The sequence below is a fragment of the Pseudochaenichthys georgianus genome, chromosome 13, assembly GCF_902827115.2.
Source record: "Pseudochaenichthys georgianus chromosome 13, fPseGeo1.2, whole genome shotgun sequence".
Taxonomy (NCBI): domain Eukaryota; kingdom Metazoa; phylum Chordata; class Actinopteri; order Perciformes; family Channichthyidae; genus Pseudochaenichthys; species Pseudochaenichthys georgianus.
In genome coordinates this window covers 40330731-40401388 of record NC_047515.1, presented here as the reverse complement: position 1 = coordinate 40401388, position 70658 = coordinate 40330731, and the positions used below count along the sequence as shown (strand labels likewise).

Sequence of the window (70658 nt, the reverse complement as noted above, 5' to 3'; positions counted from 1 at the left end):
GCCAATAAAAAAACCCTCGCGGACCACCTAGCTCCACAAATATCCAAAAACACATAGTTTTTTACAAATCGCCTGAAAATGGTACAAACAAGTGGCAACATGTGTGATGAAGGTGTTTATCTGGGCTATATCATGCAATCAAAAGAAACTTAAGCTCGCTCCATTGCGGAGATATTCCCGCGAGAGTGCGGAAAACTTACATTTATTTATTTATTTCAAATGTGAAATGTTACCAATATACTCACGGACCACTAGGGGGCGCTCACGGGCCACCAGTGGTCCGCGGACCACACTTTGAGAAGCACTGCACTAGAGGACATGTTAAGCTTGACAACATCCAACACATAATATGACTAAAATTACGAAATATAAGTGTCCATACTTACTCTGCAACTAGCCAATGTCGCTACCTCCATTGAGGAAAGACAACATGGTGGCAGTTACCCCTTAATGACAGGGTGGACAGCAATGTCAGGGACACATGACAAATGTTCAGTATTATTATGAAATTAGAATATACATGATCAAAATGACTCGTTTGATCAAATAACTCGTTGTGGACAATAAAACCATATCATTTTTTTTTTTAAATGTAGTATCATTTAACCACTTATTACACACGCTGTAGTTAGCACAGCAGTGTGTGGGACATGCCAAAGTCACGGACATCCAATGAAAAAATACGGTATAAAATAAAGGAAACACATTTCAAGAGACTTATCATTGTACTGATATGTGTGTAAATGTTTGTCCATTTATAATGAGACCTCAGAGTTTCATTAGGCTGCTACATTTTCATGATGACTGAGTGATTCTGATGGGGACACCAACGTTACTTTATAGTGATGTTGACTAGCCCAATAACGCACATTTATTTACTCTTTTTGATGTTACCTCTCAATATTTGTTTCCTCAGAGCCTTCTTTTAATTTTATTCTAAATCCTAGTATTTAATTTAAATATATATGTGTGTTCATAAAGCTCCCATGTTATCATAAAACATAATCAACCACTACTTAATTCTTACCAGGCAGGGACGTGCACTCAACTTTGAGCGTAAGTCGCACATCCACATGGATATATAGCAGGCAGTGAGAACAATAAAGCACGTTTTGAGCATTAAACCAGTTTACATGTCAAATTCCTGAACATGAGCATGATGGGGCCTCTTTAATTTACCCCATACCTCTACTCTCACCTGTGCTTTCAGGCGGTTGGCTTGAGTCTCATGAATGAAGCAGTTGGGGGCTCAGAGAAGGTGCGTCTACCTCCACCTCCACCACATGTCTGAGTGTTTGGTGGTGTTGTTGTTTTGTATGCTGCTGCAACGCAAAAATGTCCCAATTTGAGATCAATAAAGTGCCTCTTATCTTATCTTACCTGCGTGTGCATGGTACAGCAGTTTTTACATCTCCCTGTGCTACCCCTCCTCCTCTCCCTCAGTGTGTGTCTGCTGTGAGGGAGGCCTTCGGGGCTGCGGAGGCTCTGATGATCAGGAACGTCAGTCAGGTGGCCAAAGACTTCAGATGCTGTCAGACCCCCAAAGACCACCAGGATCAGGTGACGGATCTGGATTTTATTAACTCGATTATTAACTCCATTTTTTATTTTGTTGTCAAATTTGACTATTTTAACCATTCTCACCAATCTATTTAACCCAAGCTATGTTATATATATGCTTTATTTTGTATTTCTTCCACTAGGGCTTAAAGAGCTAAGAGGTCAAATCTATCTACGGTTGTATTATTATTTTTAGGTGTATTTTCTTTATTATTATTGGTAATTTTTAATTATTATTATTCATTTATTATTATTATTATTTATTTGTAATTTATTTTTAAAGTGTATTATCTTTATTATTATTGCTAATTTTGTGTTATTATTATGAATTGATGTTTCTTTATTATTGATGTATTTTTGAACGTTTAATGTATTCAGGTGGAGCTGATGCAGAGTCTGGCTGATATCGTCATGGGAACGGTGCAGTACAATGAGGAATCAGTGCTGATGTCTATCAGTGATCTGTGTGGAGTGATGACCAATCAGAGCGCAGCATACGAGGAGGAGAGGGAGCCTTACCAACGCCTGGTTAAACTCTCACAGGTATTACAAACTTACTTTAAGACGTATGTATGTGTTGGTATGTAAGTTAGACTATGTGTCATCTGATTTTGATGAACATTTATTTTTAGTTCTATTTGATGTTATATTTTTTAGCTTAATTTATATTTCTTTATTTTTGTATACATTATTTTAATTGGAGGTTTTACTTTGACTTCTTAAGTTAGTATACATTTTATTTTATCACACATTATTACTTTACTTATCTATGTTTGCATACATATTTTGGGTATTTTTAAAATGATTATTAACTTCTAATAGTAATTTAATTAATATTATTGATTGTAGTTGTCCCTTTTTACAGTATAACACTATATACATATACACTATATACACTAGGTGTCAGTGTTGAACCATTTTCATGAACATAAGATGGACCTTCATTGATCCCAGTGGGGAAATGCAGGTATGCAGCAACAGAACGAGAAATTGTAAATAATAAGAGTAAAGCTTATCAAAAGCAGATATTAAACGGTGAGGGGTGAATCATGGATATAATAGATAAATAGATCAATCTGAGTGTTTGTCCTTACTCATTTAAAATATTGTATTTCTTATATTTTTTATTGCAGATCTACCGCTCCAGCAGCGAGGAGCCGTGTCTGGACGTCTCTCACGAGAAAACAGCGAAGGACCTGATGGACACCACCGTCCAATCGGAGAGGAGAGCAGAGAGACAGTGGACCTACCAGACCTGCACCGAGTTCGGCTTCTGTACTGCACGCACACACACACACACGCACGCACACACACACATTCCTCCTGTGTGTGTGTGTGTGTGTGTGTGTGTGTGTGTGTGTGTGTGTGTGTGTGTGTGTGTGTGTGTGTGTGTGTGTGTGTGTGTGTGTGTGTGTGTGTGTGTGTGTGTGTGTGTGTGTGTGTGTGTGTGTGTGTGTGTGTGTGTGTGTGTGTGTGTGTGTGTGTGTGTATGTGTGTGTGTGTAGATCAGACCTGTGAGGATGCTTCTTGTCCGTTCTCTGGGATGGTGACCCTGAGGTCACAGACTGAGATCTGTCTCGAGCTGTTTGGAATTTCCCAGAATTCCCTGCCTGGACGCGTCGCCTTCACCAACCGTTACTACGGAGGAGACGAGCCACACACACACCGGGTGCTCTACGTCAACGGTGAGAGGCTGAGAATCACATGACTCGACAAAGGAGAACATAACAATGTCATTTCATGGTTCACCTGCCCTAAATATATTATGCACTTTTTCCATGTATACGTACAGACATTTTGTCAGGTAACATCCCTCAAGAAAACATATTTTTTAGTGGAAGAAACCCTGCATAAATAAAGGATAAATAAAGTGGTAAAAAGTCATGCTTATACATCTCCATCACCTTTCCCACAGGTGGGGTCGACCCGTGGAAGGAGCTGTCGGTGGGGAACAGGACCGATGGAGGAGAGGAAGCAGAGAGCGTTTTCATTCGAGACAGCGCTCACTGTGCGGACATGTCGAGAGGAAGAGTGACCGACCGCCGCTCGCTGAAGAACGCCAGACAGGTGTGTATCCCTCGGTGGTGTGTGAGTGTGTAACCTGCATCACACACACACACGTGATGAAGATGAAGTCCTTAAAAAACTCTGCCTCCTTATCCTCTCAGGAGATTGAGAAACACGTGCAGAGCTGGCTGAAGACGGCCCAACAGGAGAAGAAAAGGACAGAGTGGAGATATTTGATCACAAACAGATGAAGCAGTGAATACAGTTAGCTGCTCTTCATCATCATCATCATCATCATCATCATCATCAAAAACTATCTAAGATTTTGTAAACTTTATTAAACTAGATGATAGTTGTTTTACTTTGTCAATCAATACGGATTTTTCGCTTTATGTAATGTGTAACTGTCCGGCAGTGGCTCAGTCTGTAGGGACTGGGAGCCGTAGGGTCGCCGGTTCAAGTCCCCAAACCGACCTAAATATGGAGTGTGGACTGGTACTTGGAGAGGTTCAGTGGCACTGTCCCTGGTGCCCTTGAGCAAGGCACCTGACACCCCATTTCTCCCCGGTATTAGAATGGGTTAAATGCATAGGTCCATCTTCACTGTGTGCGTGAACATGTGACAAATAGAGAGGGTTTCATCCTCTGATTCTTAGTGTTAAGATGTTTTACAACATGTTCTAAAGTTTCCAAATCATTCAGTAGTTATTAAAACATAATAAATATAGTATATCAAATGTTTTAATGTGTGCAACAATAACAAGTTAATACATATTTTACTTAAACTTTATTGTTATTGCACAGATTACAGGTACTGAGACAACGAAATGCAGTTTATCTTCTAACCAGGTGCAACAAGCAGTAAAGTGAAAAGTAATGTACACAATCTACAGAATAAAATATAGAATGAATTGAATGATGAATAAACAGTGAGGGGTATGAATACACTAGATATCAGCTGTGAGCAGTATGAACAGTGTGTTAATCGTTAATGTCAGATATGTACTAAGTAAATAGCCTACATTAATTTCATGATGGATTAAACCACATTTATTTCGTTAAAAATAAACAAAATGATTAAATGTAGGGTGAATTGCCCTAATGTGGAAAATGTTTGCATTTCAGACTTCGGGAATATATTGCGACATGAAGCCGATACAATAAATCAAAATCCAGTAACATTCTGAAATCCCCAGGATGTGTCCTAATCAAACCAAAAGAGAACATGCAGATATTAAACTCATAAAAGAAATGGTAGACATATTAGTACTCTTAGTGCCAAGTTGTCTCAGACAATCTGTTTTCCTAATGTGGGACAGTTCTGTGCAAAATGTGGGACACTGAAAAGTCTATATTAAAAAGCCTCAGTCACCTTCATTCATGTAATAAAAAAATCTCAGGCCAGTAACACTCAAAGCTACAGTAAATGTGCAATACCATGCTATGTTACTATTTATAATGTTATTGTTATTACAACAGAAGATGTTTTTATTTAAATTGAAGTTAAATGCATCAATCTGGTGCACTGAGGGCAAAATTAGGAGATTTGTGGATACGGCTCTCAACACTGATATGAAACAGAACTGTTCTTACAATGTTTTGGAAGGTATTAAATTACTATGCATATTTTATTGTGTAAACACACAGCTGATCACCTGAGAGCTGCCGTTTCATTCAGAGCGTTTAAAAAAAACGACGGTCTGATTTCAACAACTCAATGTGTGATTATTATAGCAGTAATATTAGACACTAATAATACAGTAAACTATGAACACTGTACATATTATTGTTTGCCCGTGGGATTAGGATGATCGGTAGAGAGCCGCTGCATTTTCCTCCGGTCGGATGTGATATAAAAACAAAGCGATTATTGTTGTTGTTGTAAACTCACGTGGATTAAATTTAGTGCATTCATTTCAACTCGCGAACATAGATACATTAAATGATCGCGAGGATGACGATCGAACATTGTTTGTTTGACCCTGGATGCATTTCCTGATCTAAAAACATAGCGATGGTTTTGTACTTACGCCAACGTGAATTAAACATTATTTTGTTAAATAAAAACATGGTGATGTTTAGTAAATGATTACATGTCTCTTACTTAAGCACAGAATATGATCCTATCCGTGACATATGGATCTTAACAAATATCCGCTATATCAGATACCTGTAAATCAGCTGTTTATTTCACATGAGTTCCAGTGTGGCAGCTTTCCACGGCTCCCCCTGGTGGATCCATGATCCATTGCTGCTGGTTTCATTATAATTAAATGTATTTATCAAGGGGGCGTTTCAAGTCCTGCGGGGGGGTTTTACTTTTCAGCAGGGGCCCACCCCGTGCCGATCACGGACCCGCACGGGTAGGCGTCTGAAACGAAGCGCTACATCTGTATACGCTCAGTATATCATGGCAAATCATAATCTCGACTAGGGCACCAAAATGTCTAGGACCGGCCCTGCAGTTTGGATTCCTAAAGCTTTTAGTCTACTATCCCATCATTTAAGGGTGGTTTTCACTATAAGTAATGGGTTCTTTTTGTACGGAAACTATCATTTACATTTTTTTACTATGTTCAATCTGAATTTACTTTAAAATTTAAAAAAAAATCTATATTGATTCTGACTTTTCTACATCCAACTCACAAGTTTATCATTGCTTTGAGAAAAAAAGATTATTAATGTACCCCTTTTAGAAGTGAAGTTATAGTCATTTATTCTGGGCATGTCATTTTCGAGCCAGAGACCTGAAAAACAGGCTGGGGGCTTAACAGGTTAATAACCTTGCAATGTGTGTTATTTAGGGCCCCCTCGATTAAAAATTGTCAATGAATCTGCAGAATATCTTTTTGAATGTTCCTGAGCTTTTGGTAAACATAGAGAAAATATTTATTTGTGGCCCTTAAAGAGACCAGAAGGTGTTCCAAAGACACGAAGAACACAAGGCAACGTTTTCTATATGCCTCTTGTATGGTATAAGAGCTTCGTCAGAAAGGAAAAGCTCTGAGCTTTAAAAGGGTCCACGTTCTGTTTGGTCGAGATGATCACCGTGGGAACAGTTTTTTATTTAAGTTAGTCTGTAACACTGCACAGCATTTCCAAGTGTCATCATCTCAAACATCCCTAAAACTTAAAGTTGACCTTCCCACGATAAAATGTGTGTGAGTTAATGACGAGAAACCGACCAAATTAGTTGACACATCATCAAATTGAGTAATAAAGAGCCTTAACATTTACACTCTAAGGTCAAAGATGTCAAGATGTGGTAACATCGTTATCAGAAATGACCTGAAGTGATGTAACTGTGTGTGTGTGTGTGTGTGTGTGTGTGTGTGTGTGTGTGTGTGTGTGTGTGTGTGTGTGTGTGTGTGTGTGTGTGTGTGTGTGTGTGTGTGTGTGTGTGTGTGTGTGTGTGTGTGTGTGTGTGTGTGTGTGTGTGTTTGCACCTAAGTAAGATGATGCATTGTTTTCAGATGACAGCAGTGTCCACAGAAGCTGATGTAATGAGGGTCTTTAGGGGCCCCCCCGAAATCATGAATCAGCTAAATATTTTCCGTCTTACACATAAACGTAAAAGCTTGTTACAAAAAACAGTAGTGTGTTTAACAAACTTACGTAAACTCGCTTTATTAAATGTTAGGTCTTTGGCAGGAAAAACATTTTTAATCAATGATTTTATCACTGAGCACAATCTCGATTTTATGTTTTTAACAGAAACTTGGATTGAACAAAATGACAGTGCAGCTGTTCTTATCGAATCAACCCCTCCCAACTTTAGTTTTATGAGTCAGGAAAGAATGCATAAGAAAGGGGGTGGAGTTGCTATTCTGTTCAATGATTCCCTTCAATGCAGGAAGACATCGTATGGAAACTTTGATTCTTTTGAATATGTGGCCATTCAGCTGAAATGCTCCTCTCGAGCTCTGTTCCTAAATATCTATAGACCATCCAAATACTGTGCAAGCTTTTTTGATGCCTTTACTGAACTGCTGTCTATAGTGTGTATTGACTTTGACCGTCTAGTCATTGTTGGTGATTTTAACATCCATGTTGACAACCCCCAGGACAGAGGGGCAAAATAACTGTTTTGTGTTCTTGATAGCTATGGACTGACTCAGCATGTGACGGAGCCCACGCACAATAAGGGGCACACTCTGGACTTAATTATCTCAAAGGGTCTGAATATCTCTGAGGTTGTGGTGACTGATGTTGCACTCTCTGACCATTCCTGTGTTTTCTTTGAGAGCTCTATTTCTGTTCACACAAGTGTTCAAAAAGAGATAACCACAAAGCGATATTTAACTGAAAATACTAGGGAAATGTTTACTCAGAATTTTTCTTCCACACTTGCCTCTGCTAACATCTCAGTAAATGAACTAGTAGATCATTTTAATTCAAAAATAAAAAATGTTATGGATGCCATTGCTCCAACTAAGGTAAAGGAAGTGACTGGCAAGAAAATATCTCCATGGAGAAAGGCCATGACCATGAGAAAACTGGGTGGGACTTTCGGAAACAGTTCTAAATTGGTTTGTATCCTACCTAAAGGACATAAACAACTTTGTTTGTATAGGTAAATACACATCTGAGTTGACAAATAGGACATGTGGGGTACCTCAAGGCTCCATCTTGGGGCCTCTTCTCTTTAACATCTACATGCTACCACTGGCTCAGATAATGAAGAACAACAAAATAAGTTACCATAGCTATGCAGATTTACGTAACAATTTCACCAGGAGACTATGCTCCAATTCAAACACTGAATAAGTGCATTGAACAAATCAATGACTGGATGTGTCAGAACTTTCTCCAATTAAACAAAGATAAAACTGAGGTAATGGTTTTTGGAGCCAAGGCAGAACGTATAAAAGTTAGCGCTGAGCTTCAGTGTGCAATGTTCAAACCAACAGATAAAGCCATAAATCTAGGTGTAGTCATGGACTCTGACCTGAGCTTCAACAGTCACATTAAAACAGTTACTAAATCAGCCTACTATCACCTAAAGAACATATCTAGGATTAAAAGACTAATGTCACAGCAGTATTTGGAGAAACTTGTCCATGCTTTTATCTTCAGTAGACTCGACTACTGCAATGGTGTCTTCACAGATCTCACTAAAAAATCTATTAGGAAGCTGAAGCTGATTCAGAACGCCGCTGCTCGAGTCCTCACTGACACTAAGAAAGTGGATCACATCACTCCTGTTCTGAAGTCTTTACACTGGCTTCCTGTGTGTCAAAGAATAGATTTCAAAATACTGCTGCTGGTTTATAAAGCACTGAATGGTTTAGGCCCAAAATACATTTCTGACCTCCTGCTAAATTATGAACCATCCAGATCTCTCAGGTCTTCAGGGACTGGTCAGCTTTCTGTCCCCAGAGTCAGAACTAAACATGGAGAAGCAGCGTTCAGTTATTATGCTCCAAATATCTGGAACAAACTCCCAGAAACCTGCAGGTCCTCTACAACTCTGACTACTTTTAAATCCAGCAAGAAGACTTTTCTTTTTGTCGCTGCTTTTAATTGAACTATTCATATCTTAAACTGCACTTTAACTTTTATCAATGTATTTTTTCTTTTAATGTTTATTTTATTATCTTTTATTTTGAATGACTTATTTGAAATGCAATTTTCTTAATGTCTTTCATTTTTTGTAAAGCACCTTGAATTGCCTTGTGTTGAAAAGTGCTATATGAATAAACTTGCCTTGCCTTGCCTTGTGTGTGTGTGTGTGTGTGTGTGTGTGTGTGCGCGTGCGTGTGTGTGTGTGCGTGTGTGTGTGTGTGTGTTTGCCTCTCAGTAATATGATGCAATGTGTTCAGATCACAGCCGTGTCCACAGAAGCTCCCCCCCCCCTCTCCGGACTACAGCCAGTGTACATAGAGCTAATTATGACCCAGTGGTCACAGTGAGTCTCGGGGGGGGCTCTGTTGTCACAAACACAACACACACTCACCTGAGCTGCCGAGTAGCTGAGGTGATTATCTCAGTAATTGGTCCGAGGTGGTCAACAGCTCGGTTTCGCCTTAGTCCTCTGAGGAGAGAAACTTTGGCCTGTTAGTAAACACATTAACAACAACTTTATAAGATCATTTAATATAATACATGGTTATATAATATACAGAGTAATACAAAATAATACGATTAACACGTTATAATAATTAACATAAATAATAATAAAGTGAGACTCAATTATGTTTTCTGTAATCCACTCAAACATCCAAAATCCATATTAAGGATTACGTGTTACTGTCTTTGTCACACACACACACACACACACACACACACACACACACACACACACACACACACACACACACACACACACACACACACACACACACACACACACACACACACACACACACACACACACACACACACACACACACACACACACACACAGTCTTACATCACTTTAGGTAAACAAACTCCTCAAAAGTTAGCATTACATAACTCTTCATGAACATGTTTACAAATGGCATGTCAGAAAACGTGTAATGTAAAAGATAACTGTGTTAATGTCCGTTATGAAGTCGTGGGGGGGGGGGGGGGTTCATGGTGATATCTGCTAGTTTATTTGTTACCCTATTCTCCTGTAGGGTGTACACCATGTATGAGTTTTACAATCCACCTCTCCTGCTCAGAAGTCTCCACTTCAGAGTCCCTTACTGTGCATCCTTCCTCTGCACAGTGTGAGGCTTCTTACACACACAGACTGCCTATCATTTAAAAACTTAAAATATAACGTACCGTCACGTCCTCACGATGCTGATGGCAAACACTCTACCGATGCAATAGGGAACATTCTGAGTGCCTCATCAAATGGCCTACATAAAGATCTAATTTGCATCAGAATCAGAAGTCCTTTATTCGTCCCGTGGAAATGTTCATGAACAGCAGATCGTGCAGTAAGGTCAAGAAAATAATAAAAGAATGGCTAAGTATGCACACGTTAATTAATATCAATAACACAATAAGTCAAAAACAATATAACAGACATGTACGCCATGTTAATAAAAGTAGCAGTAGGAGGGTATATTGCACAAAGTATTGTATATTTTTAATTGGAGGATAAAAACCTCTTTATTGGTCACAAATACTGTACATTTAAAAAGCACACACAGTGGTCTCAGCTTTGAACCCATCCTAGTATAGCTATTGAGGGCCCTCTGCCAGCAGTAGCAGTCCACACTCCATTTTTAGGTCTGTTCGGGGACTTGAACCGACAACCCTACGGCAGTTATTGCACATCAGAAGTCTGGTAGCTCTGTGTACAAATGTGCAAAATAATCTGAGGGTTGTCTGAAGATAAAAAAGTGAAAATCTCGTTTAATATCCAAGATGTACAGAAATATTTAGCCGTATAAGTTTTGACCTGTATGAAGACAGAACATGTGGAGACATTTGGGTCTCCAGAACATTTGCTCAGAAAAACTAACGTGACAAGTAACAAATAAAATAATAAAAATCTTGATCTCTTGTTTTGCAGCCAGCAATAGACCTCTGCAATATTCAACCATCATGAGAAAAAGAACAGTCATTGTCTTTCTGGTTTTGTCTTGGCTTCTGCCGACTTGTGTGAGTGCAGTGGGAATTTTTCTTTTTTCTAATAGCAAACTCTGCAGTTTTACTGTTAGGGAGATCTTTTGTAACAATTCGATTTACAATCTTCAGTGTGTGAGCTCAAGCGCTCTCGCTGTATACGGAGCGTTCGTGTTGATACATATGTCACTTCTGCCTCTTATCTTCATACTTTTTACATACACCAGGATACTTATAATATCATATACAAATGGTAGAGAATACAGGAGAAAAGCTGCACAGACCTGTTTACCCCACCTGTTGGTTTTAATCAGCTTTTCCTGTTTTTTTGCTTTCGATGGCATCATAGTTCGTCTTGGATTTAATATTCCTGTAACTACACGTTTGATATTGACTTTGCAAGTCATTTCTTATAACCCCCTTTTCAACCCACTCATATACGGACTAAAAATGAAAAAGATATTTCACCATCTCAAGATGTTGAAGTGTCGGATTGAATTCAAATAATGCTTGTTTTCATTACTGGTTTACTGTGAAGAGTAATGAGTTCAGATTTCATCTTCGAGGTTCTTTATTTTATTTATTTCTTTCAGTCTTTCGAACAGATTAAAAAATAATAAATATGAAAAACAGAATACCGTATTATTATAATACAGTATTTATCCACATTCATGGTAATATTTGTATATTCAACAAAAAAAAAAAAGTCATACAGTATGTGTCCGAAAGGGAGTAGGAGGAAGCAAATGCTTATTAATTCCCACCCCTTACTTGATCAATGATTGTCCTTTAAATCATTATGCATGTTATTCCTACATACATTTACATTTATACAAACATATACAATAATTTCTCATCTTCAATCACCTTTCTTCATTCTCATAGTTTTCCCAAAAAGTGTTTCTGTACATCCTTTTAAACTGAATTATGCTTTGTTTTAACTCCGGCTCCAAAGCATTCCATAAAGTCACCCCACAGATTGTTAAACTCATACTTCTCAGAGTTGTTCTGACCTTGAGTTGTTTAAAATGTAGATTTCCTCTCAAATTATACCCCCCCTCTCTGTCTACGAACAATGTTTTTAATTTCCTAGGAAGTAGATTATGTCTGGCTCTGTTCATGATTTGTGCCGTTTTAAATGTAACCAGATCAGTGAACTTCAATATGTGTGACTTCAAAAATAATACATTAGTGTGTTCAAGATATCCAACATTATAGCCCTTTTTTGTAATGTGCATAACGGCTGTAGGTTGGTTTTGTACGTGTTTCCCCAAATCTCCACACAGTAAATCAGATATGGCAATATTAGTGTGTTATATAGAGTATGCAATGAGTTACAGTCCAGAATGTATCTGGCTTTTCCCAATATAGCCAGTTTTGCTTTTACATGAGTGATATGAGGTTTCCAGCTGATGTTGTGGTCTAAAACCACACCAAGGAACTTAATTTCATATACTCTTTCTATGTGTATGTTATCTAGTATTAATTGTATCTGTGGATTTGTTTTTTGTTTTCCAAATAACATAATCTTTGTTTTGCTTATATTTAATGATAATTTGTTTGTGTCAAACCAATCTTTTACTTTATGCTGTTATCACTTCCATTAGCTGTTTCAAATTGTCACCGTAACAACAAATATTAGTGTCATCTGCAAATAAAATAAATTTCAATATATTTGATACTCTGCAAATGTCGTTGATGTATATTATGAACAGCTTTGGACCCAACACGGACCCCTGAGGTACTCCACAAGTTATGTTCATGTATTCTGATTTATGTTCACCAATTTCAACAAATTGTTGTCTGTAGCTTAAATAATCTCTCACCCAGTCTAATCCCTCTGATATCATACCGTTCCAGTTTTATCAGTAACATATTGTGATCTATGTCAAATGCTTTTTGTAAGTCTATAAATATTCCCACTGCTTGTTTTTTATTGTCCATGCAGTTTGCTATTTCCTCACTTAATTCCATTAGTGCCATAGATGTTGATCTGTCTTTCCTGAATCCATATTGACTGTCGTCCAAAAGCTGATGTGTTTCCATGAAACGGTCAAGTCTTTTTGTAAAAAGCTTTTCAAGGATCTTGGAAAACTGAGAGAGCAATGAAACAGGTCTGTAACTTGTGTAATGGTGTTTATCCCCAGTTTTATATAATGGTATCACTTTTGCTAATTTCCTTTTATTTGGGAATTTACCAGATTGAAAAGACAAGTTAAAGAGATGAGTCAATGGTTCTGCAATTTCTTCAATAATGTTTTTTACTATAATCATATCAATATTATTCCAATCGGTCGAGGATTTGCTTTTACATTTTCGCACAGTCTCGATGATTTCTTTTTCTTCGACTGGTGCGAGGAAGAAAGAGCTATTGTGTTCATTCCAAAAGTCCGTATCTTCCCCTTTAGTTGTTTCTACGGTTTTAATTTGTTCTGCCAGATCTGGCCCCACATTTACAAAGAAATCATTAAAACCATTAACCACATCTTCTGTATTATTAATAACATTATTTTTGTCCACAAAAAACTCAGGGTAACCCGAACTTTTCTAATGACACTATTTAATACTTTCCATAAACCTTTCATATTTTATTCTTATTATTCTCTAATATTTTATTATAGTATTCTTTTTTACATATCCTCAGAATATGGGTTAATTTATTCTTATATATTTTATATTTATTTTCTGCTTCTGAAGTTCTATATTTTATGAATTGTCTATATAGTGTATTTTTCTTTTTGCAGGCATTGTTGAGGCCATTAGGGATCCATGCACTGTGACTTTGATTGTGTCTCTCGCTGCATTGTTTCACAGGACAGTTTTTGTCATAAAGTGCTTTAAAGATGTTTAGAAATTCATCATAGGCCTTGTCAATATCGTCTCTCTCATATACTACCCTCCAATTCTGCTTTAGTAAATCATTCTTAAATGCAATTATGTTATCTTCAGTTCTCAATCTAATCGGTTAATATAACATTAAGATTGTTTTCATCATGAACTCGACTGTGATAAAAAAACATCACTGACTATCAATCATACTCTTAATTGATATATTCTTCTGCTTACTGTATATACTATGTTTTAGTTAAATCACTTTTTTAAGGCTGATTTGGTCTGTAGCTATAAATAGTAATGGGATTTCATTAGTTGCCCTTCTACAGTTATGGCTAAAAGGATAAAGATTCATAAATATATATATATATATGTATAGCCTATATTATTATATCATGTATATGCCTTTGGAGTGTTTGTTTTGTTTTGTGGTTTCAAAGCTGTGATTGCACTACATGACCACCTGGAGCTGCTTTACTCTAAATAAAATATTATTTTTTGAAGAACATGATTAAGTGTAGATGGCATTTATGCGTTGTGAAAAAAAAAAAATAGTTCACGTGGTGTGGGTATAGTTATGATATTATGCCTGGGAACATATCTGTCATGTTCCAGCTTTAAGGGTGCCTTTCCTGCAGGGCTCTACTCATTTATTTTCTCTATTTTGATGATGTTCATAATGGAAAAATAAAGTGATAATAAACATTTTAAATCTTGAAAACTTGAATTCTTTGATTTGATCACACAAAAGAATGCAAAAAAATAGATGATGAAATATGAGAGATCAAGAATCTGCAACGTATACAGTTGGTTTCCCCTGCATCAAGGAACAAAACAAACACTTAAGAAACTATAATTTAGCAAAATAAAAAACACATTTTTGAGAGGGCAGACATAATGAGCCGTTTCACCAGGAGATCAGGATTAACAAAGAGCAGGGGCCTCGTTTATAAAGCCTTGCGTAGGATTCACGTGGGAAGGTTGCTCACGTAGGACAAAGCAATTAAATACGCACAGACTTCTTCCGATTTATAAAACACTGCGTATCAGCGTAGGACGTGCCTATGTACAGAACAGCTAAAAAAGACATCTCACGCCGTGTCAGCTTTGGGTTATTTTGGGGAGGTCGAGATAAATTATATTGTTTGGTGGATGCAGTTTGAACCAGAGTAGCAGCATGGAGGTCGGATCGTCACCAACATAAATAAATAAGTGGTCCGAAAAAGTCTAATGACAAAATAAATACATACAGTATAGCCTTCCTCAGGCAGTGTGTTTGTACCGGGGACAGGAGACCCCCCTTGAAGAGAAACTCTAAGAAATGATCGGGGAATCCCTCCGGAGTGGAGTCATGACGACTGGATCTGAATTATTTTTTTGTTTTCCAGCTGTTTTCCGCAGGGGCACCGCCAGGGATTTTGGGCCCCATGAACATATATCACATTGGGCCCACCACCAGGCCCAGGCCACTTTCTTCATAAATTACCTCGATGGCCGTACCAAATGGTCTAGCGGTCGGTATACGGCCCGGGGGCCGGAGGTTCCCCACCCCTGCTTTAATATAATAACATTAGTATTAATATCATAACCAAAATGTCTGTGATTAACATTTTGTTTACAGACTGATCACTCAATGCTTCAAACTGTCCATCATCCTAAATAGACTAAAAGCAGTTTTTTGGTTTATATAGAAGATGTGCGAAAATATTGTGTTTGAAATATATAATTTAAATTAGATGTTAGCTTTTTGATATATATATATATTGTATTCCAGTCTCCCTTCAGATATGTTAAGTGGCATTCAACACAATGCTGCTCACCTCCTTCAGTTTGGAGAAAAGCTGGTTCAGGTTCAGCCTTATGGGGGGGCAGGGCTGCTGAGCCTACATAGTATGTAAAACCATGCTCGTATCTACAACCTATAGAAATGCAAAACGGCTCAGTTTAGACGTAATTCTGTCCTCCTGCTGACCGCATCATTCATGAGAAAACATTTCATCACATTAACACAACACATTCGAGGTGGTTTTAAATAACATATCCGTATTTATTTATTTCTTCAAGTTATGTTTTTGTGTGCACTGAGGAGTCGCAAACAGGCGTTTGTTTAATCATTTTAAGATTGGTTTTAATCAATGTCTGAAAATGAATTCTTCATATATGATAAATGAGAGGTAACATTTTATTTATGGTATTATTTCCACATATTTCTCTCCATTCTTCCTTCTGCCAACGGTGTCGCAGTTTCTCGTCTCTCCCGTTTTTGTGCTTAGTGCGTACGCATGGGTCAGAGTTTGCGTGGAGGACCGCACGTTTTCCCGTCAAGTTAGTATTTTATAAATCGGAAACATTGCGTAGAAACTGGCGTACGCAATCTTTTGAGCGTACGCACCGTTTATAAATGAGGCCCCAGGACACAAAGTAACTTTGAAGTAAAGTTCCTTTACTTTAGTTTAACCAGGAATGAATAAACAGGGCAAGGCAAAAACGAATGAAACAGAACTCTCCCATGAACAATATACAACAGCAACAGAAAACCAGAACTAAAATACATGCAGAACTAATAAAAAGGACACACGCAGCTGGGCAGTGCAGGAAAAACACAAGGACAACAGGTGAACAGAATCAGGAGATCTGGGGCAAAGACCAGGGGAAAGGGCAGGTGGGCAAAGTCAATGTACAGTAAGGCCAGGACGACGAAAAACAATGGAGGACCCCTCTGGAAGAAGGGCAGGAGGACGGCGAAGGCCAACTGACATGGGGCTTTTTGTGGACCCCCACGGCATATGTTTTTGGGGCGGGGGTCTCTACCGTTACCCTTCCTTATTCGTCATGCGTCAACATCAGATACATATTTCCCTTTTCAACCATCAACTAAGGCCACTGTATCTTTTCTCAAAAGATTGTTGTTCAAAAATCCCATCAGGCAACCTCTGGGACCTCACTGATGTCCATATGAGGCAATGCAGCAAAATCCACATCATTTTAAACCATTTTTTGCTGATTCTGTGCATTTCAAATACTTTACAGTTGTCATGGCTTCCATGCAGTGGACATGGCGGGGCTTAATTCCCTTACCCCTCCGCTTTGACCTGAGAAAAGGTCAGAGGATCTCCAGATTCAAGTGGTTTATTTGTGGACATGTAAATTCGGAGACCATGGGGGTCCCTGCTTTGATTTGACTTGTTTTTCTATGTCTTTCGGGCAAAACTCGTATCCTTACGGCAGAGTTCCTGGAGCACGTTGAGACCCGAAACCAGCGTCGGATCGCTCGTCTTTGAGTGCCAACAAACATATTTAAACGTCAGACCCGCAGGCCCTCCAGGAAATCTGGTGTGCTCCATCTCTCGCTGCAGTGATTTTCATGCCAAGCAACAATTAAACATTTATTTGAAGGAACATGTTTTTAAAAAGGGCAGGTCAAATTAGACATTCTACACTTCAAATACGTTACTGCAGGATCTGGGGTATTTGAAATTGACACGGCCATATCTCCACAATGCATTGACACAGGAAGCTGATACTCGAACATGTTGGTCCCTGGAACACCAGACATGTGCCATATCAGTTTCAGACACCTGTGATGAATCACCAAGGAGAAATCACCCTGTATATTTCAAATACCCAAGTTCCTGCAGTTATGTATTTGACGTGTACTGTACCCTTAAAATACTTTACAGCACGACCTCGGGGATGCAAAGTGGACATGTAGGCGAAAAAGGCTTTTTTGACTCTCAGAGACCAAGTTCCTGTACAAGTCACATACTTGACTGCTTGACCTCAGGTATGCGATGTGGACAGTACCTCAACCACTCCCATTGCTCCCCGGGCGCTGTGCAATAGCTGCCCACTGCTCCGAGTACTAGACTCACTAAAATGGTTACTCTTAGAAACAAAATTAATGACCTCTTGCCTTTGACCAGTATAGTGTTATCAACAGCTCCCGGAAACGTAAGTTCTAATATTACACTAGATAGTAAACTAGAATGCTTTTCAGCCATAAACCTTGAACAATTACATTCAATGATTCTCTCTTCTAAACCATCAACGTGCATGTTAGACCCAATTCCAACTAAGCTGTTGAAGGAAGTTTTTCCATTAATTAGCACTTCTTTATTAAATATTATGAATATGTCTTTATTATCAGGCTATGTTCCACAATCATTCAAAGTAGCAGTGATAAAACCGCTTCTTAAAAAGCACAACCTCGATCCAGAGGTTTTAGCCAACTATAGACCTATTTCTAATCTTCCGTTCCTCTCAAAGATTCTTGAGAAAGCGGTCGCAAAACAGCTGTGTGATTACTTAAAAAACAATGATTTATTTGAAGATTTTCAGTCTGGCTTTAGAACACATCATAGCACAGAGACAGCTCTGGTTAAAGTCACAAATGATATTCTAATAGCCTCAGACAAGGGACTTGTCTCTATTCTTGTTTTGCTCGATCTCAGTGCTGCATTTGATACTATTGACCATGATATCCTATTGCAAAGACTAGAGCACTTAGTTGGCATACAGGGAACTGCTTTAGGCTGGTTTAGGTCCTATCTATCTGAACGCTCTCAGTTTGTACGTGTCAACGATGAATCTTCCACGCAAACCAAAGTTAGCCATGGAGTGCCACAGGGCTCAGTGCTCGGACCTATTTTGTTCACATTATATATGCTTCCGTTAGGCAATATTATAAGGAATCATTCTGTAAACTTTCATTGTTATGCGGATGATACTCAACTATATTTATCAATCAAGCCTGATGAAATTAATCATCTAAATAAAATTCAAGACTGCCTTAAGGACTTAAAAACGTGGATGACCTTAAACTTTTTGATGTTAAACACGACCAAAACTGAAGTTATTGTACTTGGCCCGAAGAATCTACGAAACAAATTATCTAAAGATATACTAACTATGGATGGCATTAATTTGGCCTCCAGTGAGACTGTAAGGAATCTTGGTGTTATATTTGATCAGGATTTATCCTTTAACGCCCACATAAAATCAATGTCAAGGACATTGCAAACATCAGGCATATCTTGCCTCAAAACGATGCAGAGAAACTAGTCCATGCATTTGTTACTTCTAGGCTGGATTATTGTAACTCTTTATTATCAGGGAGTACCAAGAAGTCAGTCAGGTCGCTTCAGCTGATTCAAAATGCTGCGGCTCGTGTACTAACCAGAGTTAGGAAAAGGGACCACATTACTCCTGTTCTGGCTGCCTTACACTGGCTCCCTATAGAACACAGGATATATTTTAAAATTCTTCTTCTCGCCTACAAAGCCCTTAATGGGCAGGCGCCATCTTACCTTAAATAACTCATTATACCCTACTGTCCTACTAGGGCATTGCGTTCCAAGAATGCAGGGTTGTTGGTTGTTCCTAGAATCTCTAAAAGTACAATGGGAGCCAGAGCCTTTTCTTATCAAGCTCCACATTTGTGGAATCAGCTTCCAGTTTGTGTTCGGGCGGCAGACACCCTATCCGTTTTTAAGAGTGCGCTGAAGACCTTCCTTTTTGATAAAGCTTATAGTTAGGGCTGATTAGATTCAGCCCCTAGTTTTGCTGATATAGGCTTAGTTTGTCGGGGGACATCTTGCTTCTTCCTTCTCTCTGTCTATACCTGTGTCCTCTCATGTTCCGATTAACCCAGCTTCCCCAAATTTCTTTCTTTTTGGTGTATATATACGCCGGGATCCGGAGTCATGGATGATCCTGCGGTCCTGTGTCCTGGATCGCGAGCGCTGGATCTTGAGTCGTGGCTGTGGTCCTGGATGGATATCCTTGTGGATTCATCTTCCTATTATACACACATGCATTTCCAAACATCTGGACTACCTATGTTGCAAATGTATTATCTTTTCAATTTACACACGGCATCTATTGCACGTCTGTCCGTCCTGGGAGAGGGATCCCTCCTCTGTTGCTCTCCCTGAGGTTTCTCCCATTTTTCCCTTTAAACTGTGGGGTTTCTCCGGAAGTTTTTCCTTGTACGATGTGAGGGTCTAAGGACAGAGGGTGTCATATTGTCATACTGATATTCTGTACACACTGTGAAGACCACTGAGACAAATGTAACATTTGTGATATTGGGCTATATAAATAAACATTGATTGATTGATTGATTGATTGATTGATTGATTGATTGATTGATTGATTGATTGATTGATTGATTGATTGATTTATAGACTCCTGGTTCTAGGATGGGTTAAAAGCAGAGAAAAATACATCACTACACGACCTGTGGTATTTGAAACATACAAGGTCATATTTCAAAGATGCCACTGGCTACATGCACGTCACTTTGAATTAGTCATCTCTGAGGCCACTTTTCTCAGTACACCAACTATCATGCAAATCGGAGCAACTTTATTTTTGACCTGATTTTCAGGAAAAGGAAAAATGAGTTTGAAAAGGCCAAAAAAATCAAAGGTTCTCCAATTATCTCCAAAATGGACACACTCAATCCCTGGGCTGGAGGGATGACACAGTTCAAGCATCAGCTTCCTGGATTGGACGTCCACTTCAAACATGGTTCTGCACAAAATGAGGTCCATGAAGTGGATAAGTCATACCCCGGCATCAGCTTCATTGTGGGGGTTTGACTTTCGAATAAAATCCCTGCACGCCAATCAAAGGCTTTGGGGGAAAGGAACCAACAGGAACCTACTCTTTGTATGTCTGAGGATAAATTAAATATTATATTATTCTAATAAAATTGTAAAGTGTAACCCGAAGAAAAACTTGACATAGTGTGTTGTTTAGTAAGTGCACACGAGGTCAATGATTAGGGCCTCGCAGCAACCCTGCAATAGTTCTCAATGCAAATAAGTGAAGTGAACTCACACCCAGGTAAACGCAGTTTGGCACCTTTGGGTTCAGGCCTCCAGAGTTTGATGAGCTTTGAAGAGTTAATGAGATCCATGGAGGGTGAGGAAATGTGATAAAATACTTAGTCTGAGGGAAACAGTTCTGATCTCGGCATGAACACACGAGGTGCAGTTTCAGGTCTGGTATCTGTTAATGAATCAAACAAGATGTTGTGCAATGTTAATGCGATGTGCATGGTAAGAGTTTTTTTCTCAGTTTACTAATTTGTTATAAAACCTGCCTGTTTTAATTGGTGTTCTTCATGGATGATCATTTAAATGTAACATCCATTGCTCTTAGTGGGTATGTTGTAATGGGCAAATTCAGGTATTTGTATTTTTTCATTATGTTTACTGTATATATTCTAACAATCTGCTTGAATTGTACTATTGCGTGCCTTATATGGAAGCATAAGAGCCTCCATGAGCCTATGTACTTTTTTATCGCAGCGCTGCTGCTGAACTCCATTGTTTACAACACGGCTATGTACCCAAAGTTGTTAGGTAACTTTGTGTCTGAGAAACCGGTCATATCATATTCAGCCTGTCTCCTTCAATTCTTCATATATTACACGTTAAGTGCTTCAGATTTCTTGCTGTTGTCAGCCATGGCCTATGACAGATATGTGTCTATATGTAAGCCTCTGCAATATCATACTATAATGAGAACAGCTACAGTGAGTGTTGTTCTCAGCCTGGCTTGGCTTGTGCCTGCGTGTCAGGTTGCAGTCTCAGTCATTCTGGTTATTAATACAAAATTCTGTCATTTTACTTTAAAATCTATTTTTTGTAACAATTCAATTTACAATCTATTTTGCATTAGTTCAAAAGCACTAGCCTTGTATGATGTGTATGCTCTGTTCAGCATGGCCCTTTTACCTTTGCTCTTCATACTTTTCACATACACCAGAATACTGATCATCTCCTATCGGAGCGGTAGAAATGTCCGGAGGAAAGCTGCACAGACCTGTTTACCCCACCTCGTAGTTTTATTCTGCTTCTCCTGTTTGTGTGCATATGATGTTATAATAATTCAACTTGGATCTGATTTGCATTCCATAATGACTTTACAGGCATTCTTGTATTACCCCCTCTTTAATCCAGTTATATATGGACTGAAAGTGAAAGAAATCTTTAAGCACCTGAAGAAGTTGTTCTGTAGAGCAAAGTTGAACTGACGTATTAACAGGGATGTTGCAGTAATTGTGATGTAAGTGATGCTAGTCATTCCTTCTGTAATAATATGCACATATGTTCTGATCTGTGGAAGGTATTTCATGTAAAGATGTGTTAACCCTGTAAAAACCTCTTTACTATATCATGTACACTTTATCTTCACTTGGAACAATGTTAATATGCTTCACTTATTAAAAAATATGTTTTTTTAATCATGTGATCGTAAGTTTTCTTTGGTGAGTTTATTATAACTGATAAACACCATTTACTACAGAGGCCAATTTGGGAAATCGGCTCCACAAGCAAAAATAAAAAACAACAAATTAATTACTATAAGACCATTCCAGTTTAGGCCCAGGACAAAAAGCGCAATGACATAATAGAGACTACATACTGATGGGAATAAAGTAATTGGCAGCGTTTTTAATCACTATAAGAGATTTAAGTGTTGCCGATGGCCGACATTCAAGCTTCTGTTTTTCCCAAAGATTATGCACGTTGTTCATTAATGGACTGCATAAACACATAACATAAGTGCAATATAGTAGTCAAACTGATGTGGGCATGTTATATTTCCTGCAGGACGATATCATATCACGTGTGAGTCCAATGTTTCAAATTGAAAGAAGGTGCAGGGACTGGTCTTTATGAGCAGAAGTATATTGAGTGAGCTATTGTGTCGTCATATAAGCGTTGCATTTGGTTTTACCATATAAGGTAACATAAGAAATTGCCACTACAAGAGTCAGGGATCAAAATCACTCCAAAGAGTAGGCTACTGGACACCCAAGAAGGTGTTCTCAACGGAGCAAGAGCTGCTTTTGAGAAACTACCTGATGGAGGCAGCTGATTTAGACGGTCTCAGCTCAAAGGAGGTAGGTCTACATAATTAAGGTAGAATAAGCTATCTATACAGATGGAAGTGACTTTTACACCAGCCACAACTGTGAATCAGATTAATTCCATCTGGTGTTCTGTTTTAAGTTCTGTTCATTGTTCATTGTTTGTTGGAGGATGTGTGGAACATCATTAAAATCTTGTTGCCTTAGAATTTCACAGCTTTCCCTCTTTTTTGTCATGTAGTGTGTAAAAAGGTATCCGTTATTAACATGTTACAACCGTCCCTGGCATGTGTTACAACTAGGGATGTCCCGATCACCTTTTTTTGCTCCCGATCCGATTCCGATCATTTGATTTTGACAATCTGCCGATACCGATTTTTCCCGATCCGATCTTTATGCAATGCATTAAGAGAACAAAAAGGTAACAGATAACGGCTGGTCATCCAACGCGATGAATTCAGCTATCTTGGCTGTTATTTCTTTGGCCTTTTCACTGTTCTGGGGCCGTTTCTCTTTCCTTTTGAAAGTCTCTGAAAGTGTCGGTTGTTTCAGTGCCGTTACCTGAGTGGCCGCTGTGTACTCGTCGTGTTGTTGTTGGTGTTTGTTTCTCAGGTAGCGTATTAGATTGCTCGTGTTAAACGTAGCTCTGTTCTTTCCACCACGCGGAACCTCCGCCTTGCAAACATTGCATCTGGCTGTTACACTGCCTTCGCTTTCAATTTCATAACACTTCCAAACTCCTGACATTTTCTCTGTCCCGACTCCCGAGTCACCAGCTGAACGTAGCCTCTCGTTAGCTTACTGCTACTATTAGACACTGCGCCCACTCTGTTGCCAGCTTTCAGAGGAATAAGCAACCAGGTCTGAAAACAAGCCCAAAGGAAGCAACACATACATGATGTTGTGTAATTTTAAACCAAAACTAAGTCCTCAGGATGACTTTGAGACGTGAACATGGTCATTTTTGTTTTGTAACATTAAATAAAATAATAAAAATATTTTATAAAAAAAATAATGATAATTCCTGATCCCCGAGAAGTCAGATTTTGCGTGCATATGATACGCTAACCATTCCCATTGAGATCTGAGGCCAAGTTTTTGCGTGCATATGATACTCCCACTTTACGTTTGTTATGAACGTATCTCAAATACGTTTATTTTCTACATATCTTCGAGAAACATATTTTCCCCCACGTTACGTTTATACTAGGGCTGTCAAACGATTAAATTTTTTTAATCAGATTAATCACAGCTTAAAAATTAATTAATCATGATTAATCACCATTCGAACTATGTCCAAAATATGCCATTTATTTATGTATATTGTTGTGGGAATGGAAAGATAAATGAGAGAAGGCGGATATATCCATTTAACATACAGTATCTATGTTTATTATAACATTTTTCTGCATGTCAAAATGAAAGACAACCCACACACCTATCAATCATCAAACCGTGGGGTCTTAATTCATTACGTGTTGATTTCTATCAACGGGGAGTACTTCAGGAAAGTCGACAGAGGGGGGGGGGCTAGTGGAGTACTTCGTGACCACAGAGTGTGAACGTTGTGATCAGCTGTTTTAGCGCAGTTCTCCAGTGAAGGGGGGGGTCTCCCTCCGCAGCCGGTTGGCGTAGTTTTGGCACAGTTCCGTTGTTCAGACCGACGTTAACAGCAGCCCTGTCTGTGCACACGGAGACCGACTCTGTCGTCCGGTGATCTAACCGCCTTCTGGAAAAGCTTCACAAGTACGTCGGTACGCAAATGCGCTTTGTGACACAAGTGATGGTACGCATTTCAGATTACGCACATAACCTGCGTACCAGTTATGTGCACCCCTGTACCAGAGCCATATTATTACTATTATATGGCTCTGCCCTGTACTACAGCAAGAGTATTCTCCGTCTGGACTTCCTGCAACAACACCACGCCGTTATCAAAGATGTTCTATTGAGATGATGATCACTACGTGACAAAAGTTTTCAAAACCGTGGCTACTGAAATAAATCTTACTAACTGCTGTCTGTGCAATTTACTCCGCGCGAGTTGGCAGACTTTATTCTGCTTACTTTAACATCATGTTTCATGGTGGGGCTAAGCCATTTCTTGGTATGGGTGTAGCCTACCCCAGCCATACCCCGGCGCTGCCACTGGTGGCACGTATGGGGCGGGCCATTCTGCACATGCGTTAAATGCGTTAAATATTTTAACGCAATTAATTAAAAAAAATAATTACCGCCGTTAACGCGATAATTTTGACAGCACTAGTTTATACGTTTATTTTCTTCATATCTTTGCCATTTATTGTCTTGATTATAATAATGATAATAGTCATTTATAAATATCATTTTAGAGCACACATTTGAAATCGAGAATCGGGCTCGATATATGGTTAAATTAAAATCAGTAGGTGAGGCTGTAATTTCGCCAGCTGTTACTCTCATGAGCGAGGCATAAAATAATAGTTTGATCATGCCAAAAAGCTGCTGTGTTTTTTATTGCACCTCAAACATTAAAACAAATCCAGAGTTACGTGTTTCTGAACTTCCTCTAAGAAGAAAGGACACTAAAGAAGAGCTCTGTGGCTTCAGGCTTGATCGCCGTTCAAATGACAGCGTTGGTTTCCCCAAAAGTGGACGGGGCTGTAAAGTGACGTAGATTTGACTCTCATCTATTATTTAAAATCATTCTATTTATTCTAACGTAAATTACATGCCAGTGTAATATCTTAAAATGTATCTTTTTATTTAGTGATTTGTTTTTGCATGTTTAACTGGAAATGTTTTCATGTTGAACCGGAAGTACGTCACTTCACTTTGTCTTCTTCGTCCCTTTTACGTTCCAGACAATGCATGGCTCAGCGTAACAGACAGAAGAGTCTGACATCTTCATTACTGAAGGAAAATACTTTACCTAGTGTTTGTTAACTGGGTTTTTAATGCAGTTGGCTTTTCTTAATGGTTACAATATTGCTATGAGTTATATCTGAAGCAAATTATGTTTCTGAAGATGTGTAGTCAATTCCACCATTAAATGTAGAATAAATGTGAACTCTCATTACAGGAACAATACCGGACACAGACGTAGGAAAGATCCTCAGCTCGCTGATTGGATGTTTTAGCCGCAATGCACGTTGGGATATGGTGTTCATGCGATGTGATATCCGAAAACATTTAAAAAAAGTAAAATAATGCTTTATTCCGAGTGTTCTTGCTTTTCTCTTTGGAATTCATCACATAACGGCATTGTAATACACGGTTTGGCTGCATTAAATATTACATATCTGCCGTAGTTCTCTATTTATAGAGCCCTGATAAGAAGACTTCTGGACAATTAGGAACTGCCGCCAACACTGAAAACGTGACGTGGATCATAAATATATCAACAATTAAACAACATCTTCAATTTCTTTTCACAAAACACGTCTCCTTGCAGTATCAATAGTAATTTGGTTGACTTTTATATTTGATCCAATTGGTAGATTACACCATAACGGTGCACAGCTTGATATAAAGGGACTTACTGATTTTCTTGAATATAAGAATGTAAATACTGAGTTGAGAGAATAGTCAGGGGATTTGGGTGATGGGAGACACATCTATGGAATCACAATTTCAATAGCTTACCATTAAATGACAGATATGCCTTTCTGTCTGTCATGTTTTACAAATCAGATATTAATGTGTAGAAGTAAAACATGAGAAATAGTATAGCAATATTCTGTACAATTATGTAAAAACTAGGGCTGTCAGTCGATTAAAATATTTAATCGCGATTAATCGCATGATTGTCCATAGTTAATCGCGATTAATCGCAAATTAATCGCACATTTTTGATCTGTTCTAAATGTACCTTAGAGGAATATTTTTCAAGTTTTTAATACTCTTCTCAACATATGAGTGGACAAATATGCTTTATGCTAATGTTTATTATCATTTAAACAATGACAAATATTCTCATGAATATTAAACACAACAACCTGGAACCTCTCATACAATACAAATGGTGTGTGTGTGTGTGTGTGTGTGTGTGTGTGTGTGTGTGTGTGTGTGTGTGTGTGTGTGTGTGTGTGTGTGTGTGTGTGTGTGTGTGTGTGTGTGTGTGTGTGTGTGTGTGTGTGTGTGTGTGTGTGTGTGTGTGTGTGTGTGTGTGTGTGTGTGTGTGTGTGTGTGTGTGTGTGTGTGTGTGTGTGTGTGTGTGTGTGTGTGTGTGTGTGTGTGTGTGGGATCATTGGAGCTATGTGCAACTCAAGGCATATGCTCGAACGGGAGCTGCCTGGACGCTGCAATCATGTTGGTGCAATCATGAGTGTGCTGACTTCTCCTACAATGTCCCACTGTCTGGCTGCCTGCATAAAGTCAAGTGCTCGGCGCAGTTGTGTGGATAGAGCGCTCCTCTGTTTTCATTTAAACAGCTCCTTATATCCGTTGGCGCAGCTAGCTAGCACCAGATGCTAACAACAACAATGCACGTACGGTCTCTCTCTCGCTCGCTCGGGCCACACATACACACACCCTCCCGGTCCTCCCGATGGCCAGTCGGTGCCTGCCGGTGAGCGTGGAAGTGTGGTCTGCCACAAGCGGGCGGCAGGAGCAAGGCTGTCAGCATCAGCTTGTAGATGGTATTTTAAACTCGATGCGCTCTGAAACTACGGGGCGGCCGAGGAAAAAAAATACACATGCGTTAATCGCGTTAAAATAATTAGTGGCGTTACTTTTTTTTTGCGTTAACGTTATTATTAGCATGCTGTGTGTACCTTGTGTGTACCGGCTAGTGGTTAAAGCACGTTATTGAATTATTTTTGTTGAATAATGTTATTTTTGTTGAATAATGTTATTTGATGAAAACAATAATAAGAGTACATACTTTCATAGGGGGAAAGTAGAAGGTCAATGATAGAAATATAGAATATAAAAACTCAAGAAGATACTGTAAGTGATCTCTACAATAAAACAGTTTAGTTCTGGATGTACAACGATATTAATATGAGGATCTGCAAAACAGACAAACTAATTAACCTTTATTAACACATTAAAGAATACTTTAGGTTAAGCACTTATTTTAACTGATAGTATACATATGAATTATACTCTTATGTATGTAGATAGTATAATAAATGTGCAGAATGACAGTTTAATGGTGGAGGTACACACATATTGATAGATGTCTTGTAATACACTGTTGAGGAACCTGTGACCCAAGTTTTTCATTCATTGCATAACTGTAGTTGTGTATATGATGTGTCAATAAACCTTAGAAAATCTTGAAATCTTGAAAGGGATGTGCAAAATAGTCATTATATACATTCTTTAATTAACTATTAGTAGAGAATAACGAGTAATGAATATACTTTATAGAGATCTGCAGATAAATGTTTAGTCTTCTCAAGCACCAACTATCAAATATCTCTCCTGATTGTTGGCACTTGACAATCACCTTTACCTGAATTGTACTCAGGTGTAACTAAAGTCTGCTTTAAGGGTTGTTTATATTTCACATCATTAAACAGAATCTGCAAAGTAACTAAAATAAATGTAGTGGAGCAAAAATACCAGGTTAACCTCTGAATTGTAGTGGAGTAGAATTACAAAGTAACAATGAGCTGTCGTGTGGGTATATATTAATGCTGACCATTATGGATACAAGCGATTTTCACCCATTTAGTAATTACATGTTTTAAATGTGTACACACCAATGTGTTTCCTATCGCCTAAACCTCCAGGGCTGTACACAGTTTAATACTGGCAACTTCTAATTTTGGAAAAAAACGAAAACGTCTTTTAAAACTACAATTCCCAGTAGAGACGTGCCATAGAGAACATGTTGCGAAACACAGAAGCCAGCATGTGTGGTTCTCGGGGGGCGCTCGAATCCAGTTTTGAATAGTCTGCCGTGGTTTCGTTCCATTTCAAAGAGCTTGACGCTCGGCGTAACCTTGGCGCACTGCCACTCCAACATCCAATCCCAGAGCTTGAACATTAATCACGGGGTTTGTCAACGGGACTCTAGTCCCAAACGATAGCTGGGGATTATGTGTAGTGTAGTGTCTTCGGCCATCCTAAACTCAGATTTTTTCGGATATCATATCGCATTAACACCATATCCCAACGTGCGGCTAAAACATTCCATCAACGAGCTTCAAGCTGAGGATCTTGGGTAATCAGTTCAGTGGGTTTGTGGTGTGTATCGCTCGAAATGTCACTCATAGGCCTACGTCTGTTTCCGGTGACTCCCGCGGGAGGTGTTAAATTCAACATGTTGAATCGGCCGCGGGAGTCACCGGAAACAGACGTAGGCCTATAAGGGACATTATAGCGATACAGGTCCGAAAAAGTCGGGACAAAGAAATCACTCTGATTGGCTGTTCAGCTTAGCGAGAAGTGAAGCGGAAGTGAGGGACCAAAACAAACGATTAAGAAGGCACACACAGACGGTTAATCTTTTTCATTTTCATCTCACCCGGACAAAAGAGTTTATTTTTTATGTTTATATGTTTTCGATCGAAGAGAGAGAGTGAAAATGGAACCCAGGCGCTATTTGTTTATATCACGCAGCCTGTTCTTCTTCTCTCGGTGTATAGTCTGTCTTTCGGTTGTTGCCTCTTTTGAATGACGAATACACACTACCGCCACCTGCTGGTAATGACAGTTATTGCCACTCGTCAACTGAAGTCTTTGCGGTGTGTTAGTAGGCGGGCGGCGTAGCCAACGTAGGCGACGTAGCGGACGTAAAAGTCGGGACGACTTCGGTACGCATTCTTTGGTCTCAGTTTGGTGTGTAGCGGCCTTAACAGCTGGCGAAATTACAGCCTCGCCTACTGATTTGAATTTAACCAGATATCGAGCCAGATTCTCGATTTCAAATGTGTGCTCTAAAATGATATTTATAAATGACTATTATCATTATTATATAAGCGAGACAATAAATGGCAAAGATATGTAGAAAATAAACGTATTTGAGATACGTTCATAACAAGCGTAACGTGGGAGTATCCTATGCACGTAAAACTCGGCCTCAGATCTCAATGGGAATGGATAGCGTATCATATACACGCAAAATCTGACTTCTGCGTATCTATTGCACGCATTTCCAATGTGAAAAGTTGTGTCATTTGTACGCAGACTGAAGAGAGTGGGTTGGTTGTAACAGTTGAGTTAAAAAATAAATACATTTTCCAACCTGTACTTATTTAATAGAAACATATTAAATACATTGTTTCAGTAGTTGACACATTGAGAATGTGTAATATAGCAAAATGGCTATCCTAGTGCAAATGGTTTTGTACTTATTGGGGAAAACCAAAAAAGTGTTACAACTGTCCCTGGTCTCCGTAGCATAAAATGAAAACACTCAAGTAAAGTACAAATACCTCAAAATGTTACTTTAGTATAGTAGTTGAGAAAATGTACTTAGTTACTTCCCACCTCTGTTGGACAATCAAGGGAAAACAGAGACAGGAAGTAAAACAAGACAAGGACAAAATACATTTAAAAATAAAACAGGAAATACAAATTACGATCATGACAATATGTATATAGACCGGTATACATACAGTATGTTGGCCTACAGTACATATCCACCCATTCAATGGTTACTTTTTTTTCCCTATTTATATCGTTTACAAATTACAGAAACATTGCATTTATACATTTATTTATGATATTCATGTTATTGGTCGTATATATTAGCATTTACTATACATTCACCTATTATTTTCACATACTGGTGTGCTGTAAACTCCATCATTTGACAAGCTTTGATGTCTTAACTGTTATTGGTTTATCTGTGTTCATTTTTTAACAATGCAAAAAACCTTAGTCAAGTGCTGGCGAGGCTCCATGCTTGTCACATTTTAATCTTGCATTTAAGGTTGCAGCCATTCAAAGTGTGGCATCTTTGGTTTGATTATTTAACCCATAATGGCATCAAGTTACAGTTAGTTACATTTGGAGTAAATATGAAAGAACAGTTGCGGAGTCAAGTTAGATATGTGGCTTTAGTTTCCTACCTAAAAAAAAAAGTGAAGGTGCAGCAAGACCAAAATAACATAGTATTTGTTAGCCAAATGCCTCGCCTCTGGAATTTGAGTTTTGGTACATTGGAACATTTAAATATGCATGCTCAACAACATCTCTCATTATTTACAGCAAAGCAGAAGTGGCATATCACCGACTTCATAGCAGCTGATCCAAAGCATCAAGAGCAAAACCATCCCAACATTTACAGAACTACTGATTTGAGGAAACAGCTGAATGATGAGGTGAGTATCTGCTTCTGAATTATATATCATTGTAAGAATATATAATGAGTATTAAAGGGTTTATAGAATGTCTTATTGAGTTCAAGGGTACGAGCAGTATGAATCTGAACATATGAATCTGAATATATGGGTCATTTCAGAATTGGAGGACAATTTAGACGTCAACATTTTTTAAATGTTATATTTGACATGCAAGTTGGTCACCAAGAAGCGGGGACAAGAGAAAAATGCCATTTTAGGGGGTGTTTAAATAATATTTTGAAACCACTTTTTCTACAATTTTAGATACATTTTGTCTCAAGACAAGTATGTTTAACACAACAAGTGCATGTTTTAGCTTTTTGGGCATGGATTATTTGAATTTTTATATGGGGGACATGAAATGTCCTCCATTTCTGGAATGACCCATACATGTTTACAAACCCTCTCTTCATTCTACACCTTTTCTATTCTATATTTCTTTTTAATTTCCTTTCTTAGAGGTTTAAAGTTTCAAGGCTCAAGGTTTGGATATTCTTCAACTCTGGGTTACCCAACAACATGAAAGCTCTAGTCCCTGCATGCTGAACAAGAAAGAAACAAAACATAGTTATGAGCTCTCATCTCAAACAGTCATCACCTTAAACCCAAAGTGAACGCTGCGTCTGTTCTCTCTCTGTCTGAGTTCTGGCCTCCACAGGGATTTCCCCGACAACCTTTAATATATCCATGAACATGATTTCTAATTTCAGTCGCCAAAGGAGATTGTCCAATTCAGGTCCCTGATAAGTGTGTCTCTTCTATTTGGAGACAATGTGGTTCTGTTGGCAGACCATGGTGTCCTGCAAACATTGGGCCCTTAGCAGCTGAGTGTGAAGCAGTCGGGATGAGAGTCAGTACCTTGAAGTCTGAAGCCATGGTTCTACGCCAGAAAACGGTGGAATGCTCCCTCCGAGTTGTGAGGTAGTGAAGTAGAGTGTGAGATTGACAGGCGGATTGAAACAGAAGCAGCAGTAATGCATGTGTTGGTGAAGGGGGAGTTGAGCCCAAAGGCAAGTCTCCCATTTACCAATCGTTCTACGCTCCAACCCTCACTTAAGATGATCTTCAGGGATTCAGTGAAATGGATCATTTACTATCCGCCTATTCAGTGTTTTGTACTCCATTCCTTCCTTCTATTCTCCCTTCCTCTAAATTAGTTAAACAGTGTGTATTCAAATGTTGCACACTTCAGAGGCATTTTGTATTAAACTATTCAGGATGTTTTAAAATATTTTTTATTTTGTTATTTTCTATTAGTGCTGCTGAAACACTGGAGTCCAGACTGGAGGCCCTGCAGTGCCACTTCACCTGGGACCTTGACCTCAGCAGGTCCTTACTTTTACGTTGTAGGGATAACTTGATAGACATTGGTACTGATAATGGAAATAGATGGCTGGGTCACATCTACAACCTGCGAGGGTTCATTCAGTACAAGCTGGGATCCAATGAAGACGCCCAAAGTTTCTTCAACAAGGCTACAGAGGCCTTCAATAAGATGAGAAACGCAGATGAGGGCCCCTGGTTGGTGGTGAACTACGGGAACCTGGCTTGGCTGCACCACCACCTGGGAGACCAAGCAGAGAGCGAGGCCTACCTGTCAAAGGTCGACACCCTGAATAACAAATACCCATCTCCACCCCAGGAGGAGCTCCACCAAGAGATCTACGCTGAAAAAGCCTATACGCTGATGACGTTTAACGGTGACATGAACCTGGTTGCAAATTACTTCCAGAGAGCCTTCGAGATGCAGCAGGACATGGTGGAGTGGAACAGCTGGCATGTCTTAGCGTTATTGTTTGCTTCTAAGTACAGCAGCACAGAGCTGGATGACATCTTTCAGAAAATGAGAATTGCCCAAGAACAGGATCCAGAGAACTTGTACCTTGCTGCTCACTACCTTTGTCAACGTGCTAAGAGAGGAGAAAGTATTGAAGATGAAGCACGTGAGTTAGCCACAAAGGTTTTGGGAAGTCCTGTCGGCAGCTACAGTGGTTTAAAACCATTGCTATGGGTTTACGGAAAATATATATCTGATGATGAGGCCATTGCTTTGGCAGAGGAGGCTCTGAAGAACCATCCAGATGAGCGTTATCTGAAGAGACGTGCTGCTCTCTGCTACAACGAAAAGAGGCTCTTTTTCAGAAACAGTCACCCAACGACAAGCATGCTAGACAGAGCAGTCAGTCTTCATTGGGAGGTGATTGCTCTTTACCCTGATTCCTCACTTATGAGGAAAATAGACCTTGCTAACATATACGCACTGTCAGATGATGGTCAGGCTAAAGCTGAGGAGATATATCAGGAACTGCTAATAAGTGATCTGGAACTTGAAGATAAACAAATGTTTTACAACTACTACGCAAAACATTTACATTTCCAAAAACAGGATGGCAAAAAGTCAATACAATATCACATGAAGGCAGCAAAGATACAGCACCAATCCTTCTGTCGTAAGAACAGCATCAAAGTTCTGGAGAAGATTAGGGACAGACGCAGGAACAGCATGTGTAGAGAAATAAGGGAGTTTCTGGCAAACCTGTAAGAGCCATAGTGTTCTTAACAGCACAGGGAGAACAATCAGAAAAAAACATAGGTATTGCACTGCCTACAAATAATCTATACTTATTGATTGAGCTGTGTACTGTAAAGGCAGTTCAACAAGTGTCTGCACATAATTAGTAGACAGAGGCCGTTTAAAGATATATCTAAAAGCTCATACTTATGCACTGAAAAGCTGTCAGCAGTAGTTATCTCGATTTAGGGAACAAGCCAAATCCTTTATAACGCTGGTTGTTGACATGTTGTTTCATTAATTATGTGTATGTTTTCCATGTGCACTGTTCCTTCTAGCAAAATACTCTATGACCTATGAAATGTGCTTTGCCGTAAGCTTTTATTTGTGTAATATAAAAATGTGTGATTGGGATTTCAATATATTATGGATGTATAACCTCAATAGTATTGCATGATGCAACTGATTGTATGTCAAGAGTGCCTCTATACTGTAAAAAACAATAAAAATGCATTGTGTAAACCAAGACATGTACTTGTTTTTGGTTTCCTGGTTGCTTTAGGGTTAACCCTTTCATGCATGAATTATGAAAACGCCAGTCAGGATTTGTTTACCAAGTGTTCTTATTGCTCTTGGGGCAAGAAACACAAGATTTGAACATTAGTTTCTTTTTATCTAGTTTTTTCAAATTTAAAAATAAATGTTTTATATGTCCACTCAGGTGGTCAGTGTGCGTTTAAGTTTGAACTGTAGACATGTACATTTTGAAAAGATGATAAATAAAGATGTGCAAACTTAACTTAACTTACTTAAGTGTATTGATTTACGGCCCAGAAAGATATTGCAGATGAAGTATTTTCAAGAACAACAGTATCAGTATGAATTGTAGTTTAAATATAGCCAGTGACACATGACGTCCACTGTAGTGGACAGGTGATTAATCATAATTTCGTTCAAACATAAAATCAATACTTTGACAATTTATGAATTATATGATTCCTTAGTTGTTACTTGATGTCACCACCTCTTTTATACCTGCAGGGGGCGCTTTCCATAAAAGGATTGGCAAGATATCAAGTGATTCGGTCCATCTGGCTTTCTGTGTCTATCTTGGTTTAGAGACATGTACCATGCACTTACACTGACTTTCCACTGAGTGGCAGTGTGTGGGATGATGCAATAGGGTCATATGTAGTGGCTGATGTGCAACTACGCCATCAAAACCCATGCATATACAAGAAAACACCTTTTGAATAGTTGTGCACTGTAGTGACCTCTATGCGTGAAATACATGCATATACGCTATAGAACATGTAGCAGTACTGCACACAAGGTGCCTCAATGTTTCCCTTTGAAGTCAACAAGGATGAGCAATAAACACAAACAGCTGTATGAGAATTTCCCCAAGGGATAAGGGGTGGTGAAGGACAGGGCTCCTATAAAAGAAGGTGAACTTTTATGTTAAAATAAGTGTTTGTTTTTTTAGTTCAGCAGTACCCTGTCAACAGGAAGTGGTATCCAAACAGTAACCTGGTTACAGCAGTAGATGGCAGCAGCAGAGCGTCATGGTGCAGGTGTCTCCAACATCTCTTCATTCTGACACTGCAGACAGCTGCTGCTCATCATCTAAATGAGTATGAAATAACGTGCATTCAAACTGAACTTTTCCATTTGATATTAACTCATTTACATATCACCATGCACTGTCTCTTTCTATGAATCCTATATGTGTCACAGGGGAAGGGAATCAGGACCCAAATGCACAATGAAAGAGGCGGGTATAAAAGTATAAACAAAAAGCAAGCTTTAATAATAAAAGCTGTTCCAAATAAATACAAACAATGGAGTGGCAGGCTGGGTCAACAAAAGAAAAGTAGCAAACAATAACGAGTAACAAACCTGGTAGACTTGGAGGACATAGGAGGCGTGTGGTGCAGTGGATTGTCCGTAGGTGTTCGGATCAGGGGAGCACAGGTTCAAACCCCACTGGGCAAGACTCTTCACCCCAAATTGATCCTGTGGGGATTGTCCACAGTATTGAGTATGTAAGTCGCTTTGGATAAAAGCGTCTAACAAGTGACATGTAATGTAACGAGGGAAAACCAGAAGAACACAGAGAGGGAACCAGGAACCAAACTATGGAAACACTGACGAAGCACCTACCGAGAACACGAGAGAAAACAGGTATGTATACACAAAAGACTAATCACCAAGATAACAGCGGGGGAGGGCATGCAAAACCCAAGGTGTAGCACATGTAAATAATTGCACAACAGAGGTGGAAGAAGTACTAAAATCTTGTACTTAACTAAAAGCAGAAGAACCAGTGTAGGAATACTCTTTTACAAGTTAATGTCCTGCAATCAAAATGTTCCTCAAGTAAAAGTACAAAATAATAGGCCTCAAAATATACTTAACGTACAAAAGTATTTCATATGCAGATTGGTCCATTTCAGAATAATATATATGATATGTTTTATAATGATTGATCATGAAAGTGTTCTCAAAGCTGGTGAAGGTGCAGCTAGTCTGAATGACTTTGCAGACTGCAGGGTAGCTGGTGGATTTACTCCAGGTGGAACTAAAGTCTGATTCAACACTTGATTAGATTTCACATCATTCATCCAGATCAGTGAAGTAACTAAAGGGATTAAATACATGTAGTGGAGTGAAAGTACACCATTTACCTCTGAATTGTGGTGGAGTAGAAGTACAGAGTACCATACAATGAAAACACTCAAGGAAAGCACAAATACCTCAAAATGTTACTTTAGTATAGTAGTTGAGAAAATGTACTAAGTTACTTCCCACCTCTGTTGGACAATCAAACAGGAGGGAAAACAGAGACAGGAAGTAAAACAAGACAAGACATAAGGACAAAATACATTAAAAAATAAAACAGGAAATACAAATTACGATCATGACAATATCTGCTGTGCCTGTTAACTGTTTTAGACTATGAGATGATCTCTAGTCATCCTGAGGAGTCTACTGGATTCAGGTCTGTTCTGCCACCTGCAGTGGGCATCCCCTGCAAAGGTTCGGATGTGTTGCTCAAACAATTACCGGTTGCCTTGTCACAGACAATCAGTTCGGCAAAATATGTTTGTCTGTTTTGTTTTCCTGCTATGATGGTTCTTCAGGACTGCTTCTTGAGCTCTAATCACACTCTCGCAGACTTTGCTGGTGATTTTAAAGTAGATGACAATGTATGTGTGTCGCTTAAGAGGAAAAGATGCCTGGTTTTCTTGTTGTTATTACCGTCAGGAAATGTACAACCTAACCCTGGTCCGCCCAGTAGTAGTAGTCAGATCGCTACTCCTGCTGATTTTAAAGCTAGGTCTGGGCTGGGTTTCATCCACTTGAATGTGCGCAGTCTGTTAGGTAAACTAGATTTTGTCCGCATTTGGGCGAGCTCGACTGACGCTGACGTCATTGTCTTATCAGAAACGTGGCTAAATAAATCTATATTGGCCTCTGACATATCCTTAAATGGTTACAGTGTATCATACCGACCGACCTAATAAAGGTGGTGGCGTTGCTATTTATGTGAAAAATAAGTTTTGTGTAACCAAGATGGTTTCCAAATCTATCAGTAAACAACTAGAATTTTTAGCCTTAAATATCGAAGTAGCAAAGGGTCAACAGGTCATGGTGGTGGGAAGTTACAGACCCCCCTCAGCTGTCAAGGGCTGCTTGTCTTCGTTGGCAAATCTTTTATCTCAACTAGACTACAAGGAAATAGTGCTACTTGGAGATTTTAACTGGGACTGGTTAACTGCAGTGTCAGAGGATTTTAAAAACCTTTGTATCTCTTTGAATGTTACTCAGATTGTTGACAGTCCTACTCGCCCTAACATTAAGTCCCCTAATAAATCCTCCCTAATTGATCTCATTCTAACTAATGTTCCCTATAAATACTCAGCTGTGGGAGTATTTGCTAATGATCTGAGTGACCACTGTGCTGTAGCAACAATTAGGGACACTAAGGTCCAAAAGGTTAAACCTTGCATTATCAGTAAGAGACACAAAACATTTTGTGGAGCAGGGTTTTGTTCATGATCTGTTTGGGTTTGATTGGGGAAAAATCGATCTGTGTGCTGATGTGGAAACCGCATGGTCTTATTTTTATCTTGGTTTTATGGAGATCATTGATAGACATGCACCCCTGTGTAAATTTAGAGTGAAGGGACGGGCGAGACGGACCTTCAGTTTACTCCCTTCCCGAAAGTCTGAGCTGCCAGGAGACGGTGGACCACAGCGATGCGGCGCGGGCGGTGCTTTACACTGCTCGCTCCCCTCGCTGTCACCACCCTCTCCTTTAGCCAGGACATTAGGCACAGTGAGCTCAGCTTGTGCAGGCAGCATCAGGAAACCCCTCTCCACCAACTCATCCACCACCAGAGCATTTAACTCTTTTTTTTACTAACTGTTTTGCCACTGTGAGACCGAAATGTTGCGCTTTCTCATATAAGTCGTCTCTACGACACTGAACTAACTGCTCATGAGAAGGACAGACCAAAAACGACTCCAAATCAAAAGTTGCCATACTCAGCTAAAACTGCACACCTTACCAATTGGTTTTTAGCTATAAAACACCCACTTATAACCCCAGGAATTAGTTATTTATCCCGGACGAGCCCCCATGTATGTTACGTCCCAACTAGGGGAAGAGGAATGCAACACACACCAGTATGTAATTGGTAATAATTATAAATGGTTTTATTATAACAGGGTGAAACAAAATGGAAGGCACACAGCCTGAACAAACAAAAAGGCCAAAAGGGCACAGGTTGACAAATAACCTAACAAAAGGAGGACTCTAAAAAAGGAGTCTAAAGGCATACAGAAGAAATAAATACTAATAAAGAACGAAACAAAACCTCACTTTAAAAGTGGTACAGCTAATACAAAGAGTCTATACAAAAACACTGCAAAACTAAAGGCAACAATCGCAGAATCCAAAACCACTCTAACCACTAACTAATCACACACCACACAAGTTAACCACAGAACCAAGAGCAAGTAGCGAGAGGCGTCTGTTCACTCAACAGAGCCTCCAGAATGATGATTGTCCCCCAGGCTTTGTATTCATCTCCAGCAGGTGTGCGCCGGCTGTGCGCTGTGATTGGAGTGCGTCGGGCCCGGCGTAATCCAATCGCAATCTTCAGGGGCAGACCAGGAGATGGCAGCCAATGACGGGAGGGCAACCGCACAGCTCATTTACATAGAACACACACACAACAGAATTAATAGCACCAGGAAAACAGCAGCCGTAACACATAGTAAATAAAGAATCAGTGATCTACTTATTTATTTATGAGCGACTAAAAGGCCTTAGGCCTATTACAGCCGTAGCCTATTGATTGATTGAATTCAGGGGAGACATGTACTGGTCAGGAGCGACAACAGCAGCACAGTGGCATATATCAACAGGCAGGGCGGAGTCCGCTCCGGGGCAGTGAGGTGGAACGGTGTTGTTGGACAACAGCGCGTGTATACATCGGAGCCTGTGAGAGATATAACGAGGGGTTATGTATGGTAACCCTTGTAATATAAGCACAGGCGGAGCCCTCTACTCGGGGCACTGTCTGTCCTATACCGCTCGCTGAAGAGAGGTGTAGGAGGACAGTCAGGAGGCGAGGCCCCCTTTATACGGTGAGATGCGCGCGCATTCAGGTAGGCCCGCCCTGGGGCCGGCTACCTCTATAGAAATCTCAGTAGGTGAATGCTTGCATGATAAGGTAGTACCCATAGAGTCCAGTAGAGGGCTCCGCCTGTGATTATATGACAAGGGTTACCATACGTAACCCCTCGTTTCTTCTTTGCCCTATTTATATCGTTTACAAATTACAGAAACATTGCATTTATACATTTTATTTATGATAATCATGTTATTGGTTTTATATTAGCATTTACTATACATGCACCTATTATTTTCACATACTGGTGTGCTGTAAACTCCATACCATCATTTGACAAGCTTTGATGTCTTAACTGTGATTGGTTTATCGTTGTTCATTTTTTAACAATGCAAAAAACCTTAGTCAAGTGCTGGCGAGGCTCCATGCTTGTCACATTTTAATCTTGCATTTAAGGTTGCAGCCATTCAAAGTGTGGCATCTTTGGTTTGATTATTTAACCCATAATGGCATCAAGTTACAGTTAGTTACATTTGGAGGAAATATGAACAGAACAGTTGCGGAGTCAAGTTAGATATGTGGCTTTAGTTTCCTACCTAAAAAAAAAAGTGAAGGTGCAGCAAGACCAAGATAACATAGTATTTGTTAGCCAAATGCCTCGCCTCTGGAATTTGCGTGTTGGTACATTGGAACATTTAAATATGCATGCTCAACAACATCTCTCATTATTTACAGCAAAGCAGAAGTGGCATATCATCGACTTTATAGCAGCTGATCCAAAGCATCAAGAGCAAAACCATCCCAACATTTACAGAACTACTGATTTGAGGAAACAGCTGAATGATGAGGTGAGTATCTGCTTCTGAATTATATATCATTGTAAGAATATATAATGAGTATTAAAGGGTTTATAGAATGTCTTATTGAGTTCAAGGGTACGAGCAGTATGAATCTGAACATATGAATCTGAATATATGGGTCATTTCAGAATTGGAGGACAATTTAGACGCCAACATTTTTGAAAATGAACCTTTTATTTCATTATTTTTTGTTATGTTTTTAGGAAAAACAGATAATAAACCATCAAAAAAGTGATTTGCCCAGCTAGGCATCAAATGTATATTTTTCAATGAAGAATTAACCCTGTCACTCTAATTAAAGTAACAGGGTTGAAAATCAATGTTAATTTTAGCTTTTATCTGAAGAATTAATGCTAGATGTAGCTGTAATGCTACTTTCAAGGCAAGGACAAACTTGGATATTTAATGAAAGAAAGATAACTTTGAATCTAATGTGCTTTATTCTGATAATATCAGTAACAGGGTTGAGTGGTTTAAAGTGCCACACTCTTTTAAGACTGAAAAGATTGTAAAAATATGAAAAATAGGACTTATCTTTGTTCTACCCATGGCACTAGCACATGGCTTGCTGATGTCACTTCCTGTGTGTCCTTTGACTTACAGTAGTTTCACTTCCTCTGCCAAGCTAAAAAGGTTTCGGTAACACGGTTGAACCTCTATGGTTGAACCTCTATGGTTGAACGCATGTTGAGGGACACACCTTCTGTGCAAAATTACTGTTATTTAAAATATGTTTATGGTTTAACAAATAGATTTTACCATTACAAGAGACATATATCAATAGAACAATACCAAGAAAAGTAAATAAAATCCCTTTTTTAAATGTTATATTTGACATGCAAGTTGGTCACCAAGAAGCGGGGACAAGAGAAAAATGCCATTTTAGGGGATGTTTAAATAATATTTTGAAACCACTTTTTCTACAATTTTAGATACATTTTGTCTCAAGACAAGTATGTTTAACACAACAAGTGCATGTTTTAGCTTTTTGGGCATGGATTATTTGATTTTTTTATATGGGGGACATGACATTTCCTCCATTTCTGGAATGACCCATAAATGTTTACAAACCCTCTCTTCATTCTACACCTTTTCTATTCTATATTTCTTTTTAATTTCCTTTCTTAGAGGTTTAAAATTTCAAGGCTCAAGGTTTGGATATTCTTCAACTCTGGGTTACCCAACAACATGAAAGCTCTAGTCCCTGCATGCTGAACAAGAAACAAACAAAACATAGTTATGAGCTCTCATCTCAAACAGTCATCACCTTAAACCCAAAGTGAACGCTGCGTCTGTTCTCTCTCTGTCTGAGTTCTGGCCTCCACAGGGATTTCCCCGACATCCTTTAATATATCCATGAACATGATTTCTATTTTCAGTCGCCAAAGGAGATTGTCCGATTCAGGTCCCTGATAAGTGTGTCTCTTCTATTTGGAGACAATGTGGTTCTGTTGGCAGACCATGGTGTCCTGCAATCATTGGGCCCTTAGCAGCTGAGTGTGAAGCAGTCGGGATGAGAGTCAGTACCTTGAAGTCTGAAGCCATGGTTCTACGCCAGAAAACGGTGGAATGCTCCCTCCGAGTTGTGAGGTAGTGAAGTAGAGTGTGAGATTGACAGGCGGATTGAAACAGAAGCAGCAGTAATGCATGTGTTGGTGAAGGGGGATTTGAGCCCGAAGGCAAGTCTCCCAATCGTTCTACGTTCCAACCCTCACTTAAGATGATCTTCAGGGATTAAGTGAAATGGATCATTTACTATCCGCCTATTCAGTGTTTTGTACTCCATTCCTTCCTTCTATTCTCCCTTCCTCTAAATTAGTTAAACAGTGTGTATTCAAATGTTGCAAACTTCAGAGGCATTTTGTATTAAACTATTCAGGATGTTTTAACATATTTTTTATTTTTTATTAGTGCTGCTGAAACACTGGAGTCCAGACTGGAGGCCCTGCAGTGCCACTTCACCTGGGACCTTGACCTCAGCAGGTCCTTACTTTTACGTTGTAGGGACAAATTGTTAGACATTGGTACTGATAATGGAAACAGATGGCTGGGTCACATCTACAACCTGCGAGGGTTCATTCAGTACAAGCTGGGATCCAATGAAGACGCCCAAAGTTTCTTCAACAAGGCTACAGAGGCCTTCAATAAGATGAGAAACGCAGATGAGGGCCCCTGGTTGGTGGTGAACTACGGGAACCTGGCTTGGCTGCACCACCACCTGGGAGACCAAGCAGAGAGCGAGGCCTACCTGTCAAAGGTCGACGCCCTGAATAAAAAATACCCATCTCCACCCCAGGAGGAGCTCCACCCAGAGATCTACGCTGAAAAAGCCTATACGCTGATGACGTTTAACGGTGACATGAACCTGGTTGCAGATTACTTCCAGAGAGCCATCGAGATGCAGCCGGAGATGGTGGAGTGGAACAGCTGGCATGTCTTAGCGTTAACGTATGTTTATAAGCGCAGCAGCACAGGGCTGGATGATGACATCTTTCAGAAAATGAGAATTGCCCAAGAACAGGATCCAGAGAACTTGAACCTTGAACCTAGAAAGTATTGAAGATGAAGCACGTGAGTTAGCCACAAAGGTTTTGAGAAGTCCTGTCGGCAGCTACAGTGGTTTAAAACCATTGCTATGGGTTTACAGAACATATATATCTGATGATGAGGCCATTGCTTTGGCAGAGAAGGCTCTGAAGAACCATCCAGATGAGCGTTATCTGAAGAGACGTGCGGCTCTCTGCTACGAAAAGAGGCTCCTTTTCAGTAAGAGTCCCTCAACGACGAGCATGCTAGACAGAGCAGTCAGTCTTCATTGGGAGGTGATTGCTCTTTACCCTGATTCCTCACTTATCAGGAAACTACACCTAGCCTGGATATACGCACAGTCAGATGATGGTCAGGCTAAAGCCGAACAGATATATCAGGAACTGCTAAAAAGTGATCTGGAACTTGAAGATAAACAAATGCTTTACAACTACTATGCAAAACATTTACATTTCCAAAAACAGGATGGCAAAATGTCAATACAATATCACATGAAGGCAGCAAAGATACAGCACCAATCCTTCTTTCGTAAGAGCAGCATCAAACTTCTGGAGAAGATTAGGGACAGACGCAGGAACAGCATGTGTAGAGAAATAAGGGAGTTTCTGGCAAACCTGCAAGAGCCATAGTGTTCTTAACAGCACAGGGAGAACAATCAGAAAAAATCATAGGTATTGCACTGCCTAAAAATAATCTATACTTATTGATTGAGCTGTGTACTGTAAAGGCAGTTTCAACAAGTGTCTGCACATAATTAGTAGACAGAGGCCGTTTAAAGATATATCTAAAAGCTCATACTTATGCACTGAAAAACTGTCAGCAGTAGTTATCTCGATTTAGGGAACAAGCCAAATCGTTTGTTTTCCATGTGCTCTGTTCCTGCTAGCAAAATACTCTATGATCTATGAAATGTGCTTTGCCGTAAGCTTTTATTTCCATCCATCCATCCATCTTCTCCCTCTTATCCGTGGTCGGGTCGCGGGGGTAGCAGTTCCAGCAGTTCCAGCAGAGAGCCCCAAACTTTCTTTCCCTGGCCACATCAACCAGCTCTGACTGGGGGGTCCCAAGGCGCTCCCAGGCCAGCGAAGAGATATAATCCCTCCACCTGGTCCTAGGTCTACCCCTTGGTCTCTTCCCAGATGGACGTGCCTGGAACACCTCCCTAGGGAGGCGCCCAGGTGGCATCCTAACTACACTGAACAAAAATATAAACGCAACACTTTTGTTTTTGCTCCCATTTTTCATGAGATGAACTCAAAGATCTAAAACATTTTCTTAATACACAAAATAACCATTTCTCTCAAATATTGTTCACAAATCTGAAAAAATCTGTGATAGTGAGCACTTCTCCTTTGCCGAGATAATCCATCCTACCTCACAGGTGTGGCATATCAAGATGCTGATAGACAGCATGATTATTGCACAGGTGTGCCTTAGGTTGGCCACAATAAAAGGCCACTCTGAAACGTGCAGTTTTGCTTTATTGGGGGGGTCTGGGGGGGTCCGAAAACCAGTCAGTATCTGGTGTGAGGGGTAGGATTAGGGTTAGGGGTAGGGTTAGGGTTAGGGTTAGGGTTAGGGTTAGGGTAATGTTGTGAATTGAGTGGCCCATGGTGGGGTTATGGTATGGGCAGGCGTATGTTATGGACGACGAACACAGGCCACTCGATTCACAACATTACACTAACCCTAACCCTAACCCTACCCCTAACCCTAATCCTACCCCTCACACCAGATACTGCCTGGTTTTCGGACCCCCCCAGACCCCCCCAATAAAGCAAAACTGCACGTTTCAGAGTGGCCTTTTATTGTGGCCAGCCTAAGGCACACCTGTGCAATAATCATGCTGTCTAATCAGTATCTTGATATGCCACACCTGTGAGGTGGGATGGATTATCTCGGCAAAGGAGAAGTGCTCACTATCACACATTATTTCAGATTTGTGAACAATGTTTGAGAGAAATGGTTATTTTGTGTAAATAGAAAATGTTTTAGATCTTTGAGTTCATCTCATGAAAAATTGGAGCAAAAACAAAAGTGTTGCATTTATACTTTTGTTCAGTGTAGGTGCCCGAACCACCTCAACTGGCTACTTTCGACGCGAAGGAGGAGCGGCTCAACTCCGAGTCCCTCCCTGATGACCGAACTTCTCACCTTATCTCTAAGGGAGACACCAGCCACCCTGCGGAGAAAACCCATCTCGGCCGCTTGTATACACGCTCTCGTTCTTTCGGTCATGACCCATCCTTCATGACCATAGGTGAGGGGAGGAAGGAAAATGGCCTGGTAGACAGAGAGCTTTGCCTTCTGGCTCAGCTCCCTTTTCGTCACAACGGTGCGGTAAAGCGACTGCAGTACCGCTCCCGCTGCTCCGATTCTCCGGCCCATCTCACGCTCCATTGTTCCCTCACTCGAGAACAAAACCCCGAGATACTTGAACTCTTTCACTTGGGGTAAGGACTCATTCCCTACTTGGAGTGGACAGCCCATCGGTTTCCTGCTGAGAACCATGGCCTCAGATTTGGAGGTGCTGATCCTCATCCCAGCCGCTTCACACTCGGTTGCGAACCGATCCAGTGAGTGCTGAAGGTCGCAGACCGATGAAGCCATCAGAACCACATCTGCAAAAAGCAGTGGTGCAATCCTTAGTCCACCGAACTGCAGACCCCCTCCCCCACGACTACGCCTCGAAATCCGATCCATGTATATTACAAACAGGATTGGTGACAAAGCGCAGCCCTGGCGGAGGCCAACCCTCACCGGAAATGGGTCCGACTTACTGCCGAGGACCCGGACACAGCTCTCGCTTTGGGAGTACAGAGATTGGATGGCCCTGAGTCGAGACCCCCTCACCCCATACTCCCGCAGCACCTCCCACAGTAACTCCATGGGAACCCGGTCATACGCCTTCTCCAAGCTTTTATTTGTGTAATATAAAAATGTGTGATTGGGATTTCAATTTATTATGGATGTATAACCTCAATAGTATTGCACGATGCAACTGATTGTATGTCAAGAGTGCCTCTATACTGTAAAAAACAATAAAAATGCATTGTGTAAAGCAAGACATGTACTTGTTTGTGGTTTCCTGGTTGCTTTAGGGTTAACCCTTTCATGCATGAAATATGAAAACGTCAGTCAGGATTTGTTTACCAAGTGTTCTTATTGCTCTTGGGGCATGAAACACAAGATTTGAACATTCGTTTTTTTATCTAGTTTTTTCAAATTTTGAAAATAAATGTTTTATATGTTCACTCAGGTGGTCAGTGTGCGTTTAAGTTTGAACTGAAGACATGTACATTTTGAAAAAATTATAAATAAAGATGTGCAAACTTAAAATTACATTATAATAACTTAAGTATATTGATTTACGGCCCAAAAAGATATTGCAGATGATTGATCATTAAAGTGTTCTCAAAGCTGGTAAAGATGCAGCTAGTTTGAATGACAGGTGGAACTAAAGTCTGATTTAACACTTGGTTATATTTCACATCATTCATCCAGATCTGTAAAGTAACTAAAGGTATTAAATACATGTAGTGGAGTAGAAGTACACCATTTACCTCTGAACTGTAGTGGAGTAGAAATACAGAGTAGGGAGAAAATGACAAAAATGATATGATGTATTTTTTGGATACTGTCTTGAGGTCAAATGTCTAGGAATCCAAACTAGTATTATTATAGTAAACTTCATGTCAACAACCTGCTTAAAAAGCTGAGGGTTAGGCTAGGTTTCTTCTACACGAACAAGTCTTGTTTCTCGCTTGAGGTCAGGAAAAGGCTCTGTGACCTTTGACCTGTGCTGGACTATGGGGATCTGATCTAAATGAATGCACCTGCCTATTGCCTGAGCAAGTTAGATGCTGCGTATCACAGCGCTCTGAGATTTGTGACAAACTGTAAAGCATTAACCCATCACTGTACCCTGTATGCAAGGGCTGGTTTGCCTTCACTAACTGTACGGAGGCTCAGTCACTGGTACATTTTTATATACAAAGCCATGTTAGGGAAACTTCCATCTTCCATCTGCTCCCTGATCTCACGGCGAAGTGTAAGTGGCTACTGCCTGAGATCGCATGCTGTGGTTTTATTAAATGTGCCAACTGCTAGGACTGTCTTAGGGAAGACCGCTTTTAGATGCGCCACTCCTCTGTCTTGGAATAGTCTGCAAATGAAATGGAAACTGAGCAATCTGGTGCCACTAAACGTTTTTAAAGCTCGGTTGGATGCTACTCAATCGGAGGCTGTTGGTACCTGCTTATGTGGATAGTTATTGTAAATTGTAATCCTTTTAACTTTGCTGTATGATGTCCTTTTTGTTGTTCTGTTGTTTTATGTTTTTATGTTTCATGTGGAACCTACTTGAGCAGGTCTCCCTTGAAAAAGAGATCAATGATCTCAAGGGGATACACCTGGATAAATAAAGGTTTGAAATGAAATGATAGAATCACTGTTTTGTAAGCTAAACATATAGCTAAATATGGGTCAAGCTAGCAATCAGGCAGGTTCACAGGGGGTGAAAACATGACTGGTGGTCCTGGGACGGATGTAACATGGCACATTTACAATGATGGCTCATTTGCTGGAATGATCAATATTGTTGATAAATAAACAGAATAAAATACTGTATGTAAAGTGTGTGCATGTGTTTACAGCAGGGGTGGGGAACCTTTTTCCTCTCAAGGGCCATTTAAATTTTTTCAACATCCTCCGAGGGCCGTACAAATGATTGACCTCTGCTTAAAAATACTAAAATCACAGCCCATTCATTTGGCCTTTCTTTCATGCTATGCAAAGAAAAAGCAACCTCTCAATCCAGATATCTCACCATGACTCGCGCATGCATTCACGTGCACGGTTGTGGCATGACCACCAACACAGAAAGATATGGACACAAGATGTGTGCACATGTATTTAGTTTCCTATCGATGTGATCGAACATGATTTAAGTGGGGGGGGACCTAACCTCCTCTAGGGGGGTACGGGGGCATGCTCCCCCAGGAAGATTTTTTTTTAAATGTTGAAGTTAAAAGCATCAATCTGGTGCACTTTGAGAGCAACACTAGGATATCTATGGATACATAACTCAACATCCATATGAAACAGAACTGTAAACAGATTTCTGATTCTTTCTGGATATTTGACAAATCACTCCCCTTTCAAACTGTATTCTTGTTTATTAATATCAACTTTTGTTTATTGTCATATAGTATTTTATACCTGTTTACTTTATTCTCTTATTTTTTTATAACTATAATGATCATATAAAGATGTGCCTTTACCTCACTGGTTGTAGAAAAAGCTTTTTATATTCGTTAGCATAGCTAGCTAACCAGATGCTAATAACAACAAAGCTATTAACTGTATGATCAGTATGTCAGATGAACAGATCGCCACTGGGCTTTCAACTAAAGACACAGCCATGCAAAAACTGTGGCATGTGTACGGCTAAAAAAAGTTTTACATATGTATTTTTGATCCTCACTTATTAGTTTCCCGTTTAAATCCCCTCAACATGCAAACACAAACAGCTTTCTCTGCACGGATCGCTTTGCATTCGTGTGTGGATTTTTTGAGACTCCCCTGACGGTCAGCCGATTCGTACTTGTAATGTTTTCTATCTATAGCCAATTAGATGTCTCCTTCATACTAAGCCAATCACATGAGCGCGCCCCCACGAGGGGAAGATTACTTCATATACGCATTTTGCGCAGTCCGGTCAGCTCGCTAAACAGAGGGCGGAGCTTCAGGTGATCATGCAGAGCAGCGTGTCTCCGTCAGACTCAGCAGCTGATCTGATCTCTCTCTCGCGTCCGGTTACACTTCACTCGCGTTTATGTCCATATCGATCAGATCCAGCTCTCCTGATCGGCCTTTATAGAGAGCACCGATCAAACTATTGAGAGTGAATATCGGCCGATAATGACCGGCGGGGCTCCCCCCGTTGACAGTTGTCTAGCACTGGCTTCGTAGTGCACTGATCGATTAGGCTAAGCTAACCTGTAGCTGCTCCCTCCACACTCACAACAACTTCATACAGACATAAATAAAGCAGCTGTATTCGCCATACAGGAAACACACATTTAAAACGGTTTTGCCTGCCGTTTTTGTGTACACAAGCATTCATCAATGGTTTGGAAAGTGGCGCTGTACCTTAATAATATAAAGGCTTGTATTTGCGTGCATTTCCTGTTCGGAAAGTGGCGCTGTACTGAGAGTGGAGGGTGTCCTGAGATTAGCGCCTGCAGGCAGGCTCCATGGAGCTGTCAGCTCCGGACTGCGCAAAATGCGTACATGAAGCGCTACGTCATGAACGCAAGAAATCTACCCTCGTGGGGGCGCGCTCATGTGATTGGCTTAGAATTGAGGAGACATCTGATTGGCTATAGATAGAAATAATTACAAGTACGAATCGGCTGACCGTCAGGGGAGTCTCAAAAAACCCACACACGAATGCACAGCGATCCGTGCACAGAAAGCTGTTTGTGTTGCAGGTTCAGAGGTTTTAAATGGAAAACAAATATGTGAGGATCAAAAATACACATGTAAAACTTTTTTCTGTATTTGGATTTTATTTACATGCATATGAAACGGTATACATTTGTGTGTGCATTGAAAAACACAAGTGTGGATCATGAAATACAAGTGTGAATCCTTCTGTGCGCATGTGTGTATTATGAGACTGTTCTGAGCGCATATTCTGGTGCTCTCCGGCAGAACTGCACCCCTGTCAGACAAGACATATACCACGTGATGACACGTTAGGCTCGTGTTGTGTTCAAGGACCCTGACCGTGGCGAGGAAAAACAGGCACTCTCTTGTTTAATTATTTTGCGGTCTAGATTTCTTTTTTTCTTTCTTTTTTTTTGCGTGTGTTACCTCGAGGGCCGTATCAAATTGTCTCGCGGGCCGTATACGGCCCGGGGGCCGGAGGTTCCCCACCCCTGGTTTACAGTATGCCAAATATCAGAAAGAGGAAGGAAGACAAGGGAGTGCCACTTCCTCTGCTGCAGAGGGCCTCAAATGAAGTTCAGGAGCGCAAATCACTCAGGGAAGTGGCAAAGTCACATGATATGCCATGTCACCCTGTGCCGGTAAAAAGAGGCGTGTCGTGCAGTGGGTTGTGCGTTGGTGTTCGGATCAGGGGGTCACAGGTTCAAACCCCACTGCAGTCAGCATGTCGTTGTGTCCCTGAGACCCTTCACCCCAAAGTGCTCCTGTGGGGATTGCCCACAGTAGTGAGTATGTAAGTCGCTTTGGATAAAAGCGTCTAACAAGTGACATGTAATGTAAAAGAGGCTGAGGCTGGAGAGTGTTGTGGAAACTTTCACTCGTCAATGATCCGGAGATGCACTTGTAGTAGTAATAATAATAAAACTGGTCCGATGCAAACAGAGTTGTCTTGTTGGTTCTTTATTTGAATTGCTTCAAAAGCTACATGTCATACAGAGTACAGAGCAGTCTGCAGGAGTGTACACAGAGGGAACTGTGTGTGTGTTTTATAGGGACCATGATGGTTTTGCTATTTCTGTAACTGTGCAGACAAAGAGTTATAAGATCGTTATCTTGCAACGCCCTTTTGAATAACAGGAACTGTACAAGTGTGATAGTGACAGGAAACATCTGGGTGCGATGGTGTCTGACCCTTAAGCATAACAAAAGCTCGAGCAAGGGATATGTACTGAGGACAGTGTCGTCATATAAGCGTTGCATTTGGTTTTACCATATAAGGTAACATAAGAAATTGCCACTACAAGAGTCAGGGATCAAAACCACCAAAAGAGTAGGCTACTGGACACCCAAGAAGGTGTTCTCAACGGAGCAAGAGATGCTTTTGAGAAACTACCTGATGGAGGCAGCTGATTTAGACGGTCTCAGCTCAAAGGAGGTAGGTCTACATAATTAAGGTAGAATAAGCTATCTATACAGATGGAAGTGACTTTTACACCAGCCACAACTGTGAATCAGATTAATTCCATCTGGTGTTCTGTTTTAAGTTCTGTTCATTGTTCATTGTTTGTTGGAGGATGTGTGGAACATCATTAAAATCTTGTTGCCTTAGAATTTCACAGCTTTCCCTCTTTTTTGTCATGTAGTGTGTAAAAAGGTATCCGTTATTAACATTACAACCGTCCCTGGCATGTGTTACAACTAGGGATGTCCCGATCACCTTTTTTTGCTCCCAATCCGATTCCGATCATTTGATTTTGACAATCTGCCGATACCGATTTTTCCCGTTCCGATCTTTATGCAATGCATTAAGAGAGAAAAAAGGTAACAGGTAACGGCTGGTCATCCAACGCGATGAATTCAGCCATCTTGGCTGTTATTTGTTTGGCCTTTTCACTGTTCTGGGGCAGTTTCTCTTTCCTTTTGAAAGTTTCTGAAAGTGTCGGTTGTGTCAGTCAATCAATCAATGTTTATTTATATAGCCCAATATCACAAATGTTACATTTGTCTCAGTGGTCTTCACAGTGTGTACAGAATATCAGTATGACAATACGACACCCTCTGTCCTTAGACCCTCTGTCCTCAGACCCTCACATCGTACAAGGAAAAACTTCCAAAGAAAACCCAGTTTAAAGGGAAAAATGGGAGAAACCTCAGGGAGAGCAACAGAGGAGGGATCCCTCTCCCAGGACGGACAGACGTGCAATAGATGCCGTGTGTAAATTGAAAAGATAATACATTTGCAACATAGGTAGTCCAAATGTTTGGAAATGCATGTGTGTATATTAGGAAGATGAATCCACGAGGATATCCATCCAGGACCTATGATCCAGGACCACAGCCACGACTCAAGATCCAGCGCTCGCGATCCAGGACACAGGACCGCAGGATCATCCATGACTCCGGATCCCAGCGTATATAGACACCAAAAAGAAAGACATTTGGGGAAGCTGGGTTAATCGGAACATGAGTGTACACGGGTACCTGAGTGGCCGCTGTGTACTCGTCGTGTTGTTGTTGGTGTTGTTGTTGGTGTTTGTTTCTCAGGTAGCGTATTAGATTGGTCGTGTTGAACGTAGCTCTGTTCTTTCCACCACGCGGAACCTCCGCCTTGCAAACATTGCATCTGGCTGCCTTCGCTTTCAATTTCATAATACTTCCAAACTCCTGACATTTTCTCTGTCCCGACTCCCGAGTCACCAGCTGAACGTAGCCTCTCGTTAGCTTACTGCTACTATTAGACACTGCGCCCACTCTGTTGCCAGATTTCAGAGAAATAAGCAACCAGGTCTGAAAACAAGCCCAAAGAAAGCAACACATACATGATGTTGTGTAATTTTAAACCAAAACTAAGTCCTCAGGATGACTTTAAGACGTGAACATGGTCATTTTTGTTTTGTAACATTAAATAAAATAATACAAATATTTTATAAAAAAAATAAAAATAATAATGATAATTCCCGATCCCCGGTTTTTTTCTCCCGATTCCGATCTTTTGAAAATCACGTGATCGGCTCCGATCCCTGATCACGTGATCGGATCGGGACATCTCTAGTTACAACTGTCCCTGTAACCAACCCACTCTCTTCAGTCTGTGTACAAATGACACAACTTTACACATTGGAAATGCATGCAATAGATACGCAGAAGTCAGATTTTGCGTGTATATGATACGCTATCCATTCCCATTGAGATCTGAGGCCGAGTTTTGCGTGCATATGATACCCCCACGTTACGCTTGTTATGAACGTATCTCAAATACGCTTATTTTCTACATATCTTCGAGAAACATATTTTCCCCCACGTTACGTTTATACATTTATTTTCTTCATATCTTTGCCATTTATTGTCTTGCTTATAATAATGATAATAGTCATTTATAAATATCATTTTAGAGCACACATTTGAAATCGAGAATCGGGCTCGATATCTGGTTAAATTCAAATCAGTAGACGAGGCTGTAATTTCGCCAGCTGTTACTCTCATGAGCGAGGCAGAAAATAATAGTTTGATCATGCCAAAAAGCTGCCGTGTCGTTTATTGCACCTCAAACATTAAAACAAATCCAGAGTTACGTGTTTCTGTACTTCCTCTAAGAAGAAAGGACAGTAAAAAAAGAGCTCTGTGTGACAGCGTTGGTTTCCCCAAAAGTGGGCGGGGCTGTAAAGTGACGTAGATTTCACTCTCATCTATTATTCAAAATCATTCTATTTATTCTAACGTAAATTACATGCCAGTGTTTTATCTTTTTATTTAGCGATTTGTTTTTGCATGTTTAACTGGAAATGTTTTCATGTTGAACCGGAAGTACGTCACTTCACTTTGTCTTCTTCGTCCCTTTTACGTTCCAGACAATGCATGGCTCAGCGTAACAGACAGAAGAGTCTGACATCTTCATTACTGAAGGAAAATACTTTACCTAGTGTTTGTTAACTGGGTTTTTAATGCAGTTGGCTTTTCTTAATGGTTACAATATTGCTATGAGTTATATCTGAAGCAAATTATGTTTCTGAAGATGTGTAGTCAATTCCACCATTAAATGTAGAATAAATGTGAACTCTCATTACAGGAACAATACCGGAAACAGACGTAGGAAAGATCCTCAGCTCGCTGATTGGATGTTTTAGCCGCAATGCACGTTGGGATATGGTGTTCATGCGATGTGATATCCGAAAACATTTAAAAAAAGTAAAATAATGCTTTATTCCGAGTGTTCTTGCTTTTCTCTTTGGAATTCATCACATAACGGCATTGTAATTCACAGTTTGGCTGCATTAAATATTACATATCTGCCGTAGTTTTCTATTTATAGAGCCCTGATGAGAAGACTTTTGGACAATGAGGAACTGCCGCCAACACTGAAAACGTGACGTGGATCATAAATATATCAGCCATTAAACAACATCTTCAATTTCTTTTCACAAAACACGTCTCCTTGCAGTATCAATAGTAATTTGGTTGACTTTTATATTTGATCCAATTGGTAGATTACACCATAACGGTGCACAGCTGATAGAAAGGGACTTACTGATTTTCTTGAATATAAGAATGTAAATACTGAGTTGAGAGAATAGTCAGGGGATTTGGGTGATGGGAGACACATCTATGGAATCACAATTTCAATAGCTTACCATTAAATGACGGATATGCCTTTCTGTCTGTCATGTTTTACAAATCAGATATTAATGTGTAGAAGTAAAACATGAGAAATAGTATAGCAATATTCTGTAAAATATAAAAAAACTAGGGCTGTCAGTCGATTAAAATATTTTATCGCGATTAATCGCATGATTGTCCATAGTTAATCGCGATTAATCGCAAATTAATCGCACATTTTTGATCTGTTCTAAATGTACCTTAGAGGAATATTTTTCAAGTTTTTAATACTCTTCTCAACATATGAGTGGACAAATATGCTTTATGCTAATGTTTATTATCATTTGAACAATGACAAATATTCGCCTCAATTCAACCTGGAACCTCTCTCATACAATAATACAATACAAATGGTGTGTGTGTGTGTGTGTGTGTGTGTGTGTGTGTGTGTGTGTGTGTGTGTGTGTGTGTGTGTGTGTGTGTGTGTGTGTGTGTGTGTGTGTGTGTGTGTGTGTGTGTGTGTGTGTGTGTGTGTGTGTGTGTGTGTGTGTGTGTGTGTGTGTGTGTGTGTGTGTGTGTGTGTGTGTGTGTGTGTGTGTGTGTGTGTGTGTGTGTGTGTGTGTGTGTGTGTGTGTGTGTGTGTGTGTGTGTGTGTGTGTGTGTGTGTGTGTGTGTGTGTGTGTGTGTGTGTGTGTGTGTGTGTGTGTGTGTGTGTGTGTGTGTGTGTGTGTGTGTGTGTGTGTGTGTGTGTGTGTGTGTGTGTGTTGGATCGTTGGAGCTATGTGCAACTCAAGGCATATGCTCGAACGGGAGCTGCCTGGACGCTGCAATCATGTTGGTGCAATCATGAGTGTGCTGACTTCTCCTACAATGTCCCACTGTCTGGCAGCCTGCATAAAGTCAAGTGCTCGGCGCAGTTGTGTGGATAGAGCGCTCCTCTGTTTTCATTTAAACAGCTCCTTATATCCGTTAGCGCAGCTAGCTAGCACCAGATGCTAACAACAACAATGCACGTAAAGTCTCTCTCTCGCTCGCTCGGGCCACACATACACACACCCTCCCGGTCCTCCAGATGGCCAGTCGGTGCCTGCCGGTGAGCCCGCCACAAGCGGGCGGCAGGAGCAAGGCTGTCAGCATCAGCTTGTAGATGGTATTTTAAACTCGATGCGCTCTGAAACTACGGGGCGGCCGAGGAAAAAAAATACACATGCGTTAATCGCGTTAAAATAATTAGTGGCGTTACTTTTTTTTTGCGTTAACGTTATTATTAGCATGCTGTGTGTACCTTGTGTGTACCGGCTAGTGGTTAAAGCACGTTATTGAATTATTTTTGTTGAATAATGTTATTTTTGTTGAATAATGTTATTTGATGAAAACAATAATAAGAGTACATACTTTCATAGGGGGAAAGTAGAAGGTCAATGATAGAAATATAGAATATAAAAAATCAAGAAGATACTGTAAGTGATCTCTACAATAAAACTGTTTAGTTCTGGATGTACAACGATATTAATATGAGGATCTGCAAAACAGACAAACTAATTAACCTTTATTAACACATTAAAGAATACTTTAGGTTAAGCACTTATTTTAACTGATATTATACACATTAATTATACTCTTATGTATGTAGATAGTATAATAAATGTGCAGAATGACAGTTTAATGGTGGAGGTACACACATATTGATAGATGTCTTGTAATACACTGTTGAGGAACCTGTGACCCAAGTTTTTCATTCATTGCATAACTGTAGTTGTGTATATGATGTGTCAATAAACCTTAGAAAATCTTGAAATCTTGAAAGGGATGTGCAAAATAGTCATTATATACATTCTTTAATTAACTATTAGTAGAGAATAACGAGTAATGAATATACTTTATAGAAATCTGCAGATAAATGTTTAGTCTTCTCAAGCACCAACTATCAAATATCTCTCCTGATTGTTGGCACTTGACTTGACTTGATCACCTTTACCTGAATTGTACTCAGGTGTAACTAAAGTCTGCTTTAAGGGTTGTTTATATTTCACATCATTAAAAAGAATCTGCAAAGTAACTAAAATAAATGTAGTGGAGCAAAAATACCAGGTTAACCTCTGAATTTTAGTGGAGTAGAATTACAAAGTAACAATGAGCTGTCGTGTGGGTATATATTAATGCTGACCATTATGGATACAAGCGATTTTCACCCATTTAGTAATTACATTTAAATTTGTACAAACCAATTTGTTTCCTATCGCCTAAACCTCCAGGGCTGTACACAGTTTAATACCGTCAACTTCTAATTTTGGGAAAAAACGAAAATGTCTTTTAAAACTACAATTCCCAGTAGAGACGTGCCATAGAGAACATGTTGCGAAACACAAATGCCAGCATGTGTGGTTCTCGGGGGGCGCTCGAATCCAGTTTTTCGGATATCATATCGCATTAACACCATATCCCAACGTGCGGCTAAAACATTCAATCAACGAGCTTCAAGCTGAGGATCTTGGGTAATCAGTTCAGTGGGTTTGTGGTGTGTATCGCTCGAAATGTCCCTCATAGGCCTACGTCTGTTTCCGGTGACTCCCGCGGGAGGTGTTAAATTCAACATGTTGAATCGGCCGCGGGAGTCACCGGAAACAGACGTAGGCCTATGAGGGACATTTCGAGCGATACAGGTCAGAGAAAGTCGGGACAAAGAAATCTCTCTGATTGGCTGTTCAGCTTAGCGAGAAGTGAAGCGGAAGTGAGGGACCAAAACAAACGATTAAGAAGGCACACACAGACGGTTAATCTTTTTCATTTTCATCTCACCCGGACAAAAGAGTTTATTTTTTATGTTTACATGTTTTCGATCGAAGAGAGAGAGTGAAAATGGAACCCAGGCGCTATTTGTTTATATCACGCAGCCTGTTCTTCTTCTCTCGGTGTATAGTCTGTCTTTCGGTTGTTGCCTCTTTTGAATGACGAATACACACTACCGCCGCCTGCTGGTAATGACAGTTATTGCCACTCGTCAACTGAAGTCTTTGCGGTGTGTTAGTAGGCGGGCGGCGTAGCCAACGTAGGCGACGTAGCGGACGTAAAAGTCGGGACGACTTCGGTACGCATTCTTTGGTCTCAGTTTGGTGTGTAGCGGCCTTAACAGCTGGCGAAATTACAGCCTCGCCTACTGATTTGAATTTAACCAGATATCGAGACCGATTCTCGATTTCAAATGTGTGCTCTAAAATGATATTTATAAATGACTATTATCATTATTATATAAGCGAGACAATAAATGGCAAAGATATGTAGAAAACGTATTTGAGATACGTTCATAACAAGCGTAACGTGCGAGTATCCTATGCACGTAAAACTCGGCCTCAGATCTCAATGGGAATGGATAGCGTATCATATACACGCAAAATCTGACTTCTGCGTATCTATTGCACGCATTTCCAATGTGAAAAGTTGTGTCATTTGTACGCAGACTGAAGAGAGTGGGTTGGTTGTAACAGTTGAGTTAAAAAATAAATACATTTTCCAACCTGTACTTATTTAATAGAAACATATTAAATACATTGTTTCAGTAGTTGACACATTGAGAATGTGTAATATAGCAAAATGGCTATCCTAGTGCAAATGGTTTTGTACTTATTGGGGAAAACCAAAAAAGTGTTACAACTGTCCCTGGTCTCCGTAGCATAAAATGAAAACACTCAAGTAAAGTACAAATACCTCAAAATGTTACTTTAGTATAGTAGTTGAGAAAATGTACTTAGTTACTTCCCACCTCTGTTGGACAATCAAGGGAAAACAGAGACAGGAAGTAAAACAAGACAAGGACAAGGACAAAATACATTTAAAAATAAAACAGGAAATACAAATTACGATCATGACAATATGTATATAGACCGGTATACATACAGTATGTTGGCCTACAGTACATATCCACCCATTCAATGGTTACTTTTTTTTCCCTATTTACATCGTTTACAACTTACAGAAACATTGTATTTATACATTTATTTATGATATTCATGTTATTGGTCGTATATATTAGCATTTACTATACATTCACCTATTATTTTCACATACTGGTGTGCTGTAAACTCCATCATTTGACAAGCTTTGATGTCTTAACTGTGATTGGTTTATCTGTGTTCATTTTTTAACAATGCAAAAAACCTTAGTCAATTGCTGGCGAGGCTCCATGCTTGTCACATTTTAATCTTGCATTTAAGGTTGCAGCCATTCAAAGTGTGGCATCTTTGGTTTGATTATTTAACCCATAATGGCATCAAGTTACAGTTAGTTACATTTGGAGGAAATATGAACAGAACAGTTGCGGAGTCAAGTTAGATATGTGGCTTTAGTTTCCTACCTAAAAAAAAAAGTGAAGGTGCAGCAAGACCAAAATAACAGTATTTATTAGCCAAATGCCTCGCCTCTGGAATTTGAGTTTTGGTACATTGGAACATTTAAATATGCATGCTCAACAACATCTCTCATTATTTACAGCAAAGCAGAAGTGGCATATCATCGACTTTATAGCAGCTGATCCAAAGCATCAAGAGCAAAACCATCCCAACATTTACAGAACTACTGATTTGAGGAAACAGCTGAATGATGAGGTGAGTATCTGCTTCTGAATTATATATCATTGTAAGAATATATAATGAGTATTAAAGGGTTTATAGAATGTCTTATTGAGTTCAAGGGTACGAGCAGTATGAATCTGAACATATGAATCTGAATATATGGGTCATTTCAGAATTGGAGGACAATTTAGACGCCAACATTTTTGAAAATGTTATATTTGACATGCAAGTTGGTCACCAAGAAGCGGGGACAAGAGAAAAATGCCATTTTAGGGGATGTTTAAATAATATTTTGAAACCACTTTTTCTACAATTTGATATACATTTTGTCTCAAGACAAGTATGTTTAACACAACAAGTGCATGTTTTAGCTTTTTGGGCATGGATTATTTGATTTTTTATATGGGGGACATGAAATGTCCTCCATTTCTGGAATGACCCATAAATGTTTCCAAACCCTCTCTTCATTCTACACCTTTTCTATTCTATATTTCTTTTTAATTTCCTTTCTTAGAGGTTTAAAGTTTCAAGGCTCAAGGTTTGGATATTGTCATTCTTCAACTCTGGGTTACCCAACAACATGAAAGCTCTAGTCCCTGCATGCTGAACAAGAAAGAAACAAAACATAGTTATGAGCTCTCATCTCAAACAGTCATCACCTTAAACCCAAAGTGAACGCTGCGTCTGTTCTCTCTCTGTCTGAGTTCTGGCCTCCACAGGGATTTCCCCGACAACCTTTAATATATCCATGAACATGATTTCTAATTTCAGGCTGCGGCCACACGAGGACGAAAACGGCTAAACGCATAGGATTAACGCAAACGCAATCGCAAACAAGCTTCCGTCCACACGCAATAGTCATCCGGATAGTGTCTGCCCACACGAGACCGCTCCGTTTAGCTCCAACCGCTGGAGAAGCTGCAGTACATATGCCGAGCCTGTAGGTGGCGCTGTAACTTCCTCCACAAAAGCAGCGAAGAAGGTTGTCATGGTTGCCCTTCTGTTTATTCTCCGCGGTGGGGGCTGAGGGAACCGGGCAGAGTTTTTCGCCAGTCAACGTGTATTAAAGTTTAAATCTTCCGGACAAAATGATAAAAGTGCCGGTCAAAGGTCTTCTTTGTTATTTATTGAGCTTTAAAACAAATGAATAACGACTCTATATATTATAATAATAAAATACACGGAGCCTCTCTTTTTCCTCCTTCTCTTCAGACAGCGTCAGTGTCTGTCTCATGCAGCAGCTCATCCAGTAATGAGTGACCCGGCCGACAGTACAAATAAACATATTTATAACTAGTTTAGGGAGTTTGAGAGGTAATTAAAATAGCTAAGGGCGATGATCTGACTTGAAGTGTGTGTGTTGCTGCAGCGGGAGGAGCTGCAGGTGAGCAGAGCTGCGTGTCTCCGTCCTGTCAGATTAGACTTCACTCGCGTTTAGGTCCATATCGAGAGAAAGATAAATAATCTGAATTCAGTGTGCAGTTTACTTTGAGGCGGGGTGAGCAGCAGAGGTGGGGAGAGGCGGGGCTATTGCCTCATCATTATTGCTGTATGTTACACAAACAACTGTAGCATGGTCAATAGCGTCCGGAGCACGATAGCAACTCTGTGATCCGCCATTGTTGTTGTTGTTGGTGGCGAAAAAACACTTCAGCAATGGCGCGGGGTAAGCGGAGGTGAGCAGAAGAGGTGGGGAGAGGCGGGGCTATTGCGCAATCACTATCAGTGATCTGAAAATGTTCGGATAGGGCGCACACACGGAGCCGTTTGACCCCCCAGAGCGTTGCGTATGCCTTTCTATCCACCTTGGGACCCGTTATCGTTTCCTCAGTCGTTTAGTGCCGTATTCGGTCGTCCTCGTGTGGCCGAACGGTCTATATGACACTAAACAGTAACGCAAACGACCGAATTCGTCCTCGTGTGGCCGCAGCCTCAGTCCCCAAAGGAGATTGTCCAATTCAGGTCCCTGATAAGTGTGTCTCTTCTATTTGGAGACAATGTGGTTCTGTTGGCAGACCATGGTGTCCTGCAATCATTGGGCCCTTAGCAGCTGAGTGTGAAGCAGTCGGGATGAGAGTCAGTACCTTGAAGTCTGAAGCCATGGGTCTACGCCAGAAAACGGTGGAATGCTCCCTCCGAGTTGTCAGGTAGTGTAATGTTTGCTAATGGGCAAGGGGTAAAGTAGAATGTGAGATTGACAGGCGGATTGAAACAGAAGCAGCAGTAATGCATGTGTTGGTGAAGGGGGATTTGACCCCGAAGGCAAGTCTCCCAATCGTTCTACGCTCCAACCCTCACTTATGATGATCTTCAGGGATTAAGTGAAATGGATCATTTACTATCCGCCTATTCAGTGTTTTTTGCTCCATTCCTTCCTTCTATTCTCCCTTCCTCTAAATTAGTTATTCAAATGTTGCACACTTCAGAGGCATTTTGCCTGTGCTGGATTCTCTTGTCCCATATGAAACCCATTGTAACAAACCTGGGTGTACGGACTGAACCTGATTCAAACTAGACAAACAAATCAATTCTGTGGTAAAATCCTGCTTTTTTCAGCTAAGAATTTTAGCAAAGGTCAAGCCTTTCCTTTCTTTTAATGACTTTGAGAGAGTAATACATTGTTGTATATCCACTAAACTGGATTACTGCAATGCTCTGTACATTGGAGTAAGCAAGGCTTCCCTGTCACGCCTACAGCTGGTCCAGAATGCTGCTGCACGCCTCCTTACAAGGACAGGCAGGCGTGAACATATTACGCCTGTACTCGCCTCGTTACATTGGCTACCAGTCCATTTTAGAATACAATTTAAAATGTTACTGTTCGCATACAAAGCCCTAAACGGTTTAGCCCCACCGTACCTGGCAGATCTTTTAAAACCGTACACACCCACACGGTCACCGAGGTCTGCTGACAGACTCCTTCTGGTCGTCCCTAAATCGAGGTTAAAGCAGCGAGGAGACGGAGCCTTTGCTGTTGCAGCTCCAAAATTATGGAACGAATTACCCCTCCAGGTTAGACTTGCTCCAACTCTGCCTGTTTTTAAATCTCGTTTAAAAACCCATTTCTTTTCCCTTGCATTTACAGGCCAGGTGACACTTGTGCTGTTGAATTTGGGTTTTTATCTTACTAGTGTTTTGTATTGTTTTTACGTCATGTCGGAGAGTTATTCAGTCTGGGGCTTCTGATCTGGTTTCATTGTCTCGTGTTTTACATTTGTTTCATGTCTTGTCTGTTTTTTATGTATGTATGCTGTTTTTTTATACAGTTGTTGATGTACAGCACTTTGTTTAACTCTGTTGTTTTTAAATGTGCTATAGAAATAAAGTGGATTCGATTGGATTTTGTATTAAACTATTCAGGATGCTTTTTTAAAAACAATTCTTTTTTTTATTAGTGCTGCTCAAACACGGGCGTCCAGACTGGAGGCCCTGCAGTGCCACTTCACCTGGGACCTTGACCTCAGTGGGTCCTTACTTTCACGTTGTAGGGACAAATTGTTAGACATTGGTACTGATAATGGAAACAGATGGCTGGGTCACATCTACAACCTGCGAGGGTTCATTCAGTACAGACTGGGATCCAATGAAGACGCCCAAAGTTTCTTCAACAAGGCTACAGAGGCCTTCAATAAGATGAGAAACGCAGATGAGGGCCCCTGGTTGGTGGTGAACTATGGGAACCTGGCTTGGCTGCACCACCACCTGGGAGACCAAGCAGAGAGCGAGGCCTACCTGTCAAAGGTCGACGCCCTGAATGAGAAATACCCATCTCCACCCCAGGAGGAGCTCCACCCAGAGATCTACGCTGAAAAAGCCTATACGCTGATGACGTTTAACGGTGACATGAACCTGGTTGCAGATTACTTCCAGAGAGCCATCGAGATGCAGCCGGACATGGTGGAGTGGAACAGCTGGCATGTGTTAGGGTTAACGTATGTTCATAAGCGCAGCACAGGGCTGGATGATGACATCTTTCAGAAAATGAGAATTGCCCAAGAACAGGATCCAGAGAACTTGAACCTTGCTGCTCACTACCTTTGGCAACGTGCTAAGAGAGGAGAAAGTATTGAAGATGAAGCACGTGAGTTAGCCACAAAGGTTTTGGGAAGTCCTGTCGGCAGCTACAGTGGGTTAAAACCATTGCTATGGGTTTACGGAACATATATATCTGATGATGAGGCCATTGCTTTGGCAGAGGAGGCTCTGAAGAACCATCCAGATGAGCGTTATCTGAAGAGACGTGCTGCTCTCTGCTACCAAAAGAGGCTCTTTTTCATTGACAGTCCCCCAGCGACAAGCATGCTCGACAGAGCAGTCAGTCTCCATGAGGAGGTGATTGCTCTTTACCCTGATTCCCCACTTATCATTAAACTACACCTTGCCACGGTATATGCACACATGTCAGATGATGGTCAGGCTAAAGCTGAACAGATATATCAGGAACTGCTAAAAAGTGATCTGGAACTTGAAGATAAACAATTGCTTTACAACTACTATGCACAATATTTACATTACCAAAAACAGGATGGCAAAATGTCAATACGATATCACATGGAGGCAGCAAAGATACAGCACCAATCCTTCTTTCGTAAAAGCAGCATCAGAATTCTGGAGAAGATTAGAGACAGACACAGGAACAGCATGTGTGGAGAAATACGGGAGTTTCTGGCAAACCTGAAAGAGCCGTAGTGTTTTTAACAGCAATGGTTTGAAATCCAGGAAAATGTAGCATTAGCAACGGATTATTTTGCTGAATCAATATTTAAAAAAAAAAGAATAGAACATAAAAAAGTGAAATAAACATCACTCTTTCTCTCAACTCTCTTTTAATGAACTTCGTGATGTAAACAAACAAAAAAAGGACTTTAAACAAAGAGTTCACTTGGAATAAAGCACACTGAAGATATACAGGTATAAATACAGTTTTTTCTGAGTTTCAGATATTGTGTTAAATAGTGATAAAACGTGAACCGTGTCATGTGACTCCAATCGGTTTTGTTCATCTGCTAACGATCATGTGATAGGTCCGAAAGCCCCAGAATACTGAATTGACCCTGATGTGAGATGGTTTTGTTTGTATTCTTTCCAAAGTGGAAAAGGATTTTATTTAGTATTTTCAACTTTTAGCGAAATATGTAATGTAGATTTGAAAATGTAATTTCTATGAAAAGCTCCAGTCAAACTGTATGTGCTGATGAAAATGATGTGATACATAAAACTACCGTAAAGACTCCGTGGGGAGAGTCTTTTGATTCAGACTAAAACACATCCTATACCAGTAAGTACTAAAAACTGTGACATTTGAACAGATTTGTAAACTGAATGTTTTTTTCTGTGAACACTAGTTCCTGATTAAAATGAGGTCAAAACTATATTTCGAGGAAGATTCATCATCTGCTTGTATTTAGACAACATTCCGTAACTTTGGCTTTGGTAGAAGAAAAAATCGACTTTGAACTCCGAGCACCACTTTTTATTTGACTTTTGGTTTGACAACTTTTATTTAAAAACTCTCTTCCATATACTATGCACTATATCACTTGTTATATTTTAACCAATGTTGTGTAACAGAGCTGTATTTGTTTTTGTTTATTCACAATAAAAACAATTCTTCAAATTCTTATGGAATGACTCTTTTTTCTTATTTTAGAAGGTGCAGCGAAAATCCAGAAATGGTGGAATGTTTGATTGGTTAAATATAAAAGATAGGAGCAGGCATTCTCTGACTGTGTCTGAGGTTAGTCAGTGTTCAATCAGGAGACACGGTTTTGATGTAAGAACACATATTTATTGTCAGGAATACACGAACGAATGTAATGGAGTTTTGGCGATTAGGCCCCGTTGTGCAGGAGTATCATTCGGGAGGGGCGAACCGATCCGATGAAACCCCCCGGGGTCTAGACCCTGGTGGTGGTGAATGGATAATTGGGTTCGGTCTGAAGGGGAGGGGCTTAGCTTGACCCTGGTGGTGGTGAATGGATAGTTGGGTTCGGTCTGAAGGGGAGGGGCTTAGCTAGACCCTGGTGGTGGTGAATGGATAATTGGGTTCGGTCTGAAGGGGAGGGGCTTAGCTTGACCCTGGTGGTGGTGAATGGATAATTGGGTTCGGTCTGAAGGGGAGGGGCTTAGCTTGACCCTGGTGGTGGTGAATGGATAGTTGGGTTCGGTCTGAAGGGGAGGGGCTTAGCTAGACCCTGGTGGTGGTGAATGGATAATTGGGTTCGGTCTGAGGGGGAGGGGCTTAGCTTGACCCTGGTGGTGGTGAATGGATAGTTGGGTTCGGTCTGAAGGGGAGGGGCTTAGCTAGACCCTGGTGGTGGTGAATGGATAATTGGGTTCGGTCTGAAGGGGAGGGGCTTAGCTTGACCCTGGTGGTGGTGAATGGATAATTGGGTTCGGTCTGAAGGGGAGGGGCTTAGCTTGACCCTGGTGGTGGTGAATGGATAATTGGGTTCGGTCTGAAGGGGAGGGGCTTAGCTTGACCCTGGTGGTGGTGAATGGATAGTTGGGTTCGGTCTGAAGGGGAGGGGCTTAGCTAGACCCTGGTGGTGGTGAATGGATAATTGGGTTCGGTCTGAAGGGGAGGGGCTTAGCTTGACCCTGGTGGTGGTGAAAGGATAATTGGGTTCGGTCTGAAGGGGAGGGGCTTAGCTTGACCCTGGTGGTGGTGAATGGATAATTGGGTTCGGTCTGAAGGGGAGGGGCTTAGCTTGACCCTGGATTCAGAGGGACGGCAGGTGAGGAGGGGTGGAGGAGGGTTGCGTCGAGTCACCTGAAATGACAGCGGAGAGCAGATTTAAAAGGGTTAGCGGAGCGCTATGATAGGCTTATGAGAAGACGGTCTTCCTGGTTGAACTTGCGCTGAGCTTCATTTCAATCAGGAGAGATGGTTTTGATGTAAGAATACATATTTATTGCCAGGAATACACGAATGAATGTAATGGAGTTTTGGCGATTAGGCCCCGTTGTGCAGGAGTATCATTCGGGATGGAAGAACCGATCCGATGAAACCCCCAAAAGAAATGAAGTATAATGAAAGGAGATGTACTGGGTTTCTTACCTTACGAGCTGGCTGCGGTGATCCATGGATATAATGAGAGAATTATACAGGGATGGAGAAGACGTAATATTGAATAGTGTAGAATTAAAGAGTGGAGTTGCTCTTAGGGAGCGGACCTTCAGCTCGTTAAAGCCGAACAATGGCACGACAATTATAGCCTGATTCGACACAGAGCCGAGACACGGACCCGTGCCCTGGGTCAAATGAGTAGTTTGCAAAGGAACGTAGCAAAGGGACATGACATATATGAAACGGGCTGTAAGTGCATGAAATTCACATGGGGTTTTAACATGAGATGGTGCCATATCAATATAAAAGTGCATGAAGTGCACGGGGGTTTTATCATGAGAATGCTGAGCGTACAATAATACATGGGTGATCATATCCTGGCTCACACAAGCCTGAGACCCTTCCAGTCGACTGCATGAATGTGCAGGGTTTTTATCATGGAAATGCTGTGTGTACGAAAATGCATGGATGATCATATAGTCCCTCCCTTTCCGGTGGAACTCATGGGACCTTATTTCGGGAAAAATTATGTATTGAAGTCAATGGCGAGAGAAAACGTATCTTTCGATCCTGTGTATTTCTTGTCAACACTCAAGGGAGTAAACTACTAGACATGTCCAAAAAACAAAACAAAGACATTAAGCAGCTACGTTGCCGTTTCACTCCCTGCAAAAAATCTTCAGACTTTCTATGACTGCTTCTACTGGGTGCTGGCCGAGCCGCGCAGGACACAACCGACGGACCTGTGAAGCTTTACAGGAGGCAGAGGCACGCTTCGTGTGGGGTGAGTACCAAACATCGTCTCCTGGCACTCATCTGGGTAACTCACTAAAAAGGTTATGTGCACCCCTGAATATAATACATTAACCGTGCTTTACCTGAACCTCATCCTGACACTAGAGAGGACGGCAGGATTGCAATTTCCCGTGTTCAGTAAATGCAATTATTATGTAAAAGATTATTTCCAAGGCACACATTCCTATTATCAATATAGTTATAAAAAACATGAAAGTATGAAAAACAGTTATGAAACTATATGACAGGAAAACAAGAATACAGTTTAAAAGGAGAGTAATTTGTAAAATATCCATAAAGAAAAAGAACATTTGTTTACAGTTCTGTTTCATATGGGTGTTGAGAGATCTATCCATAGATCTCTTCATTTTGCTCTCAAATGCCCCTTTCACACCAATGCGGTTCCAGGGCCGGTTCTGGAGCTTGAAAAGCACCGTTTTTTCCTGTTCACACCGCAGCGGAGCCGCCTCTAAGCTCCGGAATCCGGTTCGTTTCAAGCACCAAAAAGTTGTCGGTCTAGAAAGCAAGCACCGCATACGTCACGCTTACGTCGGAAGATCTGTGTCCAAATAACACGCGACATCCGTGTTTCTGCCAGCTTCAACATGATCTGTGGAAATAACATTGAGAATTAGTTTTAATGTTATACCACCATAGTAATTAATGCTGCAAAGCTGGGTATTTTGAGCTTGGCGCATGCAGAGGCTAACAACAGCTAGCTCTAACGCCATCGAATAGGACGTATATTTACCTTCTTTCTCCTACGGAATCGTCGTTGAAGTTGATGATGATGATTGTAAAGAAGTCTTGAATGTAGCATGTAACGACTGTAAAGTTGGTAGTAAAGTCGTTTCGACAGAGCAAAACCAAAACGAGTAGCGCTTCAATACAATCGGTCATTGTTGTTGTTGTCGATGTGAGGGGGTTCCGTGCGGTTTGGCTTTATGAAGCAGGCACGCAAACGGTTACGTCATGACGCAATGACGCAGCACCAGTCGGGCTCTGAGCGGTGTGAAAAGAGCGGGACCTGAATCGAAGAACCGGTTCCGAACCAGAAAAGCTCTAGCACGGAGCTAGAACGGGAAAAGCCTTGGTGTGAAAGGGGCAAAAGTGCACCAGATTGATGCATTTAACTTCAATATTTAAAAAAAGAATCTTCCCGTGCCCCCGAACCCCCCCTAGAGGAGGTGAGGTCCACCGGACTTTACCCCTGCTTACACGTAGCATATATTGTAAGCAGGGGTAAAGACTCATATATAAGCGACTCTGTTAACCATTTTGAAAAAAAGGTTGATGGTATTCGCTCTTCTTTTTCTTACTCACTTCTACTCACCGCTGGGTCACCAGACCCTCCTTTCACCCACACACTGACCTCCTTCTCCCCTCTCTCTCCAAGTGAGGTTCTTACCCTCATTACCTCTGCCCGCCCTACCACCTGTCCTCTGGACCCTATCCCCTCAAACCTCCTTCAGACTATCGCTCCTGATATTCTACCGTTTCTCACCCATTTCATCAACACTTCTCTAACTTCTGGTCACTTTCCAAACAGTCTCAAGGAGGCAAGAGTAAACCCTCTCCTAAAGAAACCCACTTTCAACCCGTCTGACGTTATAAACTACAGGCCTGTCTCTCTCCTCCCGTTCCTGTCTAAAACACTTGAACGCGGTCTTTAAACAACTCTCCTGTTATCTCCATCAGAACAACCTTCTGGATCCGCACCAGTCTGGTTTCAAGGCAGGTCACTCCACAGAAACTGCCCTCCTTGCTGTCACTGAGGAACTGCACACTGCTAACGCAGCCTCCCTCTCCTCTGTCCTCATCCTGTTGGACCTGTCTGCTGCATTCGACACGGTGAACCATCAGATCCTCCTTCGCACTCTCCAAGAACTTGGAGTTTCAGGCTCTGCACTTTCCCTCCTCACCTCATACCTCAAAGACCGTACCTACAGGGTTACTTGGAGAGGGTCGGAGTCCGACCCTTGTCAATTAACTACAGGGGTCCCTCAGGGCTCTGTTCTTGGTCCCCTCCTCTTCTCCCTGTACACAAACTCGCTCGGATCTGTCATTAGCCTGCATGGTTTTTCATACCACTGCTACGCTGACGACACCCAATTAATTCTGTCCTTTCCCCGCTCAGAGACCCAGGTCGTCACACGCATCTCTGCTTGTCTAGCTGACATCTCTCAGTGGATGTCTGCTCACCACCTCAAGCTCAACCTTGACAAAACTGAAGTGCTTTTCCTTCCGGGAAAAGATTGTCCCACTCTTGACCTAACAATCAACATCGGCCCCTCTGTTGTTTCCCCGACTCAGACTGCAAGGAATCTAGGTGTGATCCTAGATAACAACCTGTCCTTCACTGCAAACATCGCTGCTACAACCCACTGCTGCAGATACACGCTTTACAACATCAGGAGGATACGTCCCCAGCTGACTCAGAAAGCGACGCAGGTTCTGTTTTTCCCAGATGTTCCCAGGGGAGCTCATGTCACCACTAGGGGAGCTATAGCTCCCCCTGCTCCCCTCCAGTTCGCACCCTGGTCTGTCCGTCCTGGGAGAGGGATCCCTCCTCTGTTGCTCTCCCTGAGGTTTCTCCCTTTTCCCCCTTAAACTGTGGGTTTTCTCTGGAAGTTTTTCCTTATACGGTGTGAGGGTCTAAGGACAGAGGGTGTCGTATTGTCATACTGATATTCTGTACACACTGTGAAGACCACTGAGACAAATGTAACATTTGTGATATTGGGCTATATAAATAAACATTGATGGATTGATTGAGCATATATGCCGTGAGCTGATTATCGAGCCTTCATTGTAACAGTCACAGGTATACTGTGTATGTGCATGAGGGGAGTGTTGCAGTAGAAAATTCCACTACCCTTTTAAATTGTATTCTTGTTTTACTGTCATATAGTATTTCATAACTGTTTTTCATTTATTCTCTCTGTCTATCCATGTCATAATGTTCACATAGAAACTAGCTGTCAATAGGAATATCATTCAGAAGAATTATAATTTCATGCAAAAATCTGTCACAAAAAGAGGTTGCACATTTAAATTCAGGTGTTGTTATGGCAACGTCAGTGGCCAAACAGCCACATTTACTGCTGCAAATAAGTTCAAACATGCTGTCGACACGTAAAGCAGTGGCAACTATGCCACCATTTCAGCTGACTTTTTCTCAGAAATACTGTCACATAACATCCATATGTGCTAGGTTGATGCTTAGCTAAGCTAACTATGAAACACTTTAACTGACAGGACTCCGGATCAACTGTGAACTGTAAGGTAGCTTCTAGCTTCATGTCGAACAGTAAGTTAACATTTCCCAGAGAGCTTTCTTTGAAATCACCAGGTAACGCTAAAAAACACAACATTTAGATTGTATGACGAAGTGTTTATTTAATATCTCTGGCTAGCTATAGCTACTTGCTAACGGTTTAGCTTAGCCCCGCGATTCAAAGTAACGTCAACGTAGCTGTAATTTATGCTTTGCTTACATGTTCGCCTAACTTGAAAGTGTACTGACATTTACATGCCTTGTTCACCTGGCTCAGGTGGTGGCTCTGGGGTTGTTGTGTGAGCCACCACTTGAGAATTGTCGTCTTTTTTTAGAAAACATTTTCTTATGTCCATCTTCAAAAACTCTGAGTCCGACTTAACCGTTCAAACGTTCAACCCTGTATCTTCTGTTGACTGCATTTCTGTGTGGATTCTACCGGATCCATTGGATTCCAGCAGCCTGTCAGCCAAATTGGACCGCCGCGCCACCACAGCTGTCAAGCTAGTCGTCAAGCTAGCTGGCGTCAGTTGTGACCACTGGATGCAGCCGATTCGCTGCTCCTCCTCTACCAAGCGGGAGTTGTAGCCTCCTGATCATAAACCGGATCATCAAATTGCTGAGTATACTATTTCCCCACCTTTTCACATCATGCAGACTGTCAAACTCTTCATATGGATCGCTCTACTCTACACCGCCACGAGCGCCTCCCTGCCGCTGAAATACTCTGCAATGGAACTATTGCGTCTCAGATCAAACTTCAAGACCCCCACAGTTCTGCTTGCCCACCGTGACATTCTCCTCAAACGACCAAGATATGTCCATCGTGGATCTGGTCGAAACTCGCTGGACACACAACACAACAATAACACAAACATTCGCTCCTTCTGGTCCACTAAGCCCCGCCCCCCACGCACTGTCACCTGCACTGTCAATCACACTGTGTTATCCCCACTGCCCAAAGCAGCCACCTATACGCCACTTGATTACTTGAAATTAGCTATTTTCAATGTAAGATCTCTCACCAGTAAGGCCCTGCTGGTTTCTGAGCTCATTGTGGACAGAAAGCTCGACTTGTTATGCCTCATCGAGACTTGGCAACAGCCTAATGACTTCTCCCAGTTAAATTAAGCCGTTCCACCGGGCTTTGCCTATATGTGTAAACCCCGCAACACCGGGAGAGGGGGTGGTCTCGCCTTGCTCTACCGTAAGGACATCAAAGTCACTGCTGTCAC

At 40.7% G+C, this 70658-nt stretch overlaps 6 protein-coding genes and 1 pseudogene across 6 annotated transcripts in view; all 7 read left to right on the top strand.

The window, feature by feature from the left end:
• The window catches only part of LOC117457061 (thymus-specific serine protease-like), a gene marked incomplete at its 3' end in the record, with an annotated part of 12653 nt that extends 9798 nt beyond the window's left edge, over positions 1 to 2855 (top strand). The window contains exons 7-10 of the mRNA XM_034096929.2: positions 1211 to 1258; positions 1444 to 1560; positions 1939 to 2103; positions 2694 to 2855. Of these exons, the coding sequence (XP_033952820.2) occupies positions 1211 to 1258; positions 1444 to 1560; positions 1939 to 2103; positions 2694 to 2855 (492 nt within the window). The remainder of the gene's footprint in view (positions 1 to 1210; positions 1259 to 1443; positions 1561 to 1938; positions 2104 to 2693) is intronic.
• Positions 2856 to 2957: 102 nt separating this feature from the next.
• Positions 2958 to 3870, top strand: LOC139435035 (thymus-specific serine protease-like). Its single transcript, XM_071205316.1, has 3 exons — positions 2958 to 3245; positions 3476 to 3627; positions 3729 to 3870. Exons 1-3 carry the CDS (start codon positions 3050 to 3052, stop codon positions 3816 to 3818), a joined length of 438 nt encoding a protein of 145 aa, XP_071061417.1. The 5' UTR covers positions 2958 to 3049; the 3' UTR covers positions 3819 to 3870.
• Positions 3871 to 10453: 6583 nt separating this feature from the next.
• LOC117457060 (olfactory receptor 51I2-like) lies at positions 10454 to 11619 on the top strand. Its single transcript, XM_034096928.1, has 2 exons — positions 10454 to 10478; positions 11060 to 11619. Exons 1-2 carry the CDS (start codon positions 10454 to 10456, stop codon positions 11617 to 11619), a joined length of 585 nt encoding a protein of 194 aa, XP_033952819.1.
• A 9454-nt stretch (positions 11620 to 21073) lies between these two features.
• LOC117457059 (olfactory receptor 6N2-like) lies at positions 21074 to 21988 on the top strand. Its single transcript, XM_034096927.1, has one exon. The coding sequence runs from the start codon at positions 21074 to 21076 to the stop codon at positions 21986 to 21988; it is 915 nt and encodes a 304-aa protein (XP_033952818.1).
• Positions 21989 to 22757: 769 nt separating this feature from the next.
• On the top strand, positions 22758 to 34145 carry LOC117457156 (interferon-induced protein with tetratricopeptide repeats 1-like). The gene is made up of 3 exons (XM_034097051.2): positions 22758 to 22861; positions 30974 to 31086; positions 32365 to 34145. The coding sequence occupies exons 2-3, from the start codon at positions 31079 to 31081 to the stop codon at positions 33647 to 33649; spliced, it is 1293 nt and encodes a 430-aa protein (XP_033952942.1). The 5' UTR covers positions 22758 to 22861; positions 30974 to 31078; the 3' UTR covers positions 33650 to 34145.
• Positions 34146 to 35753: 1608 nt separating this feature from the next.
• LOC139435034 (interferon-induced protein with tetratricopeptide repeats 1-like) lies at positions 35754 to 43894 on the top strand (annotated as a pseudogene).
• A 6452-nt stretch (positions 43895 to 50346) lies between these two features.
• Positions 50347 to 63888, top strand: LOC117457154 (interferon-induced protein with tetratricopeptide repeats 1-like). Its single transcript, XM_034097050.2, has 3 exons — positions 50347 to 50556; positions 58203 to 58315; positions 61678 to 63888. Exons 2-3 carry the CDS (start codon positions 58308 to 58310, stop codon positions 62969 to 62971), a joined length of 1302 nt encoding a protein of 433 aa, XP_033952941.1. The 5' UTR covers positions 50347 to 50556; positions 58203 to 58307; the 3' UTR covers positions 62972 to 63888.
• The last annotated feature ends 6770 nt before the right edge of the window (positions 63889 to 70658 follow it).

What these genes read in the sequence shown, in the direction of transcription:
- LOC139435035 (XM_071205316.1), top strand. Translation starts at nt 3,050, where the DNA reads ATGTGTGTGTGTGTAGATCAGACCTGTGAGGATGCTTCTTGTCCGTTC. An exon ending in CCGGGTGCTCTACGTCAACG is followed by an intron (nt 3,246 to 3,475) that starts GTGAGAGGCTGA and finishes CCTTTCCCACAG; the next exon opens with GTGGGGTCGACCCGTGGAAG. An exon ending in CGCTGAAGAACGCCAGACAG is followed by an intron (nt 3,628 to 3,728) that starts GTGTGTATCCCT and finishes TTATCCTCTCAG; the next exon opens with GAGATTGAGAAACACGTGCA.
- LOC117457060 (XM_034096928.1), top strand. Translation starts at nt 10,454, where the DNA reads ATGTTCATGAACAGCAGATCGTGCA. An exon ending in CATGAACAGCAGATCGTGCA is followed by an intron (nt 10,479 to 11,059) that starts GTAAGGTCAAGA and finishes CTTGTTTTGCAG; the next exon opens with CCAGCAATAGACCTCTGCAA.
- LOC117457059 (XM_034096927.1), top strand. Translation starts at nt 21,074, where the DNA reads ATGGATGATCATTTAAATGTAACATCCATTGCTCTTAGTGGGTATGTT.